The following is a 72,089-nucleotide window of genomic DNA, read 5'->3' as shown; positions in this document are numbered from 1 at the left end:
TGGTGTTTGTGCCAGCAGCTGTACCTACATCCTCCGTCACAGCTCTTTCTTGTGTAAGAGTTTTGATCCAGCGGGCTTGGTAGTGGCAGCTCCTACCTGCCCCCTGACCCCAGATCGCTACAGAGCAAGTGTTACGCTAGGTGGATTTGAACGTCAGCAGGCTGCATTTACCATAGGTCCATGCTGCAGAAAGTCCATATTGAGTAGGTGGTAACAGCCAGATGGCAATGCCCATTTTTCCCAGCCCCAACTCCCACCAAGTAGGGAGGATCTGGGAAGGAAAGCTTGTGAAGTGTTAAGTCCCTCTTTACTATGCAACTATGTATTGCAAGAGAGTTTCTCCAGTGAGTTCTGCAGTCAAATGGCAAATCCCATTTCCCTTAGCTTCCCAGGATAGAAGACTCAGCACCTGAGGATCATTGGCAAGTCCATCCTCCCTGGCTGTAAAGACTTATATGATGAAGTGGTGACAGCCAGCAGCCCAGCAGTGGCACACGTCTCTACTCGGCACCACAGAGACATGGCTCCTGATTCACAGGGAGAATATTGAATGAGACACTTGGGAGGAACAATCCCTCAACCATCTCCTGCCCAGTAGAGCTGATGTTCAGCCCCTGGGGATTGGTGAAGTCAGCTAGCAATTAGTGAAGGCTCACAGCTTGGTGCGATGCTAATAAAGATAGCCTAACTGAGGCTTAATGAGGAAATCATGGAAAGAGGGGCAAGAGTGATCAACAAAATACACAATTATCTCTGGTAGCCAGGAAGACTGCATACATGCAAGGCTCTAATCTCTGAGAAGTTACTGGAGAAGGAACTCTTGAAATATGAGTCTTTGACTGAGTGTGGTAAAAATTCATATATTCCTATATTCCTTCAACAGTAAAAGCAGTATCCAAGCCACATAGAGATACAATGGTAAAAGGTGAAAACCTTATTACTTTAGTGGGCTTAAGTATAACTTCTGCCTAATTAGTGACTGGCAACTAAACACTACTGATCAAAGACAGGCTAGAATATAAAAAATGAGAAACAAAAATTTCAGCAGGATATCTGAGACAGTACACGGCAGGGAAAATGGGCTTCAATGAATGACTTCAGTCAAATAATTGACATATAAATAAACAAACAATCAAATAGCAATAGCAAGCTTGGGACAGGGGAACAGTGTCCAGAACTGCTACAATATATTATACAAAATATTTAGTCTTCTACAAAAATTTACAATACATCATAGAAACAGAATCTGTCTTTAAGGGGACCCAGATGTTGGACTAATCAGACACAGACTTCAAAGTAACTTATAAGTATGTTAAAAGAATCAAATAAAATGATGTTTAATGAAGTAAAGTAAGTTAGGATGACAATGTCTCATCAAATAAAGGATATCTATGTAGAGATATAAATTATAAAAGAACTGAGTGGAAATTCTGGAGTTGAAAATTCAACAACCCAAATAAAAAATTCACCATGGAGGCTCTGTAGTGGATTTGAGCTGACAGAAGAGAGAATCAATACACTTGAAGATAGTTGTATAGAAATTAGGCAATCCAAAATGCAGAAAATAAAAGGAATGAAGGAAAATGAAGAGTTTTAGAAAAACGTTGGACCAGAAAAAGAGGAAAGAAAGGAACAGAAAAGATACCGAATAAATAATTGCTGAAAACATCCCAAATTCAATGAAAAACATTAATCATCACATCCAAGAAATTTAATCCAAAGAGATCAACACCTAGACACATCACAGTCAAAAGAGAAATGATGAAAGCATAAAGAGAAAAATGACTTATCATATACAAAGGAATGCAACAATATTAACAACTTCTTATCAGGCACAATGGAGGCCTGAATAGGATTACATATCAAAGTTCTAAAAGAATAATAAAACAAAAATCACAACCAATTATATAATATCCAGCAAAAACTACATTTCAAAATGAAGCAAAAATTAGCATTAAGAGAAAACTTTTTCATGCAACTTAGGATCTCATATCTTTGTTGAGTGTTTCACAAATCAGGGAGCATCTCATTCAGAAAGTAGAAGGGTGCTCCCTTGAGGCGTTAGAAAGGGGGGGAGCTCATATAGGGAATGTGGAAGGAAGTGAGGAAGTGTTTGGATTGGTTAGCACTATGTTTTCATTTTATGTAGGGTGGTCTTTCAAAGTAGGGAGTGGATATACACTGATTAGTATGATCTGCTTGTCCATTCTGATAAGCTATCTCTACTGAACCAAAACGGGCTTAACATCAGGTGCTGCTTGTCTGCAACCCTGAGGGTGTTCCATTTTCCCAGAAAGCCCCTGCAGGTCAATTCCTTTTTTCTTCTGGAAAAATCTGTCTTGGAAAGGAGTCCTTCCTGGCAATACCCAATGTAAGTGATCATTTTATTTTACTTAACATAAAGCATTCTCAGATAAACAAAAACTGGAGGAAGTTTTCCTACAATACAAAAATACAAAATACAAAAGAAGTTCTTCACACTGAAAGCAGTTTTGACACCAGAGAATAATTTGAATCCCTGTAAAAAACAAAAAGAATTGTTAAAAGTACTTATGTAGAGAACTGTAAAAAAACAGCATAATGGCATATTTACTCTCCTTTCTTCTCTTAATTGAATTAGAAAATACTTGCATACAATGCTATGTATATAATTGTATTGTCGGGCCCATATCATATAGAATTGCAATAAATTTGGTGACAACAACACAAAGAAGACAGGTGGGTACAAAGCTACATTGGGGTAAGGAAGAGATACCAAATAGTAACTTGAATCCAGGATAAGAAATAAAGAGAATTTTACAAAGTATAAATATATATAAAAGAAACTCTAAATATATATTTGGTATCTTTCTTATCTTAGTTTCTATAAAAGACATACAATTAAATAAAGTAATAATTGTAATAATTTAGTAAGGGAATAGTAGAATATATTAGGAAAAATATGTCCAACAAGCATAGCACAAAGAGGAGAAAGAAGGTATATAGCAACATAGGAATAAAGTTTCTTTAAATCAGTGGGATTAAGCTAATATAAATTGGAGATAGAGTCTGATAAGTTAAGAAGTATACTCTAAGCTTTAATTTAACCACTAATTAAAATAACTAAAAATATATAAAGTAAAAATCCATTAAAAATTCAAATGTTACAGAAGAAAATATTCACTTAATGCAAAAGAAGCTAGTCAGTGAGGAAAAGAGGACTGAAAAAATAGTTTTTAGACAAATAAAATCAAAATGTCGGACATAAATCTAATATGTTGATAATTTAAATTTAAATGGATTAAACAGTCCAATGAAAAAAACAGAATTTAAGACTAGGAAAAGAAATAATATCCCACAATCTCCTGTCTATAGAAGATGCACTTACAATCAAAGGTACAAACAGGCTGAAAGTAAAAGGATGAAAATATATATGCCATGAAATCAGCAACATTAAGAGAGCTGGAGTGACTATAGTAACATCAGGGAAACTAGACTTTGAAACAAAACAAAACAAAATGTTATCAAACATAAAGGATAAGTTACAATGGCACAAATGAAAACTTTAAATTATAGTATAATATATCAGGAAGATGTAACAATTATACACCTATATCCATTCAATAAGATAGCCTCTGAGTTGACAGGATTAATGGGAAATACACAATTCAACATTACTACTCGAGACTTCAAAACCACATTTCTATTCACAATTCACACTAGGCAGAAGACCAACAAGGATATAGAAAACTTTCGCAACACTCTAAAGCAACTAGACCTAATAACATCTATAGAACACACCACCCAACAGCAGCAGAATATACATTCTTTTCAAGCACACATGGAACATTCTCCAGGAGAGATCATAAACTATGCCATAAAATAAGCCCCAATAAATGTAAAATAGCTGAAATCACATAAAGCATAGTTTTGGACCACAATGGGTTTAAATGACAACACAATAACAGGAAGGAATTTGAAAAATGCATAAATATGTGGAAATTAAGCAATACATTCTTAAATAACCAATGGATGAATGAAGAAATCAGAATGGAAATTTTAAAAAACTTTGAGATGAATAAAGTTGAAAACTCAGTTTACCAAAACTTACGAGGTTCCTCTAAAGCAGTTCCTCAAGGGAAACTTATACCTGTAAATTGCTATGTTAAACACGAAGAAATATTTCAAATTATTAAGCAAATCTTTACTTTATGAAACTAAAAAAGAACAAACTAAACCCAAATAAAGCAGAAAGAAAGAAAGAATAGAGATTCAAGTGGAAGTAAGTGAAATACAGATTATAAAAACAATAGAAAAATCAATGAAATAAAAAAAAAATTGGCTCACTGTAAAGAGAAACAATATTGAAAAACTTTAGCTAGACTGACCAGAAAAAAGACATGGGAGGACACAAATCACTAAAATAAAGAATGAAAGAGAGAACATTACTACCAATCTTAGGGAAATAAAAAAGATTGCAAGAGAATACTATGGTCACCTGTACGCCAATGATTTCGATAACTTAGACGGAATGGCTAAATTGATTCAGAACAAGTTAAGGGATTGAACCTCACAAAGGAAAACCCAGATTCAGATGGCTTCATAGGTGAATTCTACCAAATATTTAAAAAAGAATTAATATCAGTTCTTCACAAAATCGTCCAAAAAATAAAAGATTAGGGAACACTCCCCAATTCAATTTATGAGTCCAGTATTAGCCTGATACCTGAACCAGAAAAGAAAATACAAGAAAAGAGACAATACATTTCCATCTGGACAGCACACTTGGACTCACATTTCCTTGCTTCTCATATTTCCCCGCAGAACTAAAACACCCTTGAAATGGCAAAAGAGATACCTCAAGAAGAACTAAAATGTGGTAATAGGATGGCTAGCTGGTTTGGGACACCAGGATTAAAGGAACTGCCCAGCTACAAGTTGTTTTGAATCCCCTCAACAAATAGAGGAAGGCCAGACCCAGTAGTTTATGACCCCTGCCCTGGTATCCAGGTGAGCCACATCTTCCCCTGAATGGGACAGAAGTCCCTCTGGCAACATTAGAAAAGAATGACACCACTGGAAAAGGGGAATCCCTGACAAAAACAAGTGGACAGGGGAAGTTGCCTCCTTCCCTGCTGGGTCCAAGTCTCCCCTACCTATCTAGAGGCACCAGTGCCAGGGGGAAAAACAACCTGTGGGATGAATGGTGACCACACGGCATACCAAAATTTGTGGGTGCAGCTAACACATGCAGAGAGGGAAATTTATATCACGAAATGCTTTCATTACATAGAAGGAGAAAACTCAAATCAATAACCTAAGTTCCAACTTCAAGAAATTAGAAAAATATAAAACAACTAAATGCAAAACAAGGAGAATGGAGAAATCATAAAAATAAGAACAGAAATCAATGCACTTGAAAATAGAAAACAAAGCATAAAAATCAATTAAACCAAAAGCTGATTCTTTAAAAAGCCAGTAAAATTGGTAAACCTCTAGCAAGAATGACAAAATAAAAAGAAACACCACAAATCATTAGTATAAAAAATGAGACAGGAGTTGCCAGTACAGATATCATAGCCAATAAAAAGATATAAAGGGAATATATGAACAACTTTAAGCTCATGAATCCAACAACTTAGAAGAAATGAACCAATTCCTTGAAAACTACAAACTACCAACATTCAATCAAGATGAAATTGACAATCTGAATAGAGCTACACCTATCAAATAAATTGAATTCATAATTTACAAAGTCCTTCAAAATAGTATCTCCAGACCCAGATGGTGCTGCTGAGAAGTGTACTAAACATTTAAAGAATTAATGCCAAATTTACACAATCTCTTCCAGAAAGAGGAGGAGGGATCATGTACCCAGTTATTTTATAAGTTCATTAATACCCTGAAACTAAAACCAGACAAAGGCAACATAAAGAGAGAAAGCTATGTAAAATATTAGCAAATTAAATCCAACAATGTATAAAAATAATTATACACTATGATGAAGTGGGATTTATTACTGGTATGTGTGGCTGGTTCAATATTTTAAAATCAATCAATAAAATTCACCATGTCAGTAGGCTGAAGCAAGAAAAATCATATGATTCTATCAATTCATGCTGAAAACACATTTGACAAAATCCAACACCCATTCGTGATTAAAAAAAAAACAACCCTAAGGAAATTAGGAATAGAGGGAGAGTTACCCCACATTGATCTACCAAAAAATCTATAGCTAACCTCCTAGTAGCAATGTTGAATTTCCACTGAGCTCTGTGATCCTGCAAAATAGCAAAGGTTAAGGAATCTCCTTATCCTTTGTGTTCCAGAAAATGTCTTGCAAAAAGCCACCATTCTCCATATGACCTAGATAAGATGCAAGGGTGCCCCTCATGTTTGCCTATGACAAAGCCAGACACAGACTCACCGTCTCACTCTAGCTAAGCCACCTTGGCAGGTGATCTCACTGTCCTCTCCCCTACATCGGACTTGACTCCCAGGGGTGTAAATCTCTCTGGCAACGCAGAACATGACTCCTGGGGATGAAACCGGACCTGTCGGTTAAAATTCTCTCCTCCCCAAGCCTCTGAACTTTGACCCACCCTTAGGCTGACCCTGGATATGTTTCCTCCAGGAAAAGAGGCTGCCTTAGAGTAAAACATTCTCTGATGGACCGTCTATCCTGTCAGGTCACCCTTCCAAGCCACTTCCCCACACCCGGTTCTCTCTAGCTTTGTGTACTCCTCTCTATAAAAGAAAAACCCTTTTTGCTTAACCCTGGGGACACTGGCAGATCTTATGGTCAAAGCATTCTCACTAGTACAATCATACCCCTCCGTGCAGCAGTCCCTTTCTCCCCTTTGCAAATAATCCTGTTCCCCCACTTTCAAATAATATTTTTCCAGGTGATGTCCACATTTTTTTTTGACAATACTTAATTGTGGAAGATTGAATAGTTTACCGCTAAGTTAAGGAAGCAGACAAGAATATCAACCCTGATCACTTTTATTCAGCATAGTATCTGAAGACCTCATCATAGTAATAAATCAAGAAAAAAAGAGCACATACAGATGCAAAAGGAAGATATAAAATTATCTCTATTTGCAAATGACATCATTGCTTACATAGGAAATTCTAAGTCAACAAAAATAACTTAGAACAAATAAGTGAGTTCAGCAAAATCAACAGGCAAATATCAATCATATCATTATTTGCCAGCAATGAACATCCAGAAACAGAAATTAAAAACATAATAGCATCTACAATCACACAAAGGAAAATGAAATAATTAGGTGTTCACTTAATAAAACATACAGCCTCCATTTAACATCTGCATGCTAAAAAATACAAAATATTGATGAAAGAAATCAAAGCAGATCTCAGTAAATGCTGCATTCATGGATTAGAAAACTCAGGTAAAGATGACAATTCTCCCCAAACTGACCTATAGGTTTAAGGAAATTTATATCCATATCCCAGACTGTTTTTTTTTTTGTAGATAAGGACAGGTTTTTAAATGAAAAGGAATTTTCATTTGGAATGGATAAACAATCATGACAAAGAACAATACAGTGGTTGGAATTACTCTACCCTATTCAAACACTTTCTATGTAGGTACAGTAATTAAGACAGTGTCATATTGGGAGCTGTACAGACACATAAATCATGTAACACAATAGGAAAAAAAAAACAGAAATAATACCACATAAATATGAAATCAATTTATTCTTGACAAAGTTGCAAAACCAGTTCATTGGATAAAGAATAGCCTTTTCAACAAATGGGGAAGGAGCAATTGGATATCCAAAGGCAAAAACAAACAAACAAAAAAAACAAAACAAAATTGATCAAAACCTCACACCTTATATGAAAATTTATCTCAAAAATAGACCACACATCTACATGTAAAATACAAAACTATAAAATTACAGGAAGGAAAATAGGATAAAATCTTCAGAATCCAGATCTAGGAAAAGAATTCCTAGATTTAAGGTCAAAAGCACATTCTATAAAAGAAAAAACATGATGAATTAGGCCTCATCAAAATTTAAAGCTTTTGTTCTGTAAAAGTTCATATGAAAAAGCAAGCTACAGATTTGGAGAAAATACTGGCAATCCTTATATCTGACAAGACTTATATTTATAAAATATAAACAGTTCTCAATACTCAACAGTATATATGTATGTATATTTGTATAAAAGTTACACATGTATATATGTATAAATGTATATATGTGCTTATATATATATATCCAATTTTAAAATAGGCATTGACATTTCACCAAAGAGGATACATAGATGGCAAATAAGCATGTGAAAATAGAGCATGCATAATTAGTCAGCAGAAAATCAGAATGGTTAAAATTAGAAAAAAAAAATTAAGAAAAAAACAATGACAACATGAAATACTGGTGAGGATGGAGACAAACAGGGTCACATAAACCATAATGGTGGGATGGTACAGCCAAGCTACCAAAATGTTTGCCAGTTAAAAACAAACAAACATGCAGATACCATATTATCCAGAAATTGCATACCTGGGCATTTACCCCATAGAAATGAAATCCTATGTTCACACAGAAGCCTGTACAAAAATTCTTATTGCTGTTTTATTTTTAAGAGCCAAAACTGTAATCAGCCCAGATATCCTTAAACAGGTAAATAGTCTAACAAACTGCGGTATGTATATACTATGGAATACTATTCACCATTAAAAATACAAACTATTGACACACGAAACAACATGGGTGATATCCAGAGAATTATGCTAAGTCAAAAAAACCCCAGTCTTAATTGTTTACAATTATCCAATATTTTTGAAATTACAATGTAATAGCATGGAGGGCAGATTAGTGATTGACAGGTTGAAGGTAGGAGGGAGGTGGGTGTGGTTATAAAAGGGAAAGGAGGGAATCATTGTAGTATAGGAGCCATTCAATATGTTGACCACAGTAATGGATACACAAACCTACACAGGGGATAAAATTATAGACTTTAATACACACATACACACACATACATACATGGGTACAGGTAAACCTAGGGAAATGTGAATAAAATCAGTGCATTACATCAATGCAAGTATCTTGGTTGTGACATTATATTTTAGTGTTGTAAAATTTTAAATTAGGGAAAACCAAGAAATGTTTACAAGGTATCTCTTTCTTGCCTAATTGCTCTTGCTGGAAGTTCCAGACCAATGTTCAGTAGCAGTGGTGTGGTGGTTTGGAGCTGTATGTATTCCAGACCAACATGTTCTTAAACTTAATACATTCCTGTGGGTGTGATCCCATTGTAAGGAGAACTTTTTGATGAGGTCTTAATCCTCTTACTGGAGTTTTTATAAGAGGAATGAAATTCAGACACACAGAGAGAGAAAACCACAGGAAGTGAGAGTGGAACATCAGCCGAATCCAGAAGAGGAGAGGCTGCCAGGTACATTGCTATGTGGCATTGGAGCCTAGGACCAAGAATTCCTGGCAGCCAGTCCCAGAGTGCCAGTCTTTGGGAAGAAGATATCACCTTGATGATGCATTGATTAAGACATTTTCTTAGCCTCAAATCTATGAGCTAATAAATTCCCATTGTTTAAACCAACCCATTGCATGGTATTTACTTGAGCAGCCGAGGAGACTAAAACAAGTGGTGACAGTGGGCATCCATGTCTTATTCCTAATTTAGAGGATGGCTTTCAGTCTTTCATTATTGAATATGTTAGCTGTGGGTTTTTCATATAAATCTTTTCCAGTTTGCTAATGCTGCCATTTTGCAAAATACCAGAATTGGAATGGCTTTTATTAAGGGGGGTTACTTGGTTACAAAGTTACAGTCTTAAGGCCATAAAGTGTCTGTTCTAGTTTGCTAATGCTGCCTTTTTGCAAAACACCAGAAATGGATCGACTTTTATAAAAGGGGGTTTATTTGGTTACACAGTTACAGTCTTAAAGCCATAAAGTGTCCAAGGTAATGCATCAACAATCAGGTACCTTCACTGGATAATGGCCGATGGTATTCGGAAAACCTCTGTTAGCTGGGAAGGCACGTGGCTGGCGTCAGCTCCAGACTTCCGGTTTCAAAATGGCTTTCTCCCAGGACGTTCCTCTCTAGGCTTCAGCTTCAGCTTTGTCAATCTCAGTTACTCTTGGGGCATTTGCCCTCTCTTACCTTCTCCGGAGCAAAAGTCTTTCAAAGGCCATCTCCAAAATGTCTCTGTAAACTGCAGTTCCTCTCTCAGCTCCTGTGCATTCTTCAAAGTGTCCCTTTTGGCTGTAGCAAGCATTCCTTCAATCTGAGCTTATATATTGCTCCAGTAAACTCATCAAGGCCCATGCTGAATGGGTGGGGACACAACTCCATGGATGCTATCCAATGAAAGATCTCACCTACAGTTAAGTGATCACATCTCCACAGAAACATCCCATCAAAAGTCTCCAACCCAATCAACACCAATACGTTTCCTGCCCACATAAGACTGCATCAAAGATAATGGCATTTTGGGGGACAGAATACATCCAAACCAGTACAGTGTCCAAGGTAAGGCATCAACAATAAGGTACCTTTACTGATGGATAGCCAATGGCATCTGGAAAACCTCTGTTAGCTCAGAAGGCTCGTGGCTGACATCTGCTTGCTGCCAGGTTGCATTTCAAAATGGTGTTCTCCAAAATGTCAGCTTCCAACAGCTGTCTTCAAAGTGTCTGTCTCAGCTGCAGCAGCTCCTTCTGTCTGTAAACACTTTTGTAGGACTACAGTGATTCAATTAAGACCCATCCTGAATGGGTGGGTTAATACCTCCATGAAAATTATCCAATCAAAGGTCTCACCCATAGTTGATTGAATCACATCTCCATGGAAACATCCAATCAAAATGTCACACCCTAATCAAAAAGATTAATCAGTCTGTCTCCACAAGATTGCATCAAAGAACATGGCTTTTTCTGGAGGACATAATACATACAAACTTGCACAATATCCTTTACTGCATTGAGATACTTTCCTTCTATTCCTAGTGTTTTGAATGTTATCAAATAGTGTTGGTGGATTTTGTCAAATATCTTTTCTTAATCAATGGAGATTATCATGTTTTTTTTTCTTTAATTATATTGATGTGAGGTATTACATTAAATGATTTTCTTATGTTGATCATCCTTGTATATGTGGGATAATCTGATTCAATCATGGTGTAATTCTTTTAAGGTGATGTTGGATTTGGTTTGCCAGCATTTTGTTGGGGGATTTTTGCATCTATATTCATAAGAGATATTGGTCTATAATATTCTCTTCTTATGCTATCTTTATGTGGCTTTGGTATTAGAGTGATCCTGGCTTCACAGGATGAGTTAGGCAGTATTTCTTCCTCTTTAATATTAATATTTTTGGAAAGTTTGAGCAGGATTGGTGTTAAATCATTCTTGGAATATATAGTAAAATTCACCTGTGAAGCCATCTGTTCCTGGGCTCTTCTTTCTTGGGAGTTTTTTGATTACTGATTTAGCTTTTGTTATTGTTCTATTGATATTTTCTATTTCTTCTTTATGCATTGTAGGTAGTTTGCAAGTTTCTAGAAACATTCCGTTTCTTTGTGGTTATTCAAATTGTTGTCATTCAAATGTTCACTGTATCTTCTTAAAATCCTATTTTTATTTCTGTGTGGTTGGTAGTAATGCCCTCCTTCACACATCTGACTTTAGCTATTTGCATCTTATTTTTATCTTTGCCAATTGTTAATGATTAGTTTTTTTATTGGTATTTTAAAAGAGCCAGTATGTGTTTTTTTTAATTCTTTCTATTGTTTTTCTATTCTCCATTTCATTTATCTCTGCTCTAATCTTTATTTCCTTCCTTCTGTTCAGATTGGGTGTAGGTGGCTCTTCTTTTTCCAGTTCTTCATTGTATGAGGTTAGTTCTTTTATTTGAGATATTTCTTATTTTTAATGTAAGCATTTAGAGATATAAATTTCATTCTTAGCATTGTCTTTACTGCATATCATAAGTTTCAGCATGTTGTGTCTTCTTTTTTATTCATCTCAAAGTCTTTCTTAATTTCCTGGTGATTTCTTCTTTCACCCACTGGATGTTTAAGAATATGTTGTGTAATACAATCCCAATCAAAATACCAATAGCCTTCTTTGTGGAAGTGGCCAAATCCAATGACAAAATTTAGGTAAGGGACCCCAAATGGTCAAACCATCTTGAAAAAGCAGAACAAAAAGTACTCACACTTTCCAATTGTAAAACTTACTAGAAAGCTACAGTAATCAAAACAGTGTGGTACTGACACAACGACAGTCATATAGACCAATGGAATTGAGAGTTCATAAATAAATTCTCACATCTATAGCCAACTGATTTGACAGTGGTGTCAATCCCACTCAATAGGGAGAGAATAATCTCTTCAACAAATGGTGCTTGGAAGTCTATATCCATATTCAAAAGAAGGAAGGTGGTTCAATACTTCACACAATGTACAAAAAATAATTCAAAATGAATCAAAGACCTGAATATAAGGACCAAAACTTTAAACAACAAAGAGGAAAACACAGGCAAACATCTTCAAAACCTCATTAGGCAATGATTTCTTAAACTTTACACCAACAGCTTGAGCAACAAAAGAAGAAATAGATATATGGGACTTCCTTAAAGTCTCTTGTGTATCACAAGACTTCATCACAAAAGTAAAAAGACAACCCAAAGAATGGGAAAAAAATATTTGGAAACCACATATCTGAGAAGGGCTTAATATCCAGAATATAAAAAGAAATCCTATGACTCAACAGCAAAAAGACAAACAAGGCAACAAAAATGGGCAAAAGACTTGGCAATAAAAATGGGCAAAAGACTTTAAGGAAATTTTGTCCAATGAAGATATACAAATGGCCAATAAGCACATGAAAAGATGCTCAATATCAACAGCCATTAGGGAAATGCATATCAAAACTATGACATACATTTTCACACCCAGAAGAATGATAGCCATTAAAAAAAAGTATATATATATATATATATATATATATATATAAGAAGAGCTGTGTATCTGTGTGACACCTGAGCCTCAGAGCCAGAGTTCAGCAGCTTTGAATGTCAGCATTACCCCATACAGCAAATGTTTAAAAAGCTGAAAGAGAGATCAGACTTCAATTAGAGATGTGAACGAAATGGACTTGATTAGAACTATGGTAAACCAGACTAAAGGGGAAAAGGTGATATGAACTGCATTTTAAAACCTCAACTTCTGTGTTAGACCGAAGGAAGAGATGTTTATTTGGTGCAAAATCTATATTTTCTCTAGCACGCTATATAATTTAACTTGTATGTCCAGTTTATTCAAGAACCATAATTACTTGGAACCTTGACTAGGATGTGATATCTGGTTGGTTTGTACAGGTTAGCATGAAACCTGATACATCCTAGAGTAATTTCAACAGAGAATAAAAAGTATTTGCAAAGCACCCTTGAGGGCCTGGGGAAAAATGTGGAAACATTAAACTTCCCCACCTGGGGATCTCCTGATATTTTTGCAAGCTTTGGGGACTAACATTGTAGTAGGCCAAGTCCTCAGTCTTGAGGCTTCCCCTTATGAAGCTTGTTACTGCAAAAGATCAGCTAAGCCCACTTAAAATATTGCCTAAGAGTCATCCCAGAGAACCTCTTTTGTTGCTCAGATGTGTCCTCTCTCTCTTAAGCCCACTCCCCTGGTAAACTCACTGCCCTCCCCACTACATGGGACATGACTCACAGGGGTGTAAATCTCCCTGGCAACTTGGGACATGACTCCCAGAGATGAGCCTGGACCTGGCATTGTGGGATTGAGAAAGCCTTCTTAACCAAAAGGGGACAGATAAATTAAACAAAATAAAGTTTCAGTGGCTGAGATATTTCAAATGGAGTTAAGAAGTCATTCTGGAGGTTATTCCATTATATAGATATCCTTTTTTAGTTTTTAGTGTACTAGAATAGCTAGCAGGAAATACCTGAAACTGTGGAACTGCAATCCAGTATCCTTGATTCTTGAAGACGATTGTATAACTGTACAACTTACATGGTGTGACTGTGTGATTGTGAAAACCTTGTGGCGCACACTCCCTTTATCCAGTGTGTGGACAAATGAGCAGAAAAAAGGGAGACAAAAAATAAATGAAAAATGAAGGGGAAGGAGCATGAGGTGTTTTGGATGTTCTTTTTTATGTTCATTTTTAATCTTATTTTTTGGAGTAATGAAAATGTTCAAATATTGATTGTTGTGATGAATATACAACTATGTGATGATACTGTGAACAATTGATTGCACACTTTGGATGATTGTATGGTATGTGAATACATCTCAATAAAATTGCATTAAAATACTTATGCACAAATGTTCATACTAGAAATATTCATAATAGCCAGCAATTAGAAACAACCAAAATGTCCATCAAATAAAGAATGGTAAACAAAATGTAGGCTATCCATGTACACAATATAGAATATTATTTGGCAGTGAAAAGGAAAGAAGTGTCATACATGCTATAATATGCATCTTGAAACTATTATGCTTAATGAAAATATTATGCTTAATGAAAGAATCAAGACACATAATAATACAAAGTATATAATTCCATTTCTGTTCAATTTCCAGAATGGGCAAATCTATACAGACAGACAGTGGATTAGAAGTTGCCAAAGCTAAGGTTTGAGGGATGGAGGAGGACTGACTGCTAAAGAGTACAGTTTCTTTCTGAAGAGATAAAAAATGCTCCAAAATTTGAGGGTGGTGACGTTTGTGCAAATCGTGAATATACTAAAAATCATTGAATTGTGCACTTTAAACAGGTGAATTTTACGGTATGTGGATTATATCTTTAAAAAGCTTTTAAGCAATTTAATGGCTAACGCTATTAGCTTCCATGAAAACAGCAGGACTATTCAGGTCATTTTATCTACCAAGTAAAAGAAATTGCTACAATGTCTTAACATTTATGTACTACTGCTCAGTTTGTTCATAACTTAGGAAATGTCCTTCAGGCTATAGCATAAAATTTACAGTGACGCTCACTTGGATTGCCATCGTATCTGCAGTCAAAACTTCAGAGAATGGAAATCCTGAGCAGTTTTATGCCTCCCGTGAAGTCGCAGCTGCCTTCTGACCCAGTGTCGGCCACGTGCCCACCTTGCTCTCCTGCAATTGAGGGTCCAGGGACATGAGCTCTGCAACCCTCCCCCACTGCCTTTCTCCAGTCCACTCTTCTTCTCTTCCCTCTGGTGGCCTTTCCTTGCTCCATGACCGTGTGTCTTATGCAGAAGGCCCCTAGGGAGGGCTGCCTTTCTTGGCCAGAACGCTCCATGGAACATTTCTGATCAAGGACCAAGAGATAAATGTCTGCAGCTCTATTCAGATCACATCTTTTCCTACACTTCTTTTGCCCCTCCCTTGTTTTTGCCAGCATATCTCTTATTTACTTATCAGATTTCCCCCTCCTCCTCCTCCTCCTTTTCCATCTCCTTTTTGTTTGTTTCAATATTTGTTCAAACTCCATTATGAACTCTTCCTTGTTTACTCCAGCTGCCTTCTCAGTTCTCTGTAATCGTATGATATGCATTGTGCTTTCTGTTTATCTAGCACAGCCCTACACTGGCACATTGTCAGCTTTACTAAGCATTTATTATGTGCCAAGCATTGTGCTAAGAGCTCTCCATTTGCCCTGATACTTAAACATGTGAATCAATCTTGGTTTTTTTCCATTGGATATTATAATAAAGGCTCTGAGAAACTCTGCAGCAAAAAATCCTGAGTGATTCTTCCCTCGTTTTTCAGTTTTCACCCACTGCATTCCACAGGATTAGTGATTCCCAAATACACCAGCTTCAGCTGCTGGTTGTGTCAAGGTCCAGGAACTGGGCAAAATGCTTCGGGCACATGCAGGAGTTCAGTACAGCCTGTGCAACCAGCTTCTTTTCTGAGTCTTATAGGTTCTGGGTTTCTTTCCCAGAGAAGGTAAAAGGATAGAGAACAGAAAATAGAAGGGGATAGAGGATATCGAAATTTGGTAGAGCCTCTCTGTGAGCAGCTTTGCAAACACCAGTGCAATCCCTGGTCCCCATGGGTGGGGCCACGTGGAGGGACTGAGCAGGCACCTGTGTCACTGCATCTCCATCTTGTAAGTCTCTGGGCCTCAGGGGCTTTCTTTTGTATGAGAACCAGGTGGTTCCCTATGTCTTCCCAGCTCTAGGCCTTCATGGACCTTCTGCATCTCCTTTCAGACTCGTTACACCAACACACACCCTGCCCTTTGCTCTCCCTCACCACTGCATGCTCCTTCTAGGGTGATCTGCTGGCTTCCCACTTTCCAGAGCACAATGGAAGGAGTGCATGACAGAAATGAATAGTTTGGGTTTGGAATGTCACATCGACTTCTAAAAGAGAATAAAAAATCTCTACACAGTCAAGGTGCAAGGTAACATTTTTTTTCCCTTTTAATGCTATCAAAACACAAGTTACCTTATAACTTAATGATTTTCAAGGGAATTTGTATTTAGATTAAGGAAAACTTTAAGAGTTCCTTAGTGCATAGAGTTATCATTTACATATTTATGGAAAATTCTAATATAAAGTAACAGCCTCATTCTGTGCTGGTTAGCTTAGTTATGGGGTCATAAAGTGATAAAGTATGAAATTGGAGGTGAACTTGGAGGTCATTGGCCTGACTTTCAGAGAAGAGCAGGAATCCTCTAAGCTTTCCTGAGGAGGATTATTGCTTTATTTCTTCCAAAGTGTGAAGCTGGCTATTTTATATTACAATTTGTAATATCCTTGGACATGGTTAGAGTCCTTTGAATAAGTCATAGCTGTGAACCACAATGATACCACTCAGTAAATGTTTATTGAGTCCACACCTGTGACTCAACACTGTGCAGGTAAACAGCACAGAATATAACAAGATGCACATGGCACTGCACTCTTGCAAATTATTTCTGTGCTTCTCAATGGAAACAGTGGCCATCCTTAAACACTTCCATGGCTACAATGACCAGACTGTTTACTGAGTTCCAGGCCCAGCTTACCTCTCCAGTTTTCTCTCTCCCCAGTCTCTACTCTCCATGATATATAGACTGAACTTCTTCTACTTCCTTGAACTATCACATTTTTCTCATTTCTGAGCCTTCACATACACTGCACCCAAGGAAAACAGAATACACATTCTTCTCAAATGCACATGGATCATTCTCCAGGATAGACCATATGCTGGGTCACAAAACAAGTCTCAATAAATTAAAAAACACTGAAGTCATACAATGTATATTATCCGACCACAGGGGAATGAAGCTAGAAATCAGTAACAGAGGGAGACAGGGAAAATTCAGAAATATGTGGAAATTAAACAACATACTCTTAAACAACCAATGGGTTAAAGAGGAAATCAGAAGCAAAATTATGGACTATCTTGACACAAATGAAAATGAAAATACAGTATACTAAAACATGGGATGCAGAAAAGGCAGTGCAGAGCAGAAAATTTATAGCTCTAAATGGTTACATTAAAAAAGAAGAAAGACTTCAAATCAGAGACTTAATTTCAAAAGTGGAAGGACTAGACAAGAATAGCAAACTAACACCAAAGTAAGAAGAAGGAAGAAAATAACAAGGATTAGAGTTATGATAAATGAAATAGGAAAGGAAAAAAAAATAGAAACAACAAAACCAAAAGTTCATTCTTTGAAAAGATCAATAAAACTGACAACCTTTAGATAGACTCACAAAGAAAAAAAAGAGAGAATACAATAAAGAAAATAAAAAATATGAAGAGGTGCACTACTACCCATTCTGCTGAAATAAAAAGACTATAAGTGGATACTATGAATAACTGTAGGCTAATAAATTACATTACCTAGACAAATAGACAAATTCTTAGAAGCACACAAACTACCTACATTGATTCATGAAGAAATACAAGATCTCAACAAACCAAATACTAGTAAAGAGATTGATTCTGTAATCAAAAACCTGCCAACACAGAAAAGCCCAGGATCAGCTGGTTTCACTGGGGAATTCTACCAAACATTTCACAAAGACTTAACTCCAATTCTGCTCAAACTCTTACAAAAAAATTTGAAGAGGAGGGAATACTCCCTAACTCATTCTACAAGGCCAATATCACCTTCATACCAAAGCTAAATAAATATAACACAAGAAAAGCAAAGTACAGACCAATACCTCTTATGAACATAGATGCACAAATCATCAGCAAAATACTAGCCCACTGAATCCAACAGCATATTAAAATAATCATATACCATGATCAAGTGAGATTTATCCCTGATATGCAAGGTTGGTTCAACATAAGAAAATCAATTAATGTAATACAACACATTAACAGAATGAAGGAAAAAAAAAAAACACATGATCATCTCAATTGATGCAGAAAAGGCATTTGTCAAGATACAAGCATCTTTTCTTGAATCAAACATTTAGAACACAAGAAATAAGGAAAAGTCCTCAACATGTTAAAGGGCATATATGAAAAGCCCATGGCTATCATCCTACTTAATGATGAAAAACTGAAAGTTTTCCCCCTAAGATCAGGAAAAAAAAAAACAAGGATGCTCACTGTCACCACTGTTATTCAACATTGTACTCCAAGTTCTTGTCAGAGCAATTAGGCCAGAAAAAGAAATTAAAAGGAAGGAGTAAAATTGTCCCTATTTGCAGATGATATGATCCTATATACAGAAAATCTTGAGGAATCCATAATAAAGCTAGTAGAGTTAATAAATGGATTCAGCAAAGTGGAAGGGTACAAGATCAACACCCCCAAATCAGTTATGTTTCTATACATAAGCAATGAACAATTGGAACAAGAAATCAAGAACAAAATTCCATTTAAAATACAAATCAAATATCTAGGAATAAATCTAATGAAGGATGTAAAGGACTTGTACACAGAAAACTACAAAACATTGCTGAAAGAAATCAAAGACCTAAATAAATAGGATATTTTGTATACATGGATTGAAAGACTATCATTAAGATTTCAATATTATCCAAAGCAATTTATAGATTCAATGCAATCCCAATCAAAATTCCAACACCCTTCTTTCCAGAAATGGAAAAGCCAATCATCAAATTTATATGGACTGGTAAGGGGACCCAAATAGCCAAAGCCATCTTGAAAAGAAGAATGAAGCTTGAGGACTCACACCTCCTGATCTTAAAACTTAATACAAAGCTGCACTAACCAAAACAGCATCATGTTGACACAAGGATAGACATAGACACCAACAGAATAGAATTGAGAGCTCAGAAATCAACCCTCACCTTTGTGACCAACTAAGTTTTGACAAAGTGGCAAAAACTACTCAGTTGAGAAAGAATAGTTTTGTCAAGAAATGGTACTGGGAAAACTGGATCTCCATTTGAAAAAAAAGAAGAAGGAGGAGGATGAGGAACCCTACTTCACAGAATATACAAAAATCAGCTCAAAATGGATAAAAGACCTAAATACAAGAGCTAGAACTATCAAACTTCTAGAAGAAAACGTAGGGAAGCATCTTCAGGATCTTGTGTTAGGAAATGGTTTCTTAGACTTTATACCCAAAGCACAAGCAACAGAAAAAAATATATAGGTAAATGGTATCTCATCAAAATCAAAAACTTTTCCTCAGGGGATTTTATCATGCAAGTAAAAAGACAACTTATACAATGGGAAAAAATATTTTGAAACCACATATTCAGTAAAGGATTACTATCCAGTATATACGAAAACATCTTTCAATTTAACAACAAAAAGACAGACAACCCAATTAAAACTGGGCAAAAGACTTGAATAGAAATTTCTCCAAAGAAGATATCCAAGTGGTCAGAAAGCACATGAAAAGATGCTCAACTTCATTAGCTACCAGGGAAATGCAAATCAAAACCATCATGAGATATCATTTCATACCCATTAGAATGGCTGCTAGTGAAACAGTGGAAAATAACAAGTGTTGGAGATGATGAGGAGAAATATGAACACTCATTCATTGCTGGTGGGAATGTAAAGTGATGCAGCTGCTGTGGGAGACAGTTTGGCAGTTCCTCAGAAAGCTAACTATAGAACCCCCATATAACCAGGCAATCCCATTACTAGGTATATACCTCAAAGAATTGAAAACAGTGATTCAAGCAGATTGTTTGCACACTGATATTCACTATGGCATTATTCACCATTGCCAAAAGATGGAAGTAACCGAGTGTCTGTCAACTGACGAATGGATAAATAAAATGTGTTATATACATGCAATGGAATATTATTCAAATAAAGTACTGGTACATGGAACTACATGGATGAACCTTGAAGACATCATGTTGAGTAAAGTAAGCCAGACACGAAAGAACAAATATTGTATGATCTCACTGATTTGAAACAAGAGTCAGAATGTAGAATATAGGTTACCAGGGGATGGGGTGGGTTTAGGGAATGGGAAGTTAATGCTTAAAATGGGGTTAGGGAATGGGAAGTTAATGCTTAAAATGTGCAGGGCTCCTATTCGGAATGATGGACATGTTTTGGTGATGGATGGTGGTGATAGAGACAACATTGTGATGCAATTAACAGCACTGAAATATATATTTGGTTGTGATTAAAGGGGGGACTATTGGATTGTATATATGGTAACAGAATGAAAATTTTAAGAATATCCATAGAATTGCACAGACAGTGAACCCTAGGTTAAACCATGGACTTTAAAATGTGCTGTCATTGATTTTGGCAGATATTCCTCACCCATGCAAGGTGTTGGTGGTGGGGTGGTGTTTTGGAGTCCTGTATTTCATGCATGATTTTTCTATCAAACTACAACTTCTCTAATAATGGAAAAAAAGTAAAAAGAAAAAAAACGCTCACACAGGCTGTCAGCCAAGCCCAGAGCCCCAGTCCTCCATGCAGCTTGCTTGTCCCTGACCTGGCATGTTGCACATTCCCTTCGCGATGGCTGTCAGGGTCTTGCTACTTCACTGCCTGATCTGCAGAGGTCAAGGCAGACCCTGAGTCTTACTTCAGCAAATGTGACCCAGAATGCATAAGATCAATCCTACTGAAACCGATAGGGCTCCTCAAAGAAACCAGATTTTGTCAGTATGTGGTCATGCCCTGCTCATTTTCCATAAATCTTTACCGAGCACTTGGCACCTGCCAACAGGTGGCTGGATGCTGCCCACTCCCCGCTCCATCATGAAGTAGATGCATGTATACCTATATGTAAGGTATATATTATATAAACCTATATTGAGGCTCAGAAAATTAGGCAAATGGCACAGGGCCCCCCACTCCCACATTTGCATCATCCCAAAGTTTTGCTCTGTTCACTGCAAGTCTTCAAAAAATGGTATCAAAAGATTTATCCATTGAGAAGATGACCCAACACACGAAATGCCTCCCTTCTTTTGCCAGGTGCACACTGTCTCTTGTCCTTGGTGTGTCTCTAAGTCCTAAACATAGGGGCCTCAGTGCCACAGGGCATCCTCCTTGGGGTATCCAGTGAGCCCTTCCTCAGGCCCCGGTTTCTCCATGATTGTGAGGTACCACCGTCTTCTGCCAAGTGGCCCTTGACATACTGGAGTAAGGGTTTCTTGCTCCATCAATTGGGCCTCAAGAGTCTCCCTGGCTGGGCACTGATGCCCTGCAAAGCTTTCAGTGCATCAGCTCTCAGCCTCCCAAGTCCAGCCACCCTGACCCATGAGACCCAAACCTGAGTCCACAGGGAGAGTGCACAGGAAACCCCTGAGTCACGGTTGCTCACCCCTTGTTCTGTCCCACCTGGGTTATGAGGCCAGCATCTTGGCACATGGAGCTTTTCTTCCTTCTCCCAGGAAGCTCTGCTCTGAAAATAGATTTCTTGTGGCCCATCCAGGTGGTCCCTCTTAAGGACTAGTTCAGATCCTGCTTCATAAACACTTTCCTGCTATAGCTGAGGACCCCACCTAGATCCTGCATATAATGCCAAAAACAGACTAGAAACATAAAGGTCTGCTTATACTGCAAACTGTACAGGAAAATGAATTAAATGAGTGGCCTGCCCTGTTTTTGTGCTTTTAGTTCAGCCCCTCTGCTCTTCACTCTCCTGCTCTCTGAGGAGGTTGCACTGTGGTTTTGCAAAGTTCCCACCTCCAGAATTCTCTTACAGCGGTGAAGTGGCTGTGACACCCTTCCCTCTCATCTGGGAGCTACTCAGCATGCTCAGGTGATTCCCTGTGTGTTTTTATAGCTCTGCTCTTTTCCATGATGCACCTGTGGTGACTCTCCAGCCACAGAACACCCTCTCTATGTTGATGAGCTGCTCAACAGCAATGCATCCACTCTGCAATGGGTTCACCGTGAGGACTGCTGCAGCGTGTCTGGGTCTCCAAGGCAGGTGGGCAGGAATTTTCAGGCATTTCTTCTGAAGCCTGTGTGAAAGTCTATAGCTGCTGCGCCAGCTACCTTGAAGGGGGTGGAATATGAGAGTAATCTCCTAGGAATCAGTGGGCCAAAAGGGAGAAGAGGTCCCAGAGGGAGGGAGAGAGAGTACAGAACAGACTGTATGCACAGGCAGTAGAGAGCCCTCACAGACACAAATGAAGAAAACTGTGGGCAGAGGCATCCCAGAGTCAGAGCTGAGAAAACAGAGCCAGGAAAGGACAGCATGGGCTCAGGGAAAGCTGTGCTGGGGCTGGGGTACCTGAGAACATCTGGGGATGGGGAGAAAGAGGGTGGATGTACATGGTGGCTTTCCTGTTTCTGTGCCGTGGACCAATTCAAACATGATATGAATTTGTTCCTGTCGGTCCATAGACTGATGTGGGACAGATGGTCATACTTTCAAGTGCTCTGATAAGGTTGCTTCTGGAACATTAGGCTCCTTTGCTTGCTGACGATGCTGCCAAAGGGAATTGCTATTGGTAAGAGCTAATAACACAAATGTCTGTGTGAGCTTTGTAACATTTGCAAACACACATACATGTGAGCACATGCATTTGCACACACATGAACACAGGCACACACACCTGCAGTGCATTATTTCACAGCATTGACGAATCCCTGAAACAAATTATCTAGGCTCTGCAGCTTGATTTGTGTTGGAAAAATTTAATGAGTTTACAATAGCCATCCGAGAAACCCATGAAGTGCCCCTGAAACATTTATGGTACTTATTTGAATATTTAATAGAAACTGATGGAAATTGCTTTATCGTGAATCACTTTGATGGCTAGGAGGCTTGCTGTTTTATTTGGAAGACTGTGTACTTGGTCATATTGCTGTACAGAAATTGCCTTTATAGAGAAATAAAGTTCTATTTCAGCCAAGATATCATGGAGTGGGGGTCATTATGTAAAGGGTATGAGTTGGACATTCAAATTTATAGAGAGAAACAGACTTGATTACTCTGATATCCTTCCAGATCATCCCCTCCTCAAGGTTACTAGTGCCTGCGAGACCCCTTCTCCTAACTCCCGGTGGGCATGCAAGGGTCATCCCTTCCCTCTGCCCCAAAGGTGTGGGATCTCACTCCCTTACAGAGGAGGTGGTGCTGGGGTAAAGGAGAACTCTCTTGGAGTGTGTGAGGAAAATGAAACATGGTGTGGAGGCTTGGGCCTGGGAGAGAAGGGTCTTATAGTTTCAGATTTATACTCTTCATAGCTGAAATGATAAAATCCACAGTGCCAACACCAAGATAAGATGTAGGGAGAATGCAAGGGGTGGACTCTTTTGCCTGGAGACACTTCTGGGACAAAAGTTTCTCCAGACTGAGTGACCCACAGTGTTAGAAGGCATATGGGATTTGGAACTGAAGCCTTCCACCTTAGACAGGTGTGAGTTTTCTAAAGTGTGCTTATCTATATATCTGTATTTATATCTATAAACCCAGGTCATTACACATACACCTCCACCAACCTAACCACCCATCCACCCATCCACCCACCCATCCATGCATCCTTGCATCCATACATCCATCCATCCATCCATCCATTCATCCATCCATTCAACCATGCATCCATCCACCCACCTACCCATACACCTATCCATCCATCCGTTCACCCATCCACCCACCTACCCATCCATCCACTCACCCATCTACACATCCATCCATCCAACCATCTATCCACCCCCTCATCTATCTGCCCATCCATCTACCCATCCAATCAATCCATTCATCCATCTATCCATCCATCCATTCATCCATCCATCCATCCCCAGGAACCTGGCATGGTTATTGGTATCTTTGGAAAGAAACTGGTGGTGATTTGTGATCTTGGGAATTCTGGTCATTTCTCTTCACTGGGCCGTGATTCACATGTAATGTTCTTGGCAAGTACAGCAGTTCCATACTGGGAAAGGGACCCTGGAAACTTTGGGTTGTGAAAAATAGGGGGATCAGTTTTGATCAGCACATGCCACAACACTCACCACTTTAGCCTTCATGTGGCAGACATGTAGATGAGTAAATGCCTGTGGAGCACTGCTGGGTGGGAGGCCCACTGTGGTCCTAGGGGCTTGAGGGTAATGGCAATGATGTAATGAAGGCTCACTAGAGGTCGGGGGGCAATGCTGGTGCAGGGCAGAATCAATCCTTGAGGGGAAGGAAGGCGAATGGAGCTGGAGAATCAAGCGAGAGATTGGTCTGGTGTCCGGGAAGATCAGGGTGTTTTCCATGCTAAGGAGCCCAACTCTCAGCAGTGACGCAGACTCCTCTTTGGAGAAATAATTATACTGGCACCTGCTGGGCAAAATTGAGGGCCTCAGTAAATTGCAGTGCAGAGATTCCTGCAATCAGGAGGCTTCTTTAAGATGTTCTCTGAGGATCCTCAACATTCATTACTCTTTCTTTCACTCAGCATGCTATGCTTGCCTACAACATACCTCCTCTAGATCTCAGGCTACTGTAGTGAGATGAAATGACCCTGGAGGGCCATGTGCCTGCCCCGTGGACTTTCCAGTCTAGGCAGAGACAGGTTAAAGAGAAAGAGGGAAATTAATCTGCAAACCTGAAAGTGTAGGTTAAGATCACTCCTTTGAAATGATGAAATCAGGTGCTATTTTATATATATATATCCAAAGGCTCTGGGCATCACCACAGACTTTGACTCTTAAAGATGGAATGACTGTCAATTAAATCAGTTTACTTAATAGAATTATTTACATGCATTTTTTGATCCTAACATGCAGTATGATCCCTTAGAACCAAACCATGTCTAATTGACCTTTAAAACCACAATAAATAGGCTGGAAAATGTCCTTTAGATAGTTTTTGTCAACCAATATTTGTTTAATGATGAATGTATGAGTAATAATTTATGTAAGGGAGTGTCCCGTCAGCTTTGGGGTGCAGTTGATGCTCTCCCTACAGAATCTCAAAGTAAAACATGAAGTTCATGTGTACAGTAACTTTCTGGTACACCGTTCCTACCCCTCAATCCCTCCCCTCCAGTCAATCCCGGAATGCCCCTGGGTATTGCATGCTTCTGAGTGCTCTGGAGGTGAGGACTCAGTCCTGTCCACGAGGCAGGGGCCTTACTGCCCAGCAACCGCTGCTGCTCTGGGCATACCGGGGAGGGTGGCCTGTGTGATGCAAAAGTGTTACTGGTGCCACCAGGCCATGGCAAAGGAAGGCTCGGCTGGCCCCTGTGGTCCTCACCCAGGAGGCCTCAGGGCTGAGGGGCAGGCTCTGCCTGGGAACTGTGATGCCATTGCCGGTTCCAGAGCAGCGGGGCTCCCATCAGGCTGCGTGAAGAGGCTTCCAGCGGGCCGAGCTGACCGTCAACTCCCGTGGCTGCCGAGCCTCTGTCTCGGATGCCTCAGTGTCCTCAGCCCCCAGCACCCTGCCTGCCCTCCCCCATCTCTGACTATTGTCAGGGAGATTTTATTCCAGGGCCCTCGTTGACCTTCCATGCACCCAGAATCTGCTGGGTAACCCCAGGCCATCAAGTGCTCCCCAACACATGACAATCACTTTGACTCTCAGGGGGAGCTCATAGGCGGTTCTGTCCCTTCCTTTCTCTAAAGCCCCTGGATTCTGCACATCCACCCTCCACCCCCAAGCAAGCTGCTGCCTACACAGAAATAGTTTCTTGATGGGGAGAATAGAGCAGGGAGGCCCTGGCTCACCATGTTTCCCCACTGTATTTAAAAATCAGAACTGGTCTACTTTTTAAAAAATTTATTTATGTGTCTATGAATGTCTCCAAGAATCTTCATCATGTTCTCTGAAAAAGAAGATGAGGTAATGGAGATAAGAAAAATTTATGGTTTCCAGTTCTGGAGTTGATGAGAGGATGGGGAACAGAGCAAACACAGATTCCCCCTGACCGTGAGAAGGGCAGGGAAGGCTGCCGGCCACTCCCGTCATTCATCTGAACACATCGGGCGATGGTAATACTGGGAGCGTGGCCGGGTTTGCAGCATGTAACCTGCAGGTTCAACGGGCATTTTGTTGAGCTCTCCGTTGGCATCCATTGGGAAAATTCCCAACAACTCCCAATGGAGGCGCAGGACAGCAACGCAGAGGAAGCGGTGTGACAACAGTAAGTTACTAAATAACTGGACTGCAGTTAACAGTGAGTAGCAATGATAGAACCACAGAGGTCAGAGCTGACTCCCCATCAGCCAGCTCTCCGGAAAGCCTACAGGGCAAAGACACAGATGGCACATGGCTCTGTGTGTGCACCCAGTCCTGGTGCACACTACCTCTTCCTGTGCCACTCGGGCTGCTTACTCCAGGGCTCCCTGCTGGTTCCCTGGGTTGCCATCACTGCCTTATCATCCAAGAAGTTAATATTTGCCACGTGCTCGCTCTGTGCACCACTCTCCATCTTCATAGTGTGGGGATTTAAACCTCCCCAGAATGCTCAAGGGAGCACGAGTATTTTCCCTTCTAGGAATAGGGAAATGAGAGGTGAAGTGGGAGAGTAAAGGAGAGAGCACAGCAGTGCTAGGGCTGCCTGGCACGCTGGAGAAACTCAAGCCTGCTGGCCATTGATACTCTTGCAGAAGCTGCTCAGGGCCGATGCACGGTGAGAAGAGGATGCCCTAACCCAGCTTTGAGGATGTGAAGAGAGGGCACAAGGCAACAGGATGCACCCCACTCAGGAGAAAACGCTTCATCCCTGGCCTCCTGCCTTTTGGCTTGGGCAGATTTCTTTCACATGTCCTACACACTCGCATACTGATGCACATGCACACACACACAGACACACATGCACACACACGCATTAACCCAGATACATGCACACAGACACAGACACAGACACACCCCAGCATCCCCTGTCCCTCCTCACATCCTCTATGTTTCTGGGCCCCCGTGCTTCTCTCTCCTGCGGAGCTTAGCTCAATGCCATCTAGACTGTGTCATCCCAGAAGAGCTGCTACTTTCTGTGCTTTTCTGTGAATCCATGCCCAGCACGAGAACTTTCTTATGGGTGATGCCTATGACTATTTTTAACAGAAATGAACTGATTTTGGGGAGGAGAATTAAGAGGATATAATTTGAACTCTGCATACTTATTGATTAACCAGAAGCACAGGGAATGTTTACTGTGTCCCAGATGGGGATTTTTTTTTTTTTTTTTTTTTTTTTTTTCAGTATGGGGATATTCGTTTAGAAGATATAGGCCAGAAAAGCAATGACAGGAAATATTTGCAAATTCTTGGCAAATATAACATTTTGAGAATTGCTGTTAGCAATATAAGAGGAGGTATGGAATACATTGCTATGGAAACTAAAGAAAATAAGAAATTAATATAGGCCAACCATACAAATTCAGAGTCCTGCTTTGGAGGAAAGATAACAGGCTTTAATTCCTTCTAATAAAATGAGTTTCCAATTCTAAAAAAACTTTGTTCTTCTTTTCCCTGTCCCCTCACTAGTTAAGTCATACATTTCCACACACAGTTGGACATGCATGGCACCCAGCACCATGCCAGGCTCTGTGGCACCCGGGGACAAATAGAACAGAAAGCCACAGGCTCTGACTTTGGCAGACCCTACTGGCTTCCAACTCAGTAGCCATTGCCCAAATACCTTCTCCCTTCCAGAACTCCAGCTTTGCCCTGTCACAGGGCAGCCAGGGAGAGAGCATCTATCTGGGTTGGTCTAAAGCAATCATGGTGACATCGCTCCCCATGCCAATGGCTGGGTGAGGGCTGGGCTTATGACCCAGGCTTGGCCAGTTAGCCCCTTTGGACAGCCAGCTGGGTTTTCCTCACTCATAATACAAGCATACGGGAGGAAACGCTTCTTTTTTATCGCTTCACCTCATTTGCAAGTGGCCTCAGGACCTGTTGCAGCCATCTGGTGACCTTGGAGGGACACCACACACACCCTCTTCTGAAGGCATAACAGAGATGCCTTTGGTGATATTATGAATTCGCCATCCTTGGAACTGCCCCACTGCTGTCGGCCAGATAAGACTGTCCTTTAGCTGGGCCTTCTATTTCTTATGCTGAAGCTATTCTGACACACTTCCATTTGGCCAATAGTGATCTAAGGTATACCTGAAATAAAATGCACACATTTCTGGAGAAAAGTGCACGATCTTTCACGTATTTACCAAATGTGACAACACTTTAAAGTTGCCAAAGTATCATATTTACACCATAAAAACAACTTCCAGTTTGGAAGGTCTCCAAATGGCTAGCTTCTTTGCTCCTCTCCTTCATCCTAAAATATCCATGCTTATTTCCAGCATAGCATTTATGCTGCCTTTTAACTCTGTTTCATGTTTTTCTTTCAAGAGGCCAAACTACATGCTTCTTAAAATCACAGATTTTAAATTTCAGTTTTGCACTTGAATTCCTAGGATAATTAATACCTGATGCTATAATATATGCTTAATAGTTATTCTCATGTTCTCATAACAACACATATGTTTATTAATCTACCCTAGAAGTTAATAGTCAGTACGGTTTCTTTTAAATATCTGTAACTCAGTAAGAATTGATCAACGATGTGCAAAGTTGTAATCCTATTTCTTTGACCGGGTGGTTTACAGGCTCGTTGATCTTTAAAAAAAGAGTTACAGTTGTGTTTAATTACTGAAAATAAAAGAAAAGAAAGAAAAAGAGAGAGAAATAAATAAGCAAACAAATAATAAACAAACAAGAAAACAAACAAATAAACCATGGCAATCTCAAATTTCTGGCCAACCTTCTATTGTTTACAAATCCACAATTAAAAACAGCAGTAGAGTAGGATGGTTGCAGGTTTAAGAATGAGATCCTTGAGGTCTGAAATCATGCCCTAGAAAATTTCGTGATAAGGAAATAAGCCACCCTTCATTCATCCATTGATTCCATAGATGATTTTTGAACATCTATGATGTACTATTCTAGGTTATAGGAGTACATCAGTGAACAAAAGATAAAAATTCCACCCTGCATGAAGGTTTCTCTCTAGGGGAAAAATATAAGTTATTAAAACTAAACAAATAAATGCATAATAAACCAGGAGCTGATAAGAAATAACACAAGGCAATGGATGTGAAAGCCGCAGATGGTAGTTTACATAGGTGTGTCCATCTGATAAAGTGACATCTACACAGAGAGAATAGATAGAAAAAGCCACTGGATATCTGGTAGACAAGCCTCCCAGGTAGAGGTTGCTGTAGGCACAGGGAACTGAGACAGAGGCATTGTAGCAGGTTTACCTTAGAGGAAAAATAGTTGACCATTCCATCTTGAAGACTAAGATTTTAACATTTTATTTAGAACTAATTATAAATTGTTCCATAGGAAGTTGCAAAGAAACGTCCAGGGAAGTTCCATGCACCCTTCACTCTGTCTCCACCAATATTAACATCCTGCATAATTATAGTCCTATACCAAAACCAGGAAATTGACATGGGTGCAGTCCCCAGGGTTTGTCCAGAGTTCATCATTTACGCATGCACTCGTCTCTGTGTCGGCATAGTTCTATACAATTCATCACATACAATCAAGATACAGAACTGAACCAACACCACAAGCCTCCTTTGCCCTGCTCCTTTAGCCAACACCACATCTCCCCATCCCTAGCCTTTGGCAACCACTCTTCTGTTCTTTATCTCTACAATTTTGTTATTTCAAGCATATAACATAAAAAGGAAACATACAGTATGCAATCGATTGTGTTTGGCTTTTGTTGCTAAGCATAATTCTCTTGAGGTTCATCCAAGAAGTTGCGTGTTTCAATGATCCTGCTTCTTTTCATTGCTGACTAGTATTCCATGGTGTGGATGTACCACAGTTGGTTTTACCTTTCACCCATTGGAGGACATTTGGGTAGTTTCTAGAATTGACTATTATTAATAAAGATGCTGTGGACATTCATATGCAGGTTTTTCTAAGAAAGTAAATTTTCATTTCTCTAAGATAAATGTCCAAGAAAAAACGTCTCTTTGCTGGATCATACAGTAAGCCCATTTTAAAAGGAACAGCAATGTATTTTCCAGAGTGGCTATAAAATTTTACCTTTTCAACAGCAATGTATGAGTGATCTAGTTTCTCTACATCTTCACCAGAATTTGGTGTTATTGGGTATTTATTTATTCATTTTACTCATTTTGATGCATGTGTGATGGTATCTCATTGTGGTTTTCATTTGACAAATGATGTCAAATTTGTCTAATGACAAATGATGTTGGACAACGTTTAACGTGTTTATTTGCCATTTCTATAGTCTCTCTTTTTTTTTAAGGACATGTTTGCTCATTTCTTATGCTCATTTTAAATTGGATTGTTTGTTTTTTCAATGTTGAGGGTTGTGAGTTCCTTATACAATCTATATACAAGTCCATTGTAGGATATATGATTTGTAAATATCTTCTAGCATGTTATTAATTCTGAAGAAGCCCAATTTATTATTATTTGTTTCTGGATTCTACTCTTTACCTATGACCTGAAAATATTGCCCTAGGTTTTATTTTTTTTTTCTAAAAGTAACATATATAATCCACAATCCAATTTGAGTTGATTTTTATATACGGCATGCAGTTTCTGTTAAGGTTCATTTTTGGTCTGTGGATGCCCAGTTGCTATTATACTGTTTGTTGAGAAGGCTGGGATCTTCCTTGGAATTGCTTTTGTACTTTAGTCACAATTTGGCTGAGAATGTTTATGTGGGTCTACTGGTTTCCTTATTTCATTTCATTGGGATATCTGTTTATCCTTCTGTAAGTACCACACTGTCTTGATTAATCTAATTATATAGTTGAACAATATTTAGAAGAGTGACCTCTCCCAATTTATCCTTCCTTTAAAAATTGCTTTGACTATGGCATTTCTCACTCCATATTTATTTTAGAATGTTTGTCTAGGCATATAAAATATTGCTGGGGTATTAAAAGGAATTGTTTTAACCTGTAGATCAATCTGAGATAAATTAACACGTTTAGTAAGTTGAATCTTCCAATCCAAGGACGTGGCATGCCATTCAGTTTAAGTAGCTCTTCTTTCACTCTTTCATCAGTGAGTTGTGAATAACACATGTGCCCTTTTGACTGCACGCTCACTGAGGGAAGAGAGTAGGCTTTGTTCACAAGCACGTCTCCAGACTCAAGCACTATGTCTCGCGGGTAGTAGGGTCCACCGCATGGGTCGCAGCTTCCTAAACTGGAAGTTCCCGCTGAGACACTGTGTGAGACAGACATGGGCATTCCAAGGGGCTGTCAGAACAAGTGCAGAATTTATTGAAAAGCAGGCTACAAAAGCCTTGAAACCACTCACCCATATTTAGAGTATGCAAGGGCTAAGTTGTGGAGGATTCGAGGGAAATTAATGAAGGATTCTTTGGAGAGAGCTTCTGGCTATGTGATTCCCCTTGCCCATCATATGAAATGTAGGAAACAGAATCAGGTCTTGATAGACTCTGTCCAACAGGGCCACAGTGGCAGATTGAGTTATGCATCCCAGGGGGGAAAAAAAAGCATGTTATTAATCTTAACCCACATTCCTGGGGGTGTGAACCCACTGTAAATAGGACCTTTTGAAGACGTTATTTGTAGTTGAGATGTGACCACTGAATCAGGATGGGTCTTAAGCCTATTACCAGGGCTTATAAAGAGAAAGCCATGGGGAAGAGCCTTATGATCCATGGCAAGGATTTTAGGCTTCACCTTAAGAGCCAGGTAATTTCTTCTCATCCTAGAGTTGAGACTTTGGATCCATCAGCTCATTGGCCCCATAGACTCCTACTCACATGAGTGTGAGATCCACAGTGGGAACCAGCATATTGCACAGGTGAGAGCACGGACTCAGTGATGCAGGCAGATGATGGGCAGGTTGAGTTACCTCTTGACCCTCAGTGTCGACCTCCCTGGGTCCTGGTGAGGACTGAAGGAGACCCTGTAAAGCATGTGGCACCCAACCAACCCTGCCTGTAGTAAGCTCAACAGGTGTTGGCTGAGGCCATCACTTCTCCATTCTGTCCTCAAAGAGCCAACATCTATGGGTGCTCAACCTTTCCTTTGACTCCAGGGAAATAGTGTGTGACTTTTAAGCCCTGGGTGCAATGATTAAATTTTGGAATGGGAAGTACCTTCTTTTGCCATAATAATCAGAGAATAAATTTGGAGTAATTCCATTAGCCTTGGTTCTGATTAAGTGAAACTCAAACTTCCCTCTAGGCCACTCTGGCCTGTCACATAATAAACATACTAACCACAATGGTGTAGAAAATAAGAAAATAAAATAAGGTTTGTTTAAAAATACACAGGGATTCCAAATCAGAGAAAGGAGAAGAACAAAGCAAGTGTGTCTGTTTGGAATGAAAGCTCAGTCAACAGCATTTCTAGAGGTGGTTGGGGGTAAAGCGAGGGGGGCATGGTATTTTACATCTACACAAGGTGGAGGGTGCAATACCCTGTCATGCCAACAGCAGGTGGACATGAGGGCTTGTGTAGGGGTCTTCCACAGCACTCTACATTCTAGAATTAACACTGGAATGGAAAAGAAGCTTGGGAAGATCAATAGGGGTACACCATGGCAATGGAATTAATAGTTACAATTCCATTGTTGTCCATTTCGCTGGACTTATCAATACTATTATCAGGATACACATAAATCACATGCCTCCTGTGATATAGGACCCAGGGCTACTGCTTTGAACACATGCTAAGTAATGGAAAAACACAGATTTTGTAGCACATGGAGAAATCGGCACCTCATTTTCACCTGAAATTTCATCATTGCTGGGACGGGTGACATTGGAGGAGTCTTCACATTTTCTCAGGATTGGTTTCCTCCTATGTAAAATGTGAATAATAATACCTAACTTTAGTGTTGTTGTGGGGGAAAGGAGATGGCTCCCTGGTCAGATCAGGGAGTGTAGAATTACACACCCTGCAGACCTCTGTGAGACCCAGTGGTGTAGAATCACACACCCCACAGGCCCCTAGAGCATGGGCATGGAGCAAGGGCTCAGGGCATTTTTTTGCACTATCACCAGTATGAACTTCCAGGGCTGTGACTGAATCTTGTAGGAGCAAACGGAGATGATCTCGGACACTGAAGCTAACTGAAAATTGAACAGAGTCCCGTCTAGAGGGAAGACACAGGCGTGGTCCTGGGGGCCCGTGGGAGCCCAAGACAGTAGGGTTACTTGGCAGATGCTCACACACCATGCAGATAATGCTCCTTCCCTACATCTGCTGTGGACCGCTACTTCCAGCCAGAGTGGGGTAGGAGACTGGATTTACCCTCCTACATGAAAAAGGAAACACAAATCAGACAAAATATATGAAAGAGCGGTCTTCATGACTGGACATCAGGCAATGAAACTCGGATCAAGTAGAAGGTATATGTTTAAAATTTTAAGAAACTGCAAACTGTTTCCCAAGGTGGTTGCACCAAGTTTTTGCATTCCCACCAGCAGACTGCCGTGTCAGTGTCCCACATCCTCCACATTCTCACCAACAGTTGAGATAGTCATTCTTTTATTTTTAGACATTTTAATGGGTATAGAGTGGATCTCATTGTGGCTTTAATTTGCATTTCCCTAATGATGAATAAGGTTGAGCATCTTTTATGTGTGCTTACTTTGCAATTTGTATATCTTGATGAAATGTCTTTTCAATTATTTTGCTAATATTTAAAAATTGCTTTGTTTTCTTATTGCTAGGTTTTGAAAGTTCTTTACACATCCTTAATATATGTCCTTTATACAGTATATGCTTCAAATATTTATTCTCAGTCTGTGGAAGACAAGACTCTTTTAATCCTCTTAACAGTATTTTTTGAAAAGAAGGTATTTTTAATTTTGATGAGATAAAATTATCAATGTATTATTCTATAGATTTTTGCCTTTGTTTTTATTACTTGTATCTTTGCCTAACTCAAGTTTACACATCTTTCTCCTGTCTTTTTTTCTTCTAGAACTTTTATAGTTTTAGGTTTTATACTAGGTCTATGATATATTTTAAGTTAAATTTAGTATATGGTATGAGGTATGGATCCTTTTAATACATCATTGATTATTATTTGTTTACAATTTTTGGCCATGTTCAAGAGAGATGTTTCTCTTGGTTTTGACATCGGGGTAAGGCTGACATCAGGGAATGTGTTAGAAAGTATACCCTGTTTCTCTGATCAATCTGACTAGAGGTTTATTTAGTTTATTGGTTTTCTTAAAGAACCAGCATTTACAGTCATGGATTTTTCTTTATTATTTTTTCTGGTTTTTATTTCAATAATTTCTGCTTTTATCTTTATTATTTCCTTTCTTTTACTTACTTTGGTTTTAATTTGCTCATTTTAAAAAATAGTTTCTTAAGATGAAAGCTGAAGTCATTGATTTCAGATTTTTCTTCTTTTCTAATATAGGCATTTAGTGCTATAAATTCCCCCTGAGCACTGCTTTCATGGCATCCTGCACATTCAGATATGTTTTGTTTTCATTTTCATTCAGTTGAAAATGCCTTCTCATTTCCCTTTGAATTTCTTGTATAGTTCATAGGTTATTTAAAAGGGCCTTGTTTAATTTCTAAATATTCTTAATTTCCATCCATTTTTCTACTTTAATTCTGTTATAGTCTGAGAATGTTCTTTGCATGATTTATATCCTCTAAAACTCATTATGGTTTATTTTATGGCCCAGAGAATTTTCTGTCCTGGTGAGTGCTCCATGTGCTCTTGAGAAGAATGTGTACTCTCTTGTTGAATGGAGTGGAGTGTTCTATAAATGTCAATTAGATCAAGTTGATTGATAATGCTACTCAAACTATGTCTTTGCTTATTTGGGGCCACTATTTATTCAAATATCTCTTTCTGAACACTCCCTCCTTTGTAGATTCCAAAACCCCATTTATTAGGCCACTTGAAGTTTTCCAAGAACTTTCTTTTCATTTGCTTTACTTTTTTTTTTTTTTGTATTTTCCCTGTGTTTTATTTCATATAGTTTCTATTGCTATCCCTCCAAGCTCACCAATATTTTCTTCTGCAATGTTTACCTTGCTCTTAATTGCATCTCAGACATTGTAGTTTTCATCTCCAGAAGTTGATTTGGATCTTTTTATCTATCTTCTTTGCTGTACTTACTATTATGATTTTTTTTTTTTTTTGGCATATGAACAGTGATAGTAACTATTTCATTTCCTTCTCTGCTAAGTTTAAAACCTGAATCAGTTCTGACTCAGTTTGATTGATTGATTATTCTCCTCATTGTGAGTAGTGTTTTCCAGCCTCTTTACATCCCTGATAATATTGATTAGATTCCAAACACTGTGAATTTTACTTTTTGTGTGCTGTATATTTTTTATTCTTCTAGATCTTCTAGGGCTTTGTTCTGAGATGCAATTAAATTACCTGGAGCTTAAGTTTGATCCCTTCTAGTCTTGGTTATGACCTTTAGTATGTCCAGAGCAGCAGTCAGCTAAAGCCTGATTATTTCCCACTACTGAGCTGGGAGCAGACACTGCTCCTGGACCTGTGTGAGCACTGGGCACTGTCCTTTCTAATCTTTTCAGATGGCTCTTTCCCCGGCTTTGTGTACCTGCAAACATGCATGCACTTATCAGTATTCTGCTGAATTCTCATTCTCCTTCTCTCTTTCTATTACCTCCCCTTTCTCTCTCTCTCCCCATTCCTAACTCTCTCCTCTCTGGCACTTTTCCAATGCACTGCAGCTGCCTTGTTCTCCCCAGACTCTGAGCTCAGTCTCTTCAACTCAGGGAGTCTATTAGCATCTTGGGCCCCTCCCTGTCCTGCAGCTTGGAATTGTTCTGGAGGCAGTGAAGTGGAACAATCCTAGGACATGCCTCACTGGGTTCCTGTCTCTCAGGGATCACTGTACTCTAGTGCCTAATGTCCAGGTGTTGCTCGCCACTTTTTCATGCATTTTGTGTGCTGTTCATTTGTGTGTTTCAAGACAAAGGATAAACCTGGTCTCTGTTAAACCATCTTGGCCAAAAGCCAGAAGTCTCAAATTTACCCTTTAAATAAGTTTATTGTATGGAGAAAAGATAGAACTAATGCTTTTTTGCCCACCCAAGACCCACTTTCCATCTTACTTATTATCAGAAAACAGACTTTCTTATGTGTGGTCCAGGCGGAGATAAACATAGTCACGTTGTCAGACTCCCTGACAGCTAGGGATGGCCCCATAAACTTAAGAGTTCCTGGAAATGCTTCTGCTTTCTGATATGCCTGCTCCCTCTTCCTTACATGCTCTTCCTCCTTTTTACTACTTTGAATTTGAAACAGCATCTTGTCAGGAGCCTGAAGGAAATCCAGTGTGTTGGGTCTTCCTTGTGATTCACGCATATTAGAATGGAATGGAGAAATGGAATTAAGTAATTAATGATGATTTTATTGAGTCAAAGAAAGCTACAGAATGATGTGATAATGAAATATTTAGCACAAGCTTTTTCTTTCTTAGTGCTTCTCTTTGGGGTTTCCATCACCTCCTCTTTGTGCTCCCAATTTCTCACCTCTTCTACCCCAAATAATCAAGCAAACACCTTACATTTTATAGACTTTGGAAACCCCTTCCTTTCTGCCTATTTCCCCTTCCATGGCCTTTGTGCACCCTCTCTCTCTCCCTCTCTTCCCCCCCCCCCCACCAATGCCCTGGCTACCCCTCTGCTTGCCTGGCCACTGCTCTCTGTTCCCCCCCTCTGCTCCCCCAGCAGCTCTGCTCCCTGCCACCTCTCCTCTCCCTCCCTCTTTAATCTATTTATATTCCCAACCAAGAGACACTCCGGCCTCTAGTTATTTTGAAGGACACGTGTGCGTTTCAAACGCAGTGGGTAGCCCAGGGCAGGGGACAAGGAGGAAATGCCAGCTCCTGTTGCAAATGTCAGGAGTTCTGCAGGTTCCTGCCGCAGGCTGAGCCCTTCCCACGAGACACCAGTAGATATTAGTGTGGACGTCCTGCCTACTGGGCAGGGAAAGACCGAACAGAGTTCCCTCCTCTGAGAGAAGGAAGGGCAGTACTGAGCTTCTGGGATCCTCCTGCACAACGAGGGTCCCTTGTGTCAGCAGGTACTTCTGCCAGACATGTCCTCAAGTCCTCTCCCCCTGGCAAGTCGTGCACTCTCTCCGTGTTCCGCTTTCCTCCAACGTTAGATAGAAGCGGGGAGGATGCCTGGTCCACAGCTGCGTGTTCAGGGAGTCTGGCCATGGTAGCCATTGCACTGTGATTATTATGATTTGACCATTGCTGCTTCTTGAGAAAACCAGCTTCCGAGGGGTCATCCACAGTGTGCAGAACTCAGGCCTCCCCGGTTCTCTTTCTGGGGTCCCTGACCAGGAGAGAGAAGGATCAGAGGACTGAGGCTTCTGCAAAAGGGACACTGCTGCTGGGGGCTGCTCCCCCAATACACAACACTGAATGGCTTATGGCCTGGAACCCACAGTTGTTGTTTGAAAGCAAGAGAAGAAATGAATCCCCGGGGCTCACACAGCCCCTCAGATGTCATCAGAGAACTGGGACCAGTTAACCATAAAGGGCTGTTTGCTTACTGGTCTCCCAGGCTAGATGTGAATCCCAGCTCCACCCTCCCAGCTGCATGACCCTGGTAAGTCATGCACTCTCTCCGTGCTCCACTTTCCTCCAACATCAGATGGAAGCGGCGGGGATGCCTGGCCCACAGCTGCATGTTCAGGGAGTCTGGTCATGGTAGCCATTGCACTGTAGTTATTATGATTTGATCATTGCTGCTGCCTGTGCATAAAACTTCCCAGGAGACCCTGTAGGAAGGATGCATAATGTCCAATGGGAAGGAACCTTTCATTTTTGGATCCTCTAACTGGATGACATGCGATGGGGCCCAGCCACCACTAAGAGATATCTAATAGAAGGCCCAGCCAGCCTGTGGACAGCGGGTCTTGGGGCACTGCTGAGGGCAGAGAGGTGGCAGCTTCCACCCTGCAGCTTGGTTGCCTCTGGCTGGGGCTGAGCTTCTCAGGTTGGAGGGGAGCATGTTACCTACCGTGCAAAAAAAAAAAAAAAGTGGTTTCAGGTAATGAAAGATGATCTGATCTGAGGTCAGTAGTGTGCTGGTAAAGACTTAAAAGTTGGCTCTCTGGGGTGGGTGAGCAACAGACTTGCACCATCGGGGAATGTCTGTGGTTTACCTATCTCCACGAGCCGCCAATGGGGCATCACTGAATGCAGAGCTGTAATTGGAAGCGTGGACACCACAGGGTCTCAGGAGCCAGAAGGAAACGGCTCTGGCTCACCACGGCTCAAAGTGCTTAACTGGCTTCAAGTATTTGGAAACTAAAACAGTTGCAATGTCTTTAGCCTTCATCCGATGTGTTTCTTCTGATATGCTTAGATCAGACTGTGCTTCGTCTAATGCTTGGGGTGGGAACCAGGGTCGGATGGAGAGGTTGCAAAGTCGTTTGGCCTTGCAGGAAGGGGACGTGTGTGTATTGCTTGTGGCTGTGCTGGTGGTGATTTCTACCCACTGACAGCCTGGGGAGAATCCTTGGGAGAGGCCCATGGCAGTGAAAGACAAGGCAGAGTGCCGACCCTGCCTTCTGGCTGTGCTCCTTCCTACCAACCTGAATCAGGAGGACACTGGAAGGAGACGTTATTGAGTGGGGTCCCACTGACGTGAGTGTGTCTACTTTCTGTGCATTGCTGGGGATAGGGTGTGTGTGTCTGTGCATCACCATATCTAGCCGGGACACATTCTTCTATTAAAACTCTTGCTTTCAGATGTCAAAACATTGCCTCTTGGAGATTAAGTGGGCTCTGCATGACAAAGAAAATCACTCTGCTTGCAACTCCTTGTCTGACAAATGGAATCAAGGAGAAATAGAAATGACCTATGAATTTTAGTGATTTGTATCACAATTAACATAACACCCTGAAGTGATACAGCAAGTCCACCCCTAGGCATGTACCCAAGAGAAATCAAAGTCCATACAAAGACTTGTACATGGGTGTTTTCACAGTGACTTTATTTGTAGTTGCCAAAAATTACAACCTCCCCAAATGCCCATCAACAGGTAAAGGAACAGTGGTATATCTGCTAATGGAAAATTAGCAGTGTGAAGGAATGAAATACTGACATATACAACAACAGGGGATGAGTCTAAAATCTCTAAGCCAAATGAAAGAAGCCAAATGAAAAAGACCACATGCTGTAGAATCCCATTTATGTAAAATGCAAACTACTTTGTAGTGATGCAAGGCAGATGAGTGATTTCCTAGGGTCGCAGACAGAAGCAGGGTGGACTGCAAAGAAGCATGAAGCTTTTGGGGATGAAGAGACTGTTCTGTTTCCTTATTTTGGTAGAAATAAATTGTACATTTGAACCAGATGCAGTTAATTATATGTAAATTATTCAATTAAGTTGATAATATTGAGATGTAACTCCCTGGATTCATGAATAGAAATAACACAGGTGAGCTTTTGGTTTAAAAATTTAAGCATTTTAATCCTTCGATCTTGAAATTTTGGTATCCTCATGCTGCGAAAGAGCTGAATGCTACATGATGTCAACTAAATCACAGATGCCCCCATCTCAGCCTTGCAAACTGACAGTGATGTGCATGAGTTGGGCCTCTCTGACACCCCCTCCCTTCACCACAACCACCACCATCCAGGGCCGTGGGTGCTCAGTCTGCATTCTAATGCCCACCCCCCCCCACTCCAGGCAGTGGGGAGATGCAGGGACTCTCTCCCCCGGAAGATGGGGAGATGGGTGTGGAGCAGCCGCCATAATGAACGAAAAAGGTGACAGTAGCTGAATGATCTATTTTCCATCTCTCTGGTGCTGAAGAATAATCTCCCTTACTGGGAGAGAGAATATTGCAACTTACATTTGAATTACTTCTTAGTTTATTCCATTTTCAGGTCACTGGAATTTTATATTTAAGGGTAAAACATTCCCTGAGGGCTCTGCAGTCCAAATACTTTTTCTATATCAAACTTTTCCTTTTTTTTTTTTTTTTTGACAGCAGAACCATTTTTTATTCTAAACTAAAGTTCACAGAGACACAGAAAAAAATGGAACTTCTCAGTTGGGCAAAGTCTGAGAGTCAACATGTGCCCCCAGCTGGACCTCAGTTCACGCCCCTGTTACAACAACCATAATTCACTTCCAAATATGTCCCTGTGGGGGTTTGTTCACAAGGTTGGGCCCACACCCAGGGGCTCTGCAGCCAGTGCGCTCAGCCAGAACCCTCTAGGAAGGGCTGCAGGCCGTGAGTGTGAGTGGTGGTAAAGACATCCTGTTAGCCTCTCTCTGACCAACAGCTCATGCTTTGCAAATAAACTTTCCAGAAGTCAAAACAAACTTCAATTATGGAAACTAGTGAAATGTAAAAGAGACTTATTTAGCATAGGGAATATTAGAAATGAGCCCTTGTGCACAAAATTTAAGAGTCAATGCATGTTGATTTACTAGTAGTTTAGGGGACCCCACCCCGCCCCCATCCCAGTACCTGCCTTAAACCTGGGATGCCAAGGCCCCTGCCCAGCCCCTCTTGGGCTCTTCTTCAGACATGTTCCCCTTCCTTGGCAAGGAGTGTCAGGGGCCAAGGAGACCCCATTCTGTGTGCCCAGGACCCCTACCAGGTCCTGTGTGGGCCTTGCCCCTCGGGCCACCTTTTGAGGGTGGGCCAGACCTGTGATATATGCATCACGAGCCTGGATGGGTAGGTGGGTGTCCAGCTCACACTCACCAACCTGTTGGGATGTGTGTCAGGTGGGAAGAGAAGGGGCTGGTGGCCTGAGGGCTGGGGTCTCCATTTGCACCCTGCCCTGGCCCCATGGTGCTGGGTGTAGGTCTGCCCCTCACCTTTGGGTGGTCACGGCCAAACACCCTGTTTAGGCTTCTGGCCCATATCCTTAGGGGCAAACCCCTTAATGTAGAGCCTAAGGCATCCAGTGCCCAGCTCTAAACTGGTTCTTTCTTTGCCTCTGCTGACCCTTTCCTGAGAGACAGTCATCTCAGCAGCAAAAGGACAGAGGAGAGAGGCCTTACAAACCACAGAGCAAGTCATTTGGACTGTTTGTTTTATGTCTGTTTGATAATAACGGTCTAGTTAATAAATGTCCAAATGTGTATCAGAATTTGGCCTAAAGCATCTGTTTGTAACCTGTTCATAAACAATCTTTGGTGCCTGAGATTTCTTTTGGAAGTGTCTGCTGTTGATCCAGAAGAATCTCAGAGTGGATGTGCCCAAACAATTCACGCCAGTCTACCACATCCCCTGGGCAGCTCACAGAGCCAGAGTTCCTGGGGACAGAATCCTCAATCCCCCGAGGCCCCAAAACGTGCTTTGGCTCACTCAAACCATCAGAGAGTGAGTAGGAAGGCTGTAGACTGCTGTCTGCACCCACCTCCACCTCCCACCCTGCACCCAGACCCACACAGGGTGCCCCTGTCAATGCATCCTTTGGAAACAGTCCTATGAATTGAACTGTCTTCCCCACTGAGATCAGGAGAAATCTCTTTGTAATGTGTCGAGACGCTGCTTTCATTTTACAGACACTACATTTATCAGATCATGTTTCCTTCTTTGCACAGTCTTCTGGAAAGTTTCTCCTACTTCCCCCACTGTGAACAGCTAAAATATTACAGAAAGAGTAAAGTACAGTAAGAGACTGGGGTGTTCCATTCTCTTTCCTGGCTTGGTGTTCTGTCCTTCTCCTTGACTTTCCTTTTCTCACCTTTGTCTCCTACTTGCACTATTACACTTTTATTTTTTTTTTAATTTTGAGGTGATAATAGATTCATATGCAGTTGTAAGAAATAATACTTAAAAATCCTATGTACACTTTACCAAGTTCCACACAATGGAAACATCTTGCAAGCTGTAGTACAACATCACTGCCATATTGACATTGAAACAGTCAAGAACCAGAACATTCTGTCACCACCAGGGTCCTCTAGATGGCCCCTTTATAGCCATACCCACTTCCTTTCCACCCCCACTGTCCCTCAACCCCTGGCAGCCACTAATTTGCTCTCCATTTCTGTAATTTTGGCATTTCAAGAATGTTATATAAATTGAATTATTCAATATGTAACATTTTGGGATCGGCTTTTTCCATTCAGCATTATTCTCTGGAGATCTATGTAAGTTATTGCACACATCTACATTCCTTTCTATGGCTGAGATGTACCATGGTTTGTTTAACCACTTACCTACTGAGAAACATCTGAGTTGTTTCCAGATTTGCGCTATTCCAAATATAGTGACTATGAACATTCTCATTTCTTTGAGATAGATGCATAAGTGTGTAACTGCTGGGTAGGATGGTTGTTTCAGGTTTAGTTTTTTTTTAAGAAACTGCAAAACTGTTTTCCAGGGTGTCTGTACCATTTTACATCCCAACCTGCAATGTATGAGGGCCCATGTGTTTTTCTCTATATTTTAAAATAGGTTTGAAATATAATTCACATACCATACAATTCAGCCATTTGAAGTAAGCAATCCAATGCTTTTAGTATATTCACAGAATTGCAAAACAATCACCATATCTATTTTAGAAGAGTTTTGCCCATTCAAAGAAACCATGGACCCCTCAGCAGTCTTTCCTCCTTCCTCTCTATCCCAGGCCCCCAGTCCAAGCAACCATTATTCTACTTTCTGTCTTTAGATTTGACTATTCTTGATATTTCATATACATGAAGTCATGCAAAATATGGTCTCCTGTGACTGGCTTCTTTCACTTAGAATAGTATTTTCAAGGTGCAACCATTTCACTGCATGCATCAGTACATCATTATTTTTATTGCTGAGCAATATTCCACTGTATCATTAATATACTTTTTTTAACCATTCTTCAGTTGATGGATATGTGGGTTGAGTTCACATTTTATCCATCTTGGGTAATGCTACTATCAACATGCATCCATTTTTTTTTGTGTTTGCAAATGTTATCAATTCCCATAGGTACTTAAAGAGGAGTGAAATTGCTGGATCTACTCTCATGAAAAGTATCAGTCTGGAGTTTACTTTCTTTATCTTGCTTTGGTATAGGTAATACTGGTTTCATAGAATGAGTTGAGAATCATTCCTTCCTCAAGATATTTTTTTTTTGGAAATTTTACTAAAGAATTAATAGTAATCTTTTTAAATGTTTGGTAGAATTCATCAGTGAAGCCCTTGATCACTAGGATTTTGCTTTGCATTAATGTTTTTAATTACTAATTCACTCTGCTTTGCCATTGGTCAATTCAGATTTTCCAATTCTTGAGTAAATGTTGGTAGTTTGTTAATTTCTAGGTATTCATTTAGATAGCCATTTCTTCTAGGCTATCTAATTTGTGAGCATACAGTTGTTCATAGTTTTCCCGTATGTTTGAATTTTGTAAAATCAAATGTGATATCCTTTCTTTCATTCCTGATTTTACTCATTTGAATCTTTTGTCTCTTTTTTTCCAGGTCAGTCTAGCTAAAGTTTTCTTAGCCCCATCCTCTTTGTTCTCTCCTTCTGGGACTCCAATGACATGAATATTAGATCTTTTCTTATGGTTACACAAATCCCAGTGGATCTGTCTTTTTTTCATTTTTTTTTTCACTCTATTTTTAATCTGGCAATCATCTTGGATAATCTCTATTTTTCTGTCTTCCAGTTTTTCTTTCCCTGTCCTCTCCATTCTGCTGTTGTGCCCCTCCTTTGAGATTTTTATTTCAGTCATTGTATATTTCATTTCTAAAATTTTAATTTGATTCTTTACAGCTTCTATTTCTTTGCATACATTTTATATTTTTCATTTATTTTAAGAGTATTAACCATGGCTTGTTGAAGGATTGTATGGTGGCTGCTTTAAAACATGCATCAGATAATTCCACATCTGCATCCTGTGTCACTGCTGTCTATTGATTGTCTTTTATCACTCAGGTTGGTATTTTCCTGGTTCTGGGAATAATGAGAGAGTTTTTATTGAAGTCTAGACATTTGGGATTATTTTTTGAGGCTCTAGATTTTATATAAACCGTTCGTTTTAACTGCTCCTTTTGGCATTTCTCTTGCAGGGGGAAGTGAGTGCTACCTTGTTACTTCCAGGTGGAGGTAGGAGTCAATTTTTCCTGCCAGGTTCCCGTAATGGAGAAGCCCCTGTTGACACCTGTTTGGAGGAGACACTTCTCCATAAAGCTGGGTGAGCTCACGGCCCCGTTTCCCATCAGCCCCTGCTGACACTGGGGGTCCTTGCTGGATCTCCCATGTGCTTGGCCGACACCACGGCTGGGCAGTGGTGAGAATCCCGACTCTCCACTAGGTTTCCTCTGGCGCCATCCCCACGGGGAGGGCCATGGAGACCCATTTACTGCCAGGTGGGAGTGGAGGTCCAGGATGCCCAGGTGGACCCCATGACACACTGGTGGGCAGGGTCTTGTTAATGCCCTTGGGTCTGGCTTCCCACTCCGTCTTCCCTGGAACCACCCCAGGGTGGAAATCGTGGTTTCCCACTCCACGTATGCTGTTGTGGGATGGGTGGGGCCACAGGATTTTTTATATTTTATTTTTGTGGTGTTTGTCTGAAATAGAGAAGTTATTTTCTAAAACCTTTTTTGTCGTGGTTGGCTGCCCCTTTCCTAGTTTTTTGGCTGGAGATAGCAGATGGCTCTGTGTGACCATTTGTGATGTATGAAGCACAAAGAGAAGCCACAGAACTCATCACCATTTTGTTCCTTGGGCCCTAAGGTCTCGAATTTCAGAGTCTCCTTATGTTTGTTCTCTTAAGTTCTTACATATAAAGCCCAGGGCTTTAGTTGTACGAAGTGGAAAGAACAGGGAAAAGAATGTCTAGTCCATCTTATTGGAAGTAAAATTCTCATGTATTTCTTAAAAATATATTTTTTATTGTAGTAATACATACACAACTGAAAATTTCCCATTTTGACCACTTCCAAGTGTACAATTCAGTACTAACTACATTCACAATACTATGCTACCATCACCAATATCCAAAACCTAAACTTTTCATCACCTTTAAATGGAAAGTCTGCACCTATTAAGCTATAACTCCCTCATCTTCTCCCCCTCAACCCCTGGTAACCTATAATCTGTCTCTGTGATATTTGCTTCTTCTAGGTATTTCATATAAGTGAGACCATACAATAATCAACTTTTTCTGTCAGGGTTATTTCACTCAACCTTATGTCTTCAAGGTTCATCTATGTTGTGCATACATCAGAACTTAATTCCTGTTCACAGATGAGTAACATTCTATTGCATGTATAGATCACAGTTTGTTTGCCTGCTTTCAATGTATGTTATATTGAAGTGTTTTATGTGTATTTAGAGTGCCTCAAATTCCATCTGCAATAGACAAAGGATAGATATTGTACATAGATAGTTAGATAGATGGATAGATTGATAGCTAGAGGATGGATAGATAGCTAGAGGATGGATAGTTAGATAGAAGTTAGATAAGGAGGAGGAGAAGGAGATGGAGGAGGAGGGGGAACAGAGAGGAGAGGAGTAGAAAGAAGGGGAGAAGAAAGGAGAGGAAGTGGAGGAGAAGGAGAGATGCACAGTACTTATGCCCTGCGGTAGAGTGAATTATGGGCCCCAACTCTTCTCCCCCCTGGAATAGTAACTTACATCCACATTCTTGCCATGGCCTCAGGGTGGGAAGGGTATACTTCCCATTCCTTGACTTTGAGCTTTGCTGAGTGATTTGCAAAGCACTTACTAGGGGCCTTTATCTGGGGCATCAAATTTAGAAGCTGGACTTCCTTATAAGGATAGAACATTGCAAAGAGATAATTTTTCAATACAGAAATTTTTGCTATTATAGAGAAGGAGTTTCCCTGTTTCCTGCATCCAATTTCTTCTGGAATAATTTAACTCAAAATAAGCCATTCCTCAATTCAGGCAAAATGAAGTTTCTGATATTATTGCATTTTCTATTTTAATTTGTTTTTATTTTTCAGTGTATGTTCTGTTAGTGAGGGGAAGGAAGCCAACTCTGCTTTTACCGTGGTTTAATATATAACGCGTTTAAATTTGTAAATAAAATTAATGCAAATGTGTATCTTAAATATGTTACGCACAACCAAGTTGGATGTGCTGGTGTAAGGCTGTCAATTTTTCTGTCAAAAGGCACAGCAGGACATCTGGATTAGCTACCAAAAGCACCCCTATTTACAAACAAGTGTCCAGTAGCCAGCAGCTGGTGCTGATATTAAGATCTGCTTAGATTGGCATAAATGTGCACACCAGGTAGGACAGCAGCCCAAGCAGGAAATGGAGGGGGACAATGAGCAGCTTAACTAGAAGTGAGCATTCTATCTGCTGAATTAAGAAGGGAGGAGAAAAAGTTCTAAGGGATGCAAGTGGAGTGAAGCCAACAAGAGAGCAGCAATGCAGATAAATCAAATCTAAAATTAGGTTACGGAGAATGCCGTGTTTTGACAGCTGACATAATACAGAGAGATGTGTGGTTTGTTGCTCTTGGTCTGCATGCAACTGACAAAGGTGAGCTCCCTACTGTCTCTGCCCTGGAGAAGGTGACCGTCCAGGAGAACAGTACTCTCAGGTCATACTCCAGAAGGTGATTGACAGGCTGTGAAGAGATGCTGGAGTGGGCTGAGCTGTGTACCCCAGTGCGGAAAACGTTCATGATCTTGGTCCGCCTTCTGATAGATGTGGACCATTGTAAATAAGATCTCTTCAAGATGTGAGTTCAGTTAAGATGTGGCCCCACTGAATCAGGTTGGGCTTTAATCCAGATGACTGGAGTCCTTTAAAGGCAGAGGGCGAGTCAGCCTAAGAGAAGCCAGGAGAGGCCGCCATGTGCATCTCCAAATGTTGGAAAAGCCAAGGGCCAAGGATCACCAGCAGCCAGCCCCAGAATGCCACAATCTTTGGGAAGAAAGCATCACCTTCTGAGGCCTTGAGTTTGTACTTCTGCTAACCTAAAAACTGTGAGCTAATAAGTTCCTGTGGTTAAAGTCAAACTATTTTATAGCATTTGTTTAGCATCTGGGAAACTAGACAAGATGGGATGTGGAGTCCAAGGTTCCAAGATTCCAAAGATCTGTGATGTTGAGCAAGCAACCTCATTCACCCTCTGAGCACATCATCACCTCTGAAAAATGGTGATAACTCTCCTTCCTCACTAGATTGGGCCAGACATACAGCAAAGCTTCAAATGTGGGTGCTGTCATCTCTGCCCATTGAGCCAAATGACCCCCACATGCACCCAGAAATCTTATCATCATGCATTAGGCCTCCCAGACAACTGCCTGCCCTTCCTGGCCCTGTGTGGGAGGAGCTCCAGGTGTGCCCACCCACTCACCCTGTTGGCCATCGCTGTGGGAGCTCTAGCCCCAGGAAGGCTCTGACAGGTTCTTGCTGGCTCACAAGGCTTGATCTGTTCCCAGAGCAGGTGCCCACAGAGATGCTGAGATGGGACCGCACCTGTCCTTGACTCTGAATCGTGCCAATCATTTTTATGAGTACTTCAAAGCTGAAATCTGGAAGGAGGAAAAATACATATATTTGTATAGCTCCTTAGCTCAGAAATAATTAAATCAACTTTGGCTGCTCAGGAATGCATGACAAATGTCTTTGCTTCAGTGGAAACCCCGAAATAGCAGGCTTGGCCTTTCACCATCACAGATGTTTATGAGCGAAGGTCTTGACAGGGATGATTGATTTATTCTCTTACATCAAAGCCTCAGGAAATATAGTGCCCCTGAGAGTTCCCTAGGAAAACAAGATTTGTCATTGTTTCTAAAGTTATTTAGTGACCAATGGTTTAAAGCCACAAGCAATTGTTTTTTATGATACACTGACTGCCTTTGATTACCATGCTAAGTATTTTGTAAACCGACACGGGGATCCCCAGAAAGGAGCAACCTTAATGTTCTTTCAAGGTAAGGACTTCTTCAGAGGTCCATTTTGTGTGCAAAAAAGCAAAGCAAGCCTTTCAGGGAAGGATTTGTAAAAGAATTTCATTTTTTCATACATTATGGAGCATGCTTACAGCACTAGGAGATGGGGGTTTCCATCTATAGAGACACTAAGCAATGACTGATATGGTGTGTGTGTGCATAAGTGCCTCATGCATGTGTGCATGTGTGTGTGCATGTGTGTGCATGTGTGTGTGTACAGGGGGGATGGGTCAGGTTCCAGGGCTGTGTGAGCACAGCACCACCCTGGGCAGCTCATGGCAGAGCCCACTCTGAGGCCGTATCCACAAGGACTCCCCTTTGCTTCCACAGCCCTTCTGAAGTCCTGTCAATGAGTCACAACAGGCCTCTAACTGGAAAACCCCCAGGATTCTTTATTGTGATGCCACAGAGGGCGACAAGACTGAAGAGTAAAGACAAACCAGAACAGAATCCTGGCCAACAGTTTAAAGGATGAGATTTCCATCCATCCCTAACTCCCTGCTCTGCAATTTCCCTCTCATTGGTTTCTCCTCATATTTACCTCTTGTTGCTTCTTTCTGTTTCTCATATAGAGTAAAAAACTTAGGCTGTGTCCAAAGGTGCGCACTGGCCCCTGTTTTCCCTCTACTGACCACCACTGAAACTAAGGACATGTGCGTGTAAAGGACACCTTCATCCAGGGGCAGATGCCTGCGACATGGCTCTGCCTATTCTGTCCACGTGAGAAGATATCAGCAGACATGGACCTCGAGCCAGCTGGGCTGCTCTGTGGAACTCAGCCCCTCGCCTTTCCATCAAAGCAGTGGTGGTTGGACGGGGGATAGGCTTTGCAATCTGTGACAGAAATGGCCGGCAAGCCACTAGATAGTGTGCCCCTTCCATGGTGAGGAACTGTGGCTAGGGCAAGGCTGCTTGGCCAAGCCCAGGATTTTCCAGCCCAGCATCCCATCACTGGTTCTTGGAATGGCAAGATGTGTCACTTGGAGGCTGAAGTTGATAAGCATTGGGTGCAAGAGATCCTTCACCCCTTCTTCCCTTACCCTCTGGCAGCTGGATGATGCCAAGAGAAACTAAAAGTCACAAAATGGCCAGGTCATAGGTGGCACAGGCTGGGTTGCTGAGTGACCGCTTGGGGGAGGGCTGGCTGTGCGGGAGCACCTGCTGGACTCTTATGAGTGGGAATAAACTATTACAGTAAGCCACCGAGATTGGTGGGCCACTCGATGCAGAAGCTGGTGATAAACCTGGTGAAGACAGGGGCCAACAGATCTGGGTCAGAATCTAGGTTCTGCCACTCTTGTTACCTGGGCAAGTGACTGAACACCTGGGAGCCTACACAAGCAGGATTATGGTATGCATTTGTGCCATGATATATGTGTGGATGAAAAAAAAATAAGTGGATTAAGCTGAAAAGGGGGAGGTACTGTCTCTCATCATTTCAAAGAGGTACTGAGAGGGGAGCCAGAGGAGGATCAGGGAGGGGGCTCCACCAGGGGCCAAAGCTCCAGAGCCAGGGAGAGCTCAGCCTCCCCTCTTTGTGACATCACCTGTCTCTATAGAGCCCAAACTGTAAACACATAGCTGCTACCCACACCTTTGTTTTATACCTTACAACTTCTACCTCAGGGGAGGCTGGATTTGGCTTCCATGATCCCAAGTCCAACTCATCAGTTCAGTGGCCTGGGGAGGGGCGGTTGTTTGGGACAAGCGTCTCTGGAGATGGGCTGGCGTGCTAGGGACAGTCTTGTGTCATGGAACAGCAGCTCTCAAGTCCTCCCTTCTGGACCTGCACTGTCAGTGCCCCCTACATGATGCCAGACCCTCAGGGTATGTCCAGGAAATGGACACCGCCCCTAATCAAGCCCTCCTGCAGCTCTGGGTAGCTCCTATGGAAGCACCCACAAACCTCACCACTGCCCGTCTGCAGGCGGGTTTCTGTATCTCCAGCCTTCCCCATGGGTCTGCTCTTGTCATGGGCCCCACTTCTCACTTGGCAAAGCTTAAAACTGTGGGCAGCTCGGGGAGGGGCTGGGGTTGTCCTGTCTCTCGTTAGTCCAAATCTTCCTTCTGCTCTAGTGGACACATGCTTGCAAATGTTCACCATATCCTGGGTTCCCCACAGGGCAACGGTCCCGTGCTCTGGAGGCTCAACCTGTGGGTCACCTCATCTCCACCCCCTCCATCTCCCCATGCAGCCTGCAGAGGTCCCGCAGGAAGCCCAGAGACACCACCAGGCTGCCTGGGACCTGAGGCACACAGCTTTGTATCTTCCTTGTGCCTGTACCCTCTGCCGCCCCCTGACGGTGCGGCACTGTAACTTCGCAGCCCAGGGCGAGGCCCTAAGGTGTCTGTAAACTTAATTAAATACTCTGGGAAAAATATTAGATTGGGAATGCCCTCTCCACCCTCCCTGCATGCCCCAAAGCATTTGAAGGCACATTTGGTGTGACTCCCCACAAGGAGGGGTTCCAAGTCATCCATGCCCACAGGCAGCTCAGCGCTCTGTAATTTGGGGCTGTTTCCTTTTTCTCTGGAATTCCCCTGTCCTGAGCACATTGGACACCTGGGACAGGTGCAAATGGGTAGGGATTTTCATGGAGGTGGGGGAGGGACTGAAAGTAACTTACTTGTGGGTAAACAAATCCTGAATCTGGAGGCAGCATAATCTATTAGTGAAATCATGGGTTCCAGGGAATTTTATCAGGAATCCTCCCCTCTCCAGCTGAGTAATGCTGAGGGGGTCCCTGCTCCAACCTCTGTTGTCTCATCTGTAAGATGGGGCTGCTGGCAGGATGGGAGGGCTGTGTCAGGGTGGTGGCCGCATGGAGGGGGCTCTGTGGCCACAGCAGAGGCAGCCCACAATAAAGGTCAAGACCACTGCCCAAATGGATCTTCTTGGTAGGAAAAGAACTATTAATTAATGTTTCATAATAGAGGGGTAAATACAATGGTAATGATTCATAGCAGGCGGTTATAGGGGACAATCATAACAGCTAACACATATGCCAGGTCCATTCCAAACCATTCTCATAAATTAAATTAAGATAATTAAATTTTCATGAAAGGATTAACTTGATTTACATGAAATAAATAAAGTCCTCCTAGTCCTAGAAATAGGGCTACTAGTATTCCAGACTTAAAGATGCAGAGACTGAAGCACAGAGAAAGTAAGTGGCTCATCAAGGTCATCCAACTTGAAAGAGGCAGAGATGGGATTTTATCCCAAGCTGCCAGCTTGAATAGAGAATGGCATGCTCTGACTCTTATAAATAAAAATAAAAACTGTGCCATTAATCAATGGTGACAGTTTATCTCACTAAGAGTCTTCATGGCTGAGGAAGGAGTGCAGAGTTTCAGGACAAGGGGGAGGAAGCAGAAGAGGATGTTGGTTCCTAAGGGATGACGTCAGGTGGCGGGGAGCAGAGAGGAGCCCTAACAACCCGCACGTTCTCAAAACACCTTCGAGCACCTGTCACTCCGATGAAAATCGGGGTCAGACACAAGGTCACTTTTTTCCAGGACCCACTATGGAGGTGGAGAGAAGCTCTGAAAGGCTTGTGCTTTACAGCCTCATTCTTCTTGGCAATATTCACATTCACCGGCTTTGGTGATACTGATTTGGCGACAGTGACCCGGGGCTCTTCTCAGTAAAGTCAGAGACCGTGTGCACGGGGACACCCCGGCTTCAATGAACCTGCAGGGGTTTGCCGTTTGTGCTCTATAGATCGACCCATCATCCACAGCTGTCTTCAACCCAGTGTGCTGCCATCTTTTCCCTTTTATCCACAAGTTGAACAACACTTATTTTCCTGAAGTGTTTTCTAGGCTGCTATGTAGACAAAAGAAATCATTCTTTGTTTTTGCCTAACTGAAAGTGGGTCTGTCAGACGTCGAGGGTAACGGATAATGTCACCCCTCACACCTTCCCAAGCCCGGGTCTGCACCCTCGTCTTACAGAAGGCAGGCAGAATCCAGTAGCTGGGGTCACTGGAGATCATGCTCTGGCCTCTCACTGGCTGTGTGACCTTGGGCAAGTCCTTTGCCACTTCTAAATCTCAGCTGCTTCAGCTCTAAAATAGAGCTATAATCACCCAGCCCACCATGTGGCTGTGATAATTAAATAATGCAAAGTGTGTGAAGGGCTGAACCCCCTTGCGCACTCACCCCGGCGCCCCACAAAAGCTGTCGAGAGCTGCTCCTTCTAGCATCAGCCCTGCGCACCTGGAGGATGTCACCTTCGGTGCAGGAGCGATGGCTGGTTGTCATGCAAGTGTCTGCGAGGGGCTAGCCCCGGGAGGGGGGGCATGTTTCTTCAGCACCAAGGGAGACTCCCCTGTATATTTAGTAGTGGCCCCTGTGCCAGGGGGATTTGGGATGGATTCAAGCGGGCGGTGGGCGCGGCACCCTGAGCTGGAAGCAGGTTCCTTGAGAACAAGAGTGGAATGTTCGCGTCCGCCCACGCAGACTCCGGAGCCTATTCTCGGCAGATTTTGAAGTTAGCATTTATTATTCTTGTCCCTCCGAGGCAGCCGTTTCTCGATTTTTCTCCTCTGTGTACGGGCTCAGCCACCCACTGCAGGTGACTCATTCCTGGAGGCAGAGTGGGAGCAGGTGGGGCGGGTTGTATGATGACAGTGGGGTCAGCTGCCCTAGGGCTCCACTCACACCTGCTGTGATCTCAGAGCAACATGTTTGTGCTGTGGGGTTGGGAACAAACTGGACTTAAAAATGTTCCCCCAGGCCACAAGCAGCCGTGGTCGTGTGCGTGCACAGACTCAGGCAGCCCACACCGAGGCAGCCCACACAGCTTCCCAAACCACCTTCATTACCGAGAAGAGAAGAGAGGGGAATAAGCACTCTCCGCTCACCGGAGAGTGTTCCTAGCTGCTCCCGCCTGTCCCCCAGCCTGTCCCCCAGCGCAGGGCAGAGGGGTGAGTCTGCATTCTCTGATCACAGCTCAGTACTCACCCATTTCTGCTAAAGATGCAAGGTGCTGAGCCTGGAGTGGGTTCCAGCTGCAGGCCCTGCTGTCCAGAGCTGCAGTCCCCCAGAAAGAAACAATCCCAGATGTTGACTGCAGGGCGAGGGAAGGAAGTGAAGGAGCCACAGCCCTGACTCACTGGGGACCTTAGGAAAACTTCATTTGCAAACAGAAGACTCTTCCCTCTCATCTTTGTCCCTGACAAGGATTTTGAAGGTGGTTTATAAGCTGAGAAGCTTTTATTAGAGGGAAAGGATCTTCGAAGGAGCTCAGAAGGGAGCTGTACAAAGAAGATAATTACGGAGACCATATTTTTGTTATTAATTAGTTCATTAATTCCTTTACCTTCATTTATCATGTCTATTCTGGGCCACGTCCTGAGTTAGAAATGGGGAATAAAATAAAAGTGAGGGAGATAAAAGCAAAAACAAAGAATTGCAATACAACTGAACTTTATGAGCTCTTTTCAACACCAGTTGCATGGTTAGCATTAGGCCCTTGGCTACAAACATGAGAAGCGCCTTCTCAGAGCAGCCTGGAAAGGTGTGGGAGACTAAGAGAAACGTGCATGCCAAGCGCACTGAGGACATGGGGAGGGAGAAGTGACTCTGTGAGGGGCCAATAGGATCAACCTGTAGAGGTTGTTGGCCTCTGACCCAAAACTTAAAAGAGGAGGGAAGTGTAGAGTGGATAAATGGTAGGAGAGAGGTTTTTGACCAGAGACAGGGCCACTGAGGGATTCTGCCCTGCTCCCAGCTGCTGTCTGCTGAGCTGGTGGTTTGACACTGGCTCATGGACTCACCTATCCTGTCCTATGGGTGAGATCCTCAGGGATGGTAGAGGCTCCACCAAGAGCAGTGGAAGCAGAAAAGCACAGGTGAGAGGGTAGAGCTGGCCTTGCCACCATCTGTCCCACTGTGTTCCTTGAGTTTCACGGCATGTGTCAGTGAGTACACTTGGATCCTGCACCAGATGTTGTCATGAGTAGAGGCAGGTCCCAGTCATCTTCAAATCCTAGCTTTGTCACCATGTCTGCCTCAGATTCTGAGCTTCAGAAACATTGCTTGACTGTGTACTGAAAACTGGACACTTTTGCACTCTCACCAAAGAATAGACCTTTTTGCAAGTCTTAAATCACTTTAAGGTAGCAAATCAATTTCAGGAACAAAAGCCCCCTTTGCAAATTGAACTAGCATGGGGTAAGGCTGCTTTGGAAATTAGGCTCTGAGGATTCAGAAAAGATGTAAGACATGCGTCTATGCCAGACTTGGCTTCTATTACCAGAGGTCCTGGTTCTATTGCCCGTTATTGATTGCAAAGTCAAATGCTGAAAAAAATAAAGTGAGATATTTCAGTCAGTTGGAACCAATATTCAAAGGCATCGAGTGGCTGACATTTCATAGCTGTGGAATTAAACAAATGTAATTTGCAGATCCTCTACAAGGCTTAGTAATGAAATTTAACTTTAGAGTCCCCACAAAGATCCCACCAGTTCTACATGGACTAAATTAGAACAAAGCATCCTGGATGTCTCATTAATTTTTATCTACCTGCGAGACAAGATGTCTTTTGACATGTCTAAAGGAATTCAGTTAATGCCATTTACTCGTCAGCCGCCCTCTGGTGAATTCCAAGTGTGATTTCATTCTGACTTGAGCTGTAGACTGCCCGGATGGTCTTTAAGAGGTGTTATGTGTTTTGAGACACATGGGATGATTGTAATATATTTCAGGGAAGTAAGAAAACTTATAACTAGGATTCTACCATCAGGCTGCAGTCTCTAGGCTCCATGGGAAGTGGGACACGCAGCCCTTCTTGGTTTCTCAACCAGTCTGAATCACGTTTCAAATCCTTCTTCCTTTTGATGCATTCAGTTCCCAGCAGCCGTCTCTGGTGGGATTAGCAACGGGCTCCAATTTTTGTGCTTCATCAGTACATAGCCATCCATGGTAGGGTATATTTAAAGCAGGGTGTTACGTAGGTACTACATATAAGTTTTGGGTTCCACAGGTTTCAGTTCCTCTACTTAAGAATTGTGGTGGACCAATCACATCAACAGCCTCCCCATATTTTCAGGTCCAGCCATGTGACTTTATCATCCCTTAACTTTCTGACTGCACATGTGGCCATGTGACTTGCTTTGACAAACAGCATAGTAGCATACTTGACACAAAGAGTCTGGAAAAGTGAATTTCATGTCTCTCTTGCTCCTCTATTGTTGCTATTTAAAAACAAAGCAAAGCCAACCAACCAAACAGGAAAACCGCCAAGGCCACCTGCGAATATGCCTGAACCAGCCTTCCAGAGGCTAAGAGAGACTTGTCATGTGAGGGCCCCTGGGGAAGAACCAGGTGTCCCAGTGAGGCCACTTGAGAGCAGCCTGCAGCCAGCTGGCCCACAGCGTCCAGCCAGGCAGCAGAGTCCTCACCCAGCCTGCAAAGGAGTGTCTACGCATGAGCCCAGAAGACCCACCAAGGCAACTTGTAGATTCAGGGACACAGTAAAGACTTACTGTTTCAAGCCTTTGAGTTTGGGGGTGGTAACAGCTAATGATGCCTAAATCCTAGAATTTGGACAGATCTTATGGCTTCTCTGAGTTCCTGAGTGTTTGCACGAACACACACACAGACCCCTCTCTCCTGGGGCAGAGAGAACCACAGTAACGTACCTGGATTTCAGTAGGCATCCAATAAGTAGCCCCTCCTTCCCCTGTGGCCCTGTGGTCCACACTCATTGCAGCTTTGCCTCATCCTTCCCCTGGGTAGAATGGTTCTCCTTTTGCAATCTGATGACGTTCACATGTTCTGAGGTTGTTCCAAAGATTCTGCCTCATGTCAATTTCTTGATATGATTTCCTCTATTTCCACAGATGTTAACTTACTTGGAGAATATTGATTATTGAAGGACAGATGGGAATGTTGAAAGCATGTCATATTTCAACATGCACGGCACTTTTCCAAGCAAGATACCGGGAGCCTGACACATGTACTCCTTTAATCTTCTCTGCAGGTGTGTATTATCATGTCCCTTTGCAGATGAATGCACTGAGGCTGAGTGAAATTAAGGAAGCCATCACCAAGATTACACAGTTAATTAGTGGCTAAACTGAGCTTCAAGCATACCAGTGTTTGACATGAAAACATGCTTTCTCCATTATTCCCAATACCTCTTCCCATTATTAGGTGGACAGGACGAAGTTAAAACATTGAAGAATGTGACAGATGAAATTTCAGTCAAGAGTCTGTAGACAACGAAAGCAAAGTGTTAAACAGCATAAGTGGGCAATCCTCAAATGCCAGAGCTTACCACTTAGAAAAACACTGGAAATGGATTAGGAGGAGTGTATATAATTGATAAGGTAAGTGCTGAAATTGGTGTTTGGGGATCCAGAAGAAGTTTTGTCCTTAAAAGTGGATTAATGCCTTAAAACACTGTAGTATATTCACATCCTAGAATACTGCTAAGCCATAAAAAGGAACAAACTATTGACATGGATGAACCCTGTGGAAATTATGTGAATGAAAATAAAAGTCAATCTCAAAAGAACATATTTTTTTGTGAGTCAATATATGCAATATACATTTCACGAGTCAATATTCATGAAATAACTAAAGTACAGACATGGACAAAAGAATTGTGGTTGTCAGAAGTTAGGGACGTAGCTCTGCTCTAACAGATGATTAACTGTAAATGGATTTAAAATGAGAAACTAGACCAATGTTGGAGCATTAGTCCTCTCAGGTTCTGATCTGTTCTAACAAAGAACAAAATGCACAAAACTTTCATTCCTAAATAAAATCAATATTTCCTCTCATATTAAAGAATTTGAGTGATATTAGTTATACACTTGGTGGGTACAAGTGGAGTAGAAGCTCTTAAGAATCATCTGCTGCCATGACTATTTTACATTTTTCAAAAACTTTTAAATTTGAAATGAATATTCACAGGAAAGGGATTTCCAAAGACTCCCATGCACATTTCACCTCACCAACCCAGTCTTACCATCTTGCATGACTATGGGACAATTTGAAAATCAGGAAGTTGGCATTAAGCCAATCCACAGAGCTTATTCAGATCTCACCAGTTGTACATACACTCATTTGTGGGTGCTTGTGCATAGCTCTATGTCATTTTATCACATGTGCACTTTGTGTCATCCCCACAATAATCAAGATGCTTAACTATAAAGTTGCCACAATACTCCTGAATGCCACCTCTAGCTAGCTCACCTGCCCTCCCACCTCTAACCTCTCCATCCCTAACTCCTGACAACCACGACTCTGTTGTCCATATCTGTAGTTTGGATATTTCATGAATGTTGCACAGATGGAAGCATGAAATATGTATTCTTTTGTGATTGACTTTTTAAAATTCACATAATTTCCACTAGGCTCATCCATGTAGTTGCATGTATCAATAGTTTGTTTCTTTTTATAGCTGAGTAGTATTTTAGGATGTGAATATACTACAGTTTCCTTAGCCATTAACCCACTGAAAGACAACTGGGTACTTTCCAGTGTGGAGCTATTATGAATAAAGCTGTTCTGAACATTCCTGTGCAATTCTCTGCCTGAAAATAACTCTTCACTTCTCTAGGATATATACAGAACAGTGAAATTGTTGAGTCATGTGGAAAGTCCATTTCTAGCTTTGAAAGGAACTGCCAATCTGTTTTCAAAAGTGACTGTGCCATTTTACATTCCGACCAGCCATGTGTGAGAATTTTAGTTTTCCTGCATCATCACAATCATTTCGTGTCATCACTATTTTTAAATTTTAGCCATTCTGATAGGTATGCAGAAATATCTTATTGTGGTTTATTGTGCATTTCTATAACGGCTAATGATGTTGAACCCTTTTTCATGTGCTTTTGTGGCATTAGTATATCCTTCGCAGTGAATTATCTGTGCATTTCTTTACCCACTTTCTTTTGTATTGTTTATATTTTACTGCTGAATTTTGAGGGATCTGATATATTCTAAGTACAAGTCCTTAAGTTCAGATATGTGATTTGCAAATATTTTCTCCCAGTCTATAATTGTATACTTGTTCTCTTACCAAGATCTTTCTCAGAGCAAAAGTTTTTAATTTTGATGAGGTCCAGTTTATCAATTTTTCCTTTTATGTCCTGTGCATTTGGTATAAGTCCAATATTTTCTCCTTTGTTTTATTCTAAAAGTTTTATAGTTTTCTGTGCACTGCTATGATCAATTTTGAGTTAATTTTTGTGTTAAAATGTGAGATTTAGATATTCTTTTTTTTTTTTTTCCTATGGAGTTGATCCAGCATCATTTGTGGAGAAAGCTATTCCTCTTTCTTGGAATTCACCCATTGTTTTTCTTGCTTTGTCAAAAAATTAATGAGGCATGTAGGCATGGGCCTATTTCTGGGTTCTCTATTCTGTCCCATTGACATATTACACACATATGCCTATATCACACTGTCTTGATTACTACAGCCATATAGCAAGTTATAATATTGGAAAGCATGGCTCCTCTTTATTCTTTTTCAACCTTCTTTTGGCTATTCTAGGGTGTTTCCCTTTCCATGTAAATTTTCAAACAAGCTTGTCTATATTTACAGAAAAGCCTTGCTGAATTTTCACAGGAATTGTGTTAAACCTATATATCAATTTAGGGAAAAATGACATCTTTACTTTGTTGACTCTTCCATCCTGGAACGCTATGCATCACGAGCTATTTAGGTCTCTGATGTTTTTCACCAGTGTTTTGTAATTCTCATCATACAAATCCTATACATGTTTTGCTATATTTTTACCTAGGTATTTCATTTTTTGGAGCAATCATAAGTTGTATTGCATTTTGCATGAGTTCCCACTTGTTCATTGTCAGTATATAGAAAAGCAATTGATGCTTGTGTGCTGATCTTGTAACTTGAGACATCTCTGAACTCAGGTATTATTTCTAGGAGTTTATTTGTGGATTCCTTGGCATTTGCTACATAGTCAATTGTGTCATCAGAAATTGTTTTATTTCTTTTCCTTTCTCTATGCTGTTTTCTATGTTTATTTTTTCCTGTGCTTTATTGCAATGGAAAGAACTGCCAGTACTATTCTAAATAATAGTTGCAAAAGAACATCCTTGTCTTCTTCCTGATATTAGAGAGAAAGCATTAAGTCTTTTATTATTATGTATGATATTACCTGTTTGATTTTGTATCTGCTCTAAGTTTTAGGAAGTTCTCCTCTATTTCCTAGTGTAATTAGAGTTTTTCCTCAAGAATGAGTTTGCATTTTATCAATTTTTTAATGTATCAACTGCTATAACTGCATGGATTTTTTCTTTAATCTGTTAATATGATGGACTACATTGATTGATTGATGTTTGAATACTGAACCAGTCTTGTATCTATAGGATATCCACTTGGTTGAACATATATATTGTTGGAATGGATTTGCTAAAATTTTATTGAGAATTTTACATCTATGTTCATGAGAAAAGTTGATCTCTTGGTGTGTATATGTGTGTGTATGTGTGCAAATGTGTGTGTGTGTGTGTGTGCTGTTTGTCTTGTTTTGTATGAGAGTAAAATGAGTTGGGAAGGGGGCTGAGCAAGATGGCAGCATAGAGAGGTGTAGAATTTAGTTAGTACCCTAGAGCAACTAGGAAACAACCAGGAACAACTAGTAAATAATCTGGAACAACTTTTGGGAGATATCCGTGAATGGACACATATTGTACACCAGCCTGGAATGGGTGGAGCAGCTGAGATTGTAGCACAGAATCGTAAGTAAGGCTCTGCAAACACAGAGCTGAAGTCCCTCCCCTCTCAGACAGGGCAGGCAGAGCTGAAACACTGCCATGTGAAAAAAAGAAACAAGTTACAGGGAAAGTAACTCAACCAAGCTCCAATTGCGGTTTTAATTAACACATTTGGACTACTGAATACAAGCTACAAGCATGGAGCAGGAAGGGAAGCAGACTCCTTCCAGCAGGGAGGAGGCAAGGCTGATGACAAAAAAAAATACATAAATAAATAAAAACAGAGACTTTTCAGGGTGCTGGAAGATGGCTGTGTCCCAAGAAAACTGAGGGACTGAGGACTGGCTCTGACCAGGGGCTTCTGCTCTTTTCCCATTTTTTTTCTCTCCTTCTAAACAGCCCATTAGAGAAAGCCTCAGGCATCTTCAATTCCCTGCTGGCCCAGAGCCAGAAAGACAAAGGAGGAATTCCAATGGAGAAGATGACTCCCTTGGGGGCATGTCTTACCTAAGAAAAGGGGGATGGGACCAGCTCTAGTGGCTGCCCTCCCTCAGAGAATTCAGACCCCAGGGCCTGGGGGAAAACAAACAAGCAAACCTAAGCTTGGCTTCTGACACTCTCACCAGGTCAGGGTCCACTGTGAATTAAAGGGACCACACCTCTTTACTCTGGTGGGGAGCTGCAGGCTGACAAGCACCACCTACTGGGCTGGATAGGGAAAGCACAGAATTTAGAGGCCTCACAGGAAAGTCTGTCACTCTTCTAGACCCACCCTCAGGGAAACCTAATTCGGAATATACAGCCTCCTCCTGAGACCTGAGCCCCACTAGTCTGGGATAATCTGATTGGGGAATTCCAGGAAATCAGATGCTAGGAAAAATGAAGATATGGCCCAGTCAAAGGAACAAACATACACTTCAACTGAGATACAGGAATTGAAACAACAAATTAGTAATCAAACAAATCTCCTAAATCAATTAAAAAATGAATCCAAAAATCAATTCAACAAGTTTAGGGAAGATATGGTAAAAGATATGAAGGATATAAAGAAAATATTGGGTGAACAGGGGTGAAATGCTGACACATCCTAGAGTGATATGGGCAGAGTATAAGTGTATTTGTGCCTGCCCTACCCCCACCCTGTCCCAAGGAGCTGGGGGGAAGTGCAGAACTGTTGAACTTCCTGACCTGGGCTATTGCTGATTTTCCCACACACATTGAGGACTGCCAATTCAGTGGGCTGAGCCCTTGATCTGAGGGCCTTCCCTTGTGAGGCTAGTTGCTGCAAGGGAGATGCAAAGTCCTCTTATAATTGTGCCTAGGAGTTCACCCCCACCCCCCAGAGGTTCTCTTTGTTGCTCCGATGTGGTCTCCTCTCTCACTAAACTCACTACCCTCCCCCCTATGTGGGACATGACTCCCGGGGGTGTGAATACCCCTGGCAATGTGGGAAATGACTCCTTGAGATGAGCCTGGACCCAGCACTGTGGGATTAAGAGGATCTTCTTGACCAAAAGGGGGAGGAGAGATGAAACAAAATAAGGTTCTAGTGGCTGAGAGATTTCAAACAGAGTTGAGGGGTCACTCTGGAGGGTATTCCTATGTGCTATATAGATATCACCTTTTAGTATTGAGTGTGTTAGAATGGCTAGAGGAAAATATGTGAAGCTGTCAAACTGCAACCCAGTGACCTTGATTCTTGAAGACAATTTTATAACTATGAAGATTGCATAGTGTGACTATGTGACAGTGAAAACCTTGCGGCTTGTACTCCCTTTATCCAGTGTATGGACAGATGAGTGGGAAAATGGGGACAGACATTAGATGAAGAATAGGGTGGGTTAGAGGGGATAGAAAGAGTTAAGGGTTCTTTTTTGCTTTTATTTTTATTTTGGAGTAAGGAAAAGTTTCAAAAAATTGATTCTGGTGATGAATGCACAACTGTATGATGATGCTATGAATAATTGTGCACTGTGGATGACTGTAGGGTGTGTGAACATATCTCAGTTAAACTGTATTAAAAAAGTAACTGAACAGTGTGGGGAGGAGGGGAATGAGATGTTTTGGATGGTCTTTTTTATTTTAATTTTTATTTCACTTTTTGGAATAATGAAAATGTTCAAAGTTTGTGGTGATGAAAGCATAATTATATGATGATATTGTGAACAACTAAATGTACACTTTGAATGAGTGTATGACATCTGATTTTATCTCAATAAAATTGAATTTAAAAAATGAGTTGGAAAGCATTCCTTCCTCTTCTATTTGCCAGAATAGATTGTGTGGAATTGTGTTAATTCTTTTATAATTGTTTAGTAACATTCTGCAGTGAAATCATTTGGGCCTAGAGTTTTTTTAGATGCAAAGGTAGATTTTGAATTACAAATTCAATATATTTTATGTCTGCAATATAAATCAAGTTATCTATTTCATCTTGATGGAGTTTAGGTAGTTTGAGGTTGGGATGAATTGGCCTGTTTCTTCTGAGTTGTCAAATGTATAAACTTAATTTTAAAAAATATTTTCTTATAATATTTTTAATAGCTACAGGATGTGTTGTGATATTTCCTGTTTCATGCCTAATATTGGTGATTTGTGTTTCCTCTGTTTTTATGTTTGTCAATCTTGCTGAAGTTTATCAATTTTTCAATTTTTAGAACACGCTTTACTTATTGTCTTAGGGTTCTCTTTGGAAACAAAATCAATGAGAGATATCTATAAATATAAGATTTATAAAAGTGTCTCATGCAACAGTGGGTATGCACAAGTCCAAATTCCGTAGGGCAGGCAGCAGACTGGCAACTCCAATGAAGATGTTCGATGAATTCCTCAGGAAATGAACTGGCAACTTCAACAAACTCCTCAGGAAACACTTTGTTGGTCAGCCAAAGAAGTGAAGGTCCTCTCTCTGTCTGGCTTAAAAGTCTTCTACCGACTTGATTAAATCCAGATGACTGCATTCTCTCATTGTGGAAGACATGACCGTCACTGCCGTCATCAGTCACAGCTGCAGCCAATTGACTGATGATTTAATAAACCAGGCTGTTGGTGTATTAACCAGCCACAAACGTCCTTCCAGTAACAGTTAGGCCAGTGCTTGCTTGACCAGACATCTGGGTACCATCACCTGGCCAAGCTGACACATGAACCTAACCATCACAGTCCACCCCTGGTCAACATGGCAGTTATACACATCACCAAAAACCATTCTTTAACACTAAGTAGAGAACAATAAAAGACATATATTTCACCTAACAATACTGTGCTGTGCAGCATACAACCAGAAATGCACTAAATCTCTCCAGAATAGGGTGCAAGTCCTTGGGTGACATTAACTCTTAAAATTCATTTCCTTTAGGCTTAAATACAGCAAAATGAACAATACAGCTTATGTCATATGATAAGGAGATAACACAGAGAAGAAAGCAAAGATATTTGCTTTACAGACAAATACAAACATACTCATAACAAAACAAGGAGGAAATAGTCATGCCATCATAGTCATCATTTCTGTAACTGGTCACGTGGCCATGGTTCATATTTATCACTAACTTCTTCCACTACCCGTTCCATGTTCCCTTTACCCTCAGCAAGCACTTCAGCTGGACATGGTTCTTTGCCTGGTGGGGTGACCCAAACCTTCATTCCTGAAGTTTCTTGGCCATTGGTAGTCCTGCTTGGATTGGGTTGTTGCAGTTTTCCATTGACTTTAATCACAGGACATGGTAGTACTAAGAGATGCCCTAGGAGATCTCCTGTATTCCAGGAAAACTCTTCTTTACTTCCATTGTGTAGTTGCAGTGCTATTTCCCCTTGAGAGTCAGGATCAATCACCCCAGCCAGTACAGTAATTCCCTTCCTTGCCTGTTGATTCAGAGGCATAAGAAGCCCAAAGTGGCCAGGTGGCAATCTTAATTTCCAGTTCAATGGGATTATTGTTGTGTTTCCTGGTGGAAGCACTCCTCCTTTTGGAACTAAGACTTGTAGACCAGCAGAGCTTAAGCTTGCAGGGACAGGAAGCAAAAATTTACCTAGTGGATCACTAGTAGTGATAGTGAGTGTTGCAACTCCTGTTTCCACCCCTTGATTCCTGGACCCATGAATCCTGGTTATGGGAGAAACAGCACTATAGATTTGACACTGATTCAGAGCATACACAGCCTTCTGGAGAACACTGCCCAAGCCCTACAACATATTGCCACCTAGTTGGCACCATAATTGAGTCTTCAACAGGCCATTCCACCATTCTATCAACCCAGCTGCCTCTGGATGATAGGGAACATGGTAAGACCAGAGAATTCCATGAGCATTTGCCCATTCCCTCACTTCATTTGCTGTGAAGTGGATTCCTTGGTCAGAAGCAATGCTGTGTGGAATACCATGACAGTGGATAAGGCATTCTGTAAGTCCATGGATGGTAGTATTGGCAGAAGAATTTTGTGCAGGGAAGGCAAACCATATCCAGAATATGTGTTTGTTCCAGTAAGTACAAATTGCTGCCCCTTCCATGATGGAAGAGGTCCAATCTAATCAACCTGCCACCAAGTAGCAGGCTGATCACCTTGGGGAATGGTACTATATCAGGGTCTGAATGTGGGTCTCTGCTGCTGGCAGATTGGACACTCAGCAGTGGCTGTGGCCAGGTCAGCCTTGGTGAGTGGAAGTCCGTGGTGCTCATCCCATGCATAACCTCCATCCCTACCACCATGACCACTTTGTTCATGAGCCCATTGGGCAATGACAGGAGTTGCTGGGGAAAGAGGATGATTGGTATCCACCATACAGGTCATTTTATCCACTTGGTTATTAAAATCTTCTTCTGCTGAAGTCACCCTCTGGTGATCATTCACATGGGACACAAATATCTTCATGTTTCTTGGCCACTCAGAAATGTCTATCCACATAACCCTTCCCCAGATTTCTTTGTCACCAATCTTCCAATCTTGTTCCTCCCAAGTCCCTGACCAACCAGCCAAACCATTAGCAACAGCTTATGAGTCAGTATACAAATGCACCTCTGGCCAGTTCTCCTTCCAAGCAAAGTGACCAGGTGCACTGATCAAATTTCTACCCACTGGGAGGATTTCCCCTCACCACTGTCCTTCAGGGACATCCCAGAAAGGGGCTTCAATGCTGCCACTGTCCACTTTCAGGTGGTACCTGCATATCATGCAGAACCATTCGGAAACAAGGCCCAAGTTTTCTCTTCCTCAGTCAACTGATTGTAAGGAACTCCTAAAGATGTCAAAACTGTGGGCTGGGAAAGAGAAGGTAAGGTGGAAGGATTGGGGGCCATGGGCGTTTGGGCCACTTCCTCATGTAATTTGTGCCCTCAGGAACTCTCGAGTCCTATCTTCTATATACCACTTCCATTTTATGATGAATGGCCGATAGCTGTTTCTCAAATGGAAAGCAGTTATCTACAGAGGATGGTAAAGCTTTACTACAAAATCCTAAGGGCCTGCATTGTGATTCTCCTATAGGAGCCTGCCAGAGGCTCTGAACAGCATATCTATTTGCCACTGACACTTCCAGCACCATTGAGTCAGCTGGATCATATGGTCAAAGTGGCAGAGCAGCTTGCACAGCAGCCTGGATCTGTCTCAGAGCCTCATCTTGTTCTGGTCCCCATTCAAAACTAGAAGTTTTTCTGGTCACTCGGTAAATAGGCCAGAGTAGCACACCCAAATGAGGAATATGTTGTCTCCAAAATCCAAAAAGGCCAACTAAGCATTGTGCCTATTTTTGGTCATAGGAGAGGCCAGATGCCACAGCTTATTCTTCATCTTAGAAGAGATATCTCAAAAGGCCCCACACCTCTGGATACCTAGAAATTTTACTGAGGTGGAAGGCCCCTGTGTTTTTGTTGGATTTATCTCCCAGCCTCTGCCATGCAAATACCTTACCAACAAATCTAGAATAGTTGCTACATCTTGCTCAGTAGGTCCAATCAACATGATATCATCAATATAATGGACCAGTGTGATGTCTTGTGGGAGGGAGAAATGATCAAGATCCCTGCAGACAATATTATGACATAGGGCTGGAGAGTTGATATAACCATGAGGTAGCACAGTGAATGTAAACTGTTGGCCTTGCCAGCTGAAGGAAAACTGTTTCTGGTAGTCCTTACTAACAGCTATTGAGAAAAAAAGCATTTGTAAGCTCAATAGCTGCATAGCAGGTACCAGGGATGTGTTGATTTGCTCAAGCAATTACACCACATCTGGAACAGCAGCTGCAATTGGAGTCACCACCTGGTTAGGCTTATGATAATGCACTGTCATCCTCCAAGACCCATCTGTTTTCTGCACAGGTCAAATAGAGTTGAATGGGGATGAGGTCAGAATCACCACCCCTGTGTCCTTCAAGTCCTTAAGAGTGGCATTAATCTCTGCAATCTCTCCAGGAATCCAGTATTGCTTCTGATTTACTATTTTGCTAGGCAGGGGCAGTTCTAGTGGCTTTCACTAGGCCTTTCCCACCATAATGGTCCCCACTCCATGAGTCAGGGAACCAATATGAGTATTCTGCCAGTTGCTGAGTATGTCTATTCCAGTTATGCATTCTGGCACTGAGGAAATAAGCACAGAATGAGTCCAGGGACCCACTGGACCCACTGTGAGATGGACCTTAGCTAAAACTCCATTAATCACCTGACCTCCATAAGCCCCAACTCTGACTGGTGGACCAGAGTGATGTTTTGTGTCTCCTGGAATTAATGTCACTTCTGAACCAGTGTGTAATAATCCCCCAAATATCTGATACTTTCCTTTTCCCCAATGCACAGTTACTGTGGTAAAAGTGTAGGTCCCTGTGGGTTAGGCTGGGATGAAGATTAACAGTATAAATTTTTGGCAGTGTAACAAGGTCCTTCCCTAAGTGTACCCAGCCTTCCCCTCATTCAACGGGATCTGGATCTGTAAACTATCTCAATTCTGGGAATTGATTAAGGGGCTGTGACTCTGTCTTTGTAATTCAAGGGAGACTTTTGTTCACTTAACCTAGAATTCTGCTTATATAGTTCAAACAAGAATTTAGTTGATTGACCATCTATTTTACTAGTTGGTACTCCATGATCTACTAGCCAATGCCATAAGTCTCTGTGAGTCAGATTATTTTGACTGCTGCTTTGAGCCTGTTTTCCATTATGGTAGCCATGCCCACCTTGTCTGTGGTGATTAACTGCAGCCACTTGGCTTCTGCCAACTTGGGATCTGATTATCCCCATTGTGTTTAAGGATTCCAGCTCAGTGACATCATTTCCTACAGTGATATCTGATCTACAGAGAAGGTCAACTACAGAGCTCTTCAGAGATGATGGAGCTAGTCTCATAAATTTATTTCTCACTGTCCTGGTAAAAGGCGTGTCCTCTGGACATTACAGGTTTGTGTGAGCAGGTCTTCCCTGATAAATCCATTCTAACAATCCAATCTCTCTAAGCCTTTGAATCCCTTCCTCTACATTATACTAGGGCAGTTCTGGCATTTCAACCTCCAGTAATGCCAGCCACCTTTTGATCCATGTTTCAGCAAACCACCCAAACAAGCTATTAATGCCCTTTCTAACCCCTCAAGCCACAAAATCAAATGCAGAATCTCTGCTTAGTGGGCCCATATCTGTAAATTCAGCCTGATCCAACCTTATATTCCTTCCACCACTATCCCACACCCTTAATATCCATCCCCACACATATTCCCCTGGTTTCTGTTTATATAAGTTGGAAAACTCATACAGTTCTTTTGGAGTATAGCATACTTCCTCATGGGTCACACTTTGTACCTCACACTTCGGGGCCTGTTGGGACTTTAGTCTAGTTATAAGTCTTGAAGCAAAGACTGGTGGTGGGAGTGGGTCATGAAAAGAATTAGAAGTGTCCCTCAAGCCAATCACCTCAGGACTTTCTGTTGCATTTTCATCTCATAGAACAGGATTAATCTCTCCAGACAGAGGAGTGAGGACTGCTTCCTCAGGGGAGGTGATTACAGGATTAGCAGGCACTGAAGGGTTAATCTCTTTAGGTGGAGGTTGGATGGCAGGCTCCTTAGGGCAGACTGGAGGTGGGGAAGCTGTGTCCTCAGGGAAGACTGGAGGTGGGGGGAGGGTGATGATTCCTCAGGACAGCCCAGTACAGGTAAATCTAGCAACAACTCAGCAGAATCCAGGGTTCCAATGTCCTCACTGCCATTATTATCAATCCATATGTCCCCAACCCAAGTTTCAGGATCCCATTATTTTCCAATTAGTGCCTTTACTTTAACAGCAGACACCCTGAGAGGTTGAGTTTTAGTTTACATTGTAAATCTGCTACTTGAACAATGAGAGTTTGCATCTGGTTTTCAGAAATCTCAGGTCTGCTGTCACAGGAAATAAGATTTTCTTTCAAGATTCACAGAAACCTTTACATCTGCCATACGGCACTTAAGTTTTAAATATGAAGCCTTTAGCTCATCCCCTTCTCTTATAACTTTATCTAACATATCTAAGAGCAGCCAGCCAACATCATTATACCTCTTAATTCTACAAAACTCTGTGAAGGTGTCAAAAACACTGTTTCCCAGAGCTTTGCTTCATACAAGATTACAATTAGGAGAATAAAACAGTGCTATTTTGTGTATCTCCATTGCCAACTCCTGCCATGGACTGTCAGTGCCGTCGTGATTGTTGGAAATGGAGTTATTACTGCCTTTGAATCTAATCAGAGTAGAAAACAATTTGTGAAAGCCCATTTTAAGATTCTGTTCCTCAAGAACCACTCCTGGTACCAAGTTGTATTAGTTAGGGTCCTCTAGGGAAACAGAATCAGTGAGAAATATCTATAAATATAAGATTTATAAAAGTGTCTCATGTAACTGTGGGTATGCACGAGTCCAAATTCCATAGGGCAGGCAGCAGACTGGCAACTCCAATGAAGATGTTTGATGAACTCCTTAGGAAATGAACTGGCAACTTCAACAAACATGTTCAATGAACTCCTCAGGAAATGAATTGGCAACTTCAGTGAACTCCCCAGGAAACACTTTGCCGGTCAGCCAAAGAAGAAGAGAAGGTCCTCTCTCTGTCTTGTTTAAAAGTCTTCAACTGACTTGATTAAATCCAGCTGACAGCATTCTCTCATTGTGGAAGACATGCCCTTCATTGCCATCATCAGTCACAGCTGCAGCCAATTGACTGATGATTTAATAAACCAGCCTGTTGGTGTATTAGCCAGCCACAAACATCCTTGCATCAAAGTTAGGCCAGTGCTTGCTTGACCAGACATCTGGGTACCATCACCGCACCAAGTCAATACATGAACCTAACCATCACATTTATTTTCTCTGTTTTCTCCTGTTTTCAATTTCATACATTTCCACCTGTACTGATTATCCTTCCATTCTTTGTTTTATTCCTTTTCTTTTCCTAGTCTTTAAATAGGGAATTAAGTTTTTTATTTGAGATTTTTCTTCTTTTATAATGTAATCATTTAGTGATACAAAGTTCCCTTTCAGCATGGCTTTAGCTGCTTCCCACAAATTCTAGTATGCTGCATATTATTTTCATTCCACTCTATGTATGTTTTATTTCCTTTGAGATTTCTTTCTTGAGCCATAGGCTATTTAGAAGTGTGACATTTAATTTGCAAGTGTTTGGAAATGTTCCCTTGTCTTTCTGCTTTTAATTTCTAATCTGTCTCTTCAGAGAACTTACTCTATTATTTTAATTCTTTTAACACTGTTGGTTTGTTTTATGAACCAAGATATGGTTTATCTTGGTGAATATTCCATGGGTGGTTGAAAAGGACATACATTTCCCCTTTGTTGGGTGGAATGTTCTATAAATGTTGATTATATTTTCATGGTTGATGGTGTTTTTTCATTTCATCTAGATCCTTTCTGAAATTCTCTATAATAGCCTAAAATTGCTGAAAGTGGGGTGTTCTGAAAGTGCTGTAAGTCCCCATCTATACATCTGCATTTGTCTGTGTCACCTTTTAGCTCTATCAGTTTCTTTTTTTGTTGTTGTTTCATGAATTTTGAAGTTCTGTTGTTTGTGGCATACACATTTAGGATTACTATATATTCTTGGTGTTTTGATCATTTTGTGATTATTCCTAATATCTCTAATCATTTTCTTTGCTCTATTGTCAGCTCTATCTGATATTAAAAATAGCTACTCCTGCTTTATTTTTATTAATGTTAGCATAAATCTTTTTCCATCCTCCTTTTACTTTCAATCTACCTATTATGTTATATTTGAAGTGAAGTTTTGTACAGAGTAAATGGTTGGGTCATTTTTATAAGCCAATCTCTTTCTTTTAATTGTTATATTTAGACCATTTACATTTAAAATAGTATATTGGGCTTACATATTCCACTTTATTAATTTTTCCTCATTGATCTCTCCATTTCTTATAGCTTGGTTTCTTTTTTCTTGCTTCTGTGTTACTTGAGCATTTGTAAATTTTATTTTGCTTTGCTTGTAACATCTTAAAGTATAGCATTTTGCAGAGTTTTCTTAGTGATTGCTTTAGGTATTACCATATAAATATGGAAATTATCACAGCCTACCTGTGTTCATATTTTATCACTTTGTGTTAGGGGTAGAAACCTTGCCTCCATTTAGATCTATTTACTCTTTCTATTTTTAAAGTATAATTACCTTAAATCTTGTCTCTACATACATTGAGCACTGGATGAGCATCAAATGATGTTATAGATTTTGTTTCAACCATAAAATATTATTTTAAAACTCATGAGATGAAGTATAGTCTATTGTGTTTACTTGTATTTTAACTCATTCAGTTGTTCTTTCCTTTCTGAAGGTGCCAGGCTTCTTCTTTTATCATTTACCTTTTGTTGAGATAGCTTCCTTTAGCCATACTTTAAGGGAAGGTCTACTAACAAGTACTCTTAGCTTTCTTTCATCTGAGGACATATTTATTTCACTTCACTTTTGAAGGATATTTCCATGGATATGGGATTCAAAATTGATGGTTCTTTTCTTTAAGTACTTTAAACATACTATGCCACTTCCTTCTGTCTTCCATGGTTCCGATGAGAAAACTGATGTCACTCAAACTTGTGTTCCCCTTGAGGGGGTATCATTTCACTTTGAATGTTTAGTTTATAGAAGTTAAATATGCTGTGTTCTGGCATGAATTTCTTTGCACTTTTCCTATTAGGAGTCCTCTCAGACTCTTGGATCTGTAGGTTTATGTCTGTTGCCAAATTTAACAATTTTTGAAATGTTATTTCTTCAAATAATTTATCAGCCCTGAAAATTTTCTCTTCTCCATCTGCAACACTGATGACACAAATACTTCCTTGCTGATCTTCCTGTCTAGTTTGTCTGTCCCTTTATCATTTCTTATAGGACAGTTCTACTTGTGGCAAAGTCAGTTTTGTTTTTACATCTATGAATTACTCAATTTCTCCTCATTTTTGAAGGAAAAGCTTGCTAGATATAGAAAGCTTGATCAACAGTTTTCCATTTCAGCACTTTGAATAGGTCATTCCCCTGTCTCCATGGTTCTAATGAGAAATATGCTTTTAATCTTATTGTATAACTTTAATACATTGAGAGTTACTTCTGTCTTGCAGATTTCAAAATTGTCTTTGTCTTTCCACAATTTATTATGATATGTCTAAGTGTGAATCACTTTGAGTTTATCCTACTTGGAGTTTACTGAGTCTTTTGGATATCTAGATTAAAATTTTTCCTAAAATTTGAGTTTTCAGTCATTCTTTCTTGGTTACTCTATATTCATGTGTGGGTATGCTTGCAGATGTCCCAAAGATCTCTGAAACTCTTCAGTTTTCTTCTTTTTCCTATCTGCTGTTCAAAATGGTTAATTTTAATTGACCTAGGTTCAAGTTCACTGATTCTTTTTTCTGCCTACTCAAATCCACTATTAAGCCACTGTAGGGAATTTTCCATTTCAGTTATTGTATTTTTCAATCCAGAATTTCTATTCAGTTCTTTATTTTAATTTCTATCTCTTTACTGATGTTCTCTATTTAGTAAGGCACCATTCTTATACTTTCCTTTGGTTGTTTAGGCATGGCATCTGTTCCAGTTTGCTAATGATGCTGTTATATGGAATACCAGAAATGGGTTGGCTTTTATAAAGGGGGTTTATTTGGTTAAAAATTTA

The sequence above is a fragment of the Choloepus didactylus genome, chromosome 9 (genome assembly GCF_015220235.1).
Source record: "Choloepus didactylus isolate mChoDid1 chromosome 9, mChoDid1.pri, whole genome shotgun sequence".
Taxonomy (NCBI): domain Eukaryota; kingdom Metazoa; phylum Chordata; class Mammalia; order Pilosa; family Megalonychidae; genus Choloepus; species Choloepus didactylus.
Note: the sequence above shows the minus strand (reverse complement) of the source record.